The sequence below is a fragment of the Lacerta agilis genome, chromosome 16, assembly GCF_009819535.1.
Source record: "Lacerta agilis isolate rLacAgi1 chromosome 16, rLacAgi1.pri, whole genome shotgun sequence".
Lineage (NCBI taxonomy): Eukaryota > Metazoa > Chordata > Lepidosauria > Squamata > Lacertidae > Lacerta > Lacerta agilis.
This window is the reverse complement of record NC_046327.1, coordinates 35,459,434-35,526,320: the sequence shown is the minus strand read 5'-3', so window position 1 is coordinate 35,526,320 and position 66,887 is coordinate 35,459,434. Positions and strand designations below refer to the sequence as shown.

At 46.0% G+C, this 66,887-nt stretch overlaps 5 protein-coding genes across 6 annotated transcripts in view; 2 read left to right on the top strand and 3 right to left on the bottom strand.

Moving 5' to 3' along the window:
* CDK20 (cyclin dependent kinase 20) overlaps window positions 1–5,517 on the bottom strand; it is a 9,902-nt gene extending 4,385 nt beyond the window's left edge. Inside the window, exons 1-6 of one of the 2 annotated variants that reach the window (XM_033173662.1) lie at window positions 5,440–5,517; window positions 5,298–5,378; window positions 5,067–5,180; window positions 1,849–2,037; window positions 1,585–1,706; window positions 1,239–1,301 (exon numbers count right to left, since the gene is read on the bottom strand). In XM_033173662.1, coding sequence (XP_033029553.1) covers window positions 1,239–1,301; window positions 1,585–1,706; window positions 1,849–2,037; window positions 5,067–5,180; window positions 5,298–5,372 — 563 coding nt within the window. In that variant the 5' untranslated portion in view covers window positions 5,373–5,378; window positions 5,440–5,517. Of the gene's footprint in view, window positions 1–1,238; window positions 1,302–1,584; window positions 1,707–1,848; window positions 2,038–5,066; window positions 5,181–5,297; window positions 5,381–5,439 lie in introns of those variants that run through there. The other variant, XM_033173663.1, reaches the window with a different exon arrangement.
* An 11,188-nt stretch (window positions 5,518–16,705) lies between these two features.
* Window positions 16,706–21,605, top strand: LOC117060833 (chemokine-like protein TAFA-1). The gene is made up of 5 exons (XM_033173394.1): window positions 16,706–16,722; window positions 19,338–19,516; window positions 20,495–20,635; window positions 21,273–21,397; window positions 21,575–21,605. The coding sequence occupies exons 2-5, from the start codon at window positions 19,369–19,371 to the stop codon at window positions 21,590–21,592; spliced, it is 432 nt and encodes a 143-aa protein (XP_033029285.1). The 5' UTR covers window positions 16,706–16,722; window positions 19,338–19,368; the 3' UTR covers window positions 21,593–21,605.
* A 1,312-nt stretch (window positions 21,606–22,917) lies between these two features.
* On the bottom strand, window positions 22,918–30,898 carry TIMM17B (translocase of inner mitochondrial membrane 17B). Its single transcript, XM_033173393.1, has 6 exons — window positions 30,798–30,898; window positions 29,619–29,718; window positions 26,254–26,317; window positions 24,844–24,972; window positions 24,622–24,732; window positions 22,918–23,402 (listed from the first exon to the last, which is right to left on the bottom strand). The coding sequence occupies exons 1-6, from the start codon at window positions 30,821–30,823 to the stop codon at window positions 23,314–23,316; spliced, it is 519 nt and encodes a 172-aa protein (XP_033029284.1). The 5' UTR covers window positions 30,824–30,898; the 3' UTR covers window positions 22,918–23,313.
* Window positions 30,899–34,656: 3,758 nt separating this feature from the next.
* Window positions 34,657–39,670, top strand: PQBP1 (polyglutamine binding protein 1). The gene is made up of 6 exons (XM_033172798.1): window positions 34,657–34,787; window positions 34,961–35,072; window positions 37,085–37,194; window positions 38,011–38,124; window positions 38,273–38,333; window positions 39,458–39,670. Exons 1-6 carry the CDS (start codon window positions 34,721–34,723, stop codon window positions 39,612–39,614), a joined length of 621 nt encoding a protein of 206 aa, XP_033028689.1. The 5' UTR covers window positions 34,657–34,720; the 3' UTR covers window positions 39,615–39,670.
* Window positions 39,671–47,981: 8,311 nt separating this feature from the next.
* Window positions 47,982–56,277, bottom strand: SLC35A2 (solute carrier family 35 member A2). The gene is made up of 4 exons (XM_033172796.1): window positions 56,153–56,277; window positions 53,287–53,469; window positions 51,660–51,811; window positions 47,982–50,685 (listed from the first exon to the last, which is right to left on the bottom strand). Exons 1-4 carry the CDS (start codon window positions 56,208–56,210, stop codon window positions 49,945–49,947), a joined length of 1,134 nt encoding a protein of 377 aa, XP_033028687.1. The 5' UTR covers window positions 56,211–56,277; the 3' UTR covers window positions 47,982–49,944.
* Window positions 56,278–66,887: the final 10,610 nt, after the last annotated feature.

Here is a 66,887-nt window from a genome sequence, read left to right as displayed (position 1 = left end):
GTTTTGTACTGCTGCAAGGGGGTGAAGAAATTTTGGATTTCTAGCTGAGAGGCTTGATAGTTATATAGGCACCAAACTGGCTTAGTTTTATAGTGTATATGTCTTCCACACACAGAGACACCCCAAGCAAATCCTATGAAAGGATACGAAAGGTTTATGTAACCTGGGTTTTTTTTATTTTGTAAACTCCTTAGAAGCCTATTTGGGCACTAAGCAGTACATACAAGTATTAAACACGTTCCTCATGCTCACAAGGCCACAGCTGAAAAGGTTCCTTGGGGGCAGCTGCTGCATGATGGCTAAACCAGTTGATCTCTGTAGTATATCATTGCCCTGAGGCTCATCTTGGGTTCCAATATAACTTTTAATTTTAATAATAATAATAATATTTTATTTATACCCCACCCATCTGGCTGGGTTTCCCCAGCCACTCTGGACAGCTCCCAACAAAATATTAAAAATACAATAAAACATCAAACATTAAAAACTTCCCTAAACAGGGCTGCCTTTAGATGTCTTCTAAAAGCCAGGTAGTTGTTTATTTCCTTGACATCTGATGGGAGGGTGTTCCACAGGGCGGGTGCCACTACCGAAAAGGCCCTGTGCTTAGTTCCCTGTAACTTTACTTCTCGCAGTGAGGGAACCGCCAGAAGGCCCTCGGAGCTGGACCTCAGTGTCCAGGCAGAACGATGGGCATGGAGACGCTCCTTCAGGTATACTGGGCCGAGGCCGTTTATATGTGCAAAAGCAACTCCAGGCTGACGCACTCACTAGCCAAAAGTCACACGTGCCTAGGAAATCGGGGGGGGGGGTGTTTCAGCAGCAACAGAGACCCCCATCACCTCACTCCACCCACCCACCTACGCTGCACTATTACTGGCTGCACACAGTAAATCTGTAACAGTTGCTTAGGAACTGCAGGACTTGTTCATTCCCTACCATTCAGGTCCACCAAGAGAAAGGTGGTCGGTCTGAGGACACCACCTGAGCCCTCCTCCTTTATGGAGTGGGATGAATTTCCCAGCTTTAGGAAAAGAGATCCGTAAAACGGCATGGGAATGGAGGGGTTCTTCACAGCAGAGACGGGGAAGCTGTGGTGAGCCTTCAGGCGTCCATCACCCTCAGCAGACAGCATGGCCAATGGTCAGGGATGATGGGAGATGTAGTCCAACGACACCTGGAGGGCCACAGGTTCCCCATCCCTCCTTTGTAGCGAAAGACAAGGGAAATATACTCACCAGAGATCCACACCTTCGTCATATTTCCGAGCACCGTACAGGAGTTCAGGAGCCCGGTACCACCTAATGCAGAAAGGTTAGGCAAGTCACATCTCTGAGGGTACCAAAACTCATTCGTCTCTAGTGCTTCCCAGCTCCAGCTACCAGGCTCAACACTTCTCACTAATCTCGAGAGACAGTTCCTGGCAGCCATCAGACTCCGCAGCATTCTCAATGCTAAGCCAGACTGCAAGCGCCATGGAAGGAGAGCTGTTTCTTGTTGTTGTCGTTCCAGCAGGAGCAAGGGGTGGGCTCTCCCTTCCCTGGCTTGATGCTCAGCCCACACCCCCTGCCCATCCCGACTCACCTGGTGGCCACTTGGTGGCTATACAGTCTCTCTCCATCACTGGTGAACACCCTGGCCAGGCCAAAATCAGCAATTTTCAGCTGACCCGTGGAGCTGATCAGCAAATTGGCTGGTTTCAGATCCTGAAAAGGACAGGGAGCAGTTCAGAAATACCTGCAGTTTTTAACGGGAGAACCGAGGGGTGGAGAGGAGTACGGCGCAAACAGGTGAGAAAAGGTGAGATGGGATCTCAGGGAGCAATCTGGTAGCCAGAGCAGGCCTCACCCGATGCATGATAGAGTTGGCATGGCAGAAGGCCACCCCCTTGAGCAGCATCAGCATGTAGCCTTTGACTTGGGCCTCGGTGAGCGGCTGTTCGGAGTTGCGGATCACCTCCGACAAGTCAGACAGCATGTATTCGAATACGAGCACAAAGCCTGTGCCGTGGGGGAAGAAATCCTTCAGCTTCACCACCTGGGGAGAGGGAGAAGTAGTTGCCTTCTGACTCTTCAATGTGTAGCAGCCAAAAGGCCGAGAGACTAGAATGGAAAAGTTAATGGACTATGCCAAAATGGCGAAATTAACGCAGGAATCAAAAAGACAAGAAATTTTAAAAAGAATGGGAATTATTTATAATGCATATACAAAATCATTGTAAACAGGTCAAAACATTAGCAGGATGTTAAATACACTTGTAATGTAGCAGAACGTATAGATAAACGAGGAAGATGAAAAACTGGAGAAGTATTGTATTGATATGCAGTTGAAAATAGAACCAAAAGGACCCATGGAAGGGATGGGGGCAAGTCAGGAGATTCGGAGTAATCTCAATATTTGGATTTTGTACTTTTTATGTATGTTTATTTTATTTTTATTTTTCCTTTTTTTAAAAATCAAATAAAAAGATCATTAAAAAAAGAAAGAAAGAAAGAAAGAAAGGCCGGGAGACAAATCAGGAAGTCCTCACAGGAACACAACTCCAGGTTTCAGGCAGCAAACCTTCCCAGCCCTTTCTGGAGATGCTGGTGGTGAGGATCGAATCTGGGATCTGCATGCACAGCAGGTCCTCTGCAACTGTGCCGCAGCCCTTGCCCCTCAAATCCCACCTCAGCCATAAACCAATGAAATGGCTTTAGGTACATCTTTGCCTCAGCATCAGCCCTACCTCCCCTCTCCAATATTTCCTATTGATTGTGTTTATACCACACCTATTTCTCCAATGAGGCATACATAGTTATTTCCCCTCATTTAATCCTCACAACAACCCTGAGAGGCAGATTGGCCTAAGGCAGTGTTTTTCAACCTTTTTTGGGCAAAGGCACACTTGTTACATGAAAAAAATCACGAGGCACACCACCATTAGAAAATGTTTAAAAAATTAACTCTGTGCCTATATTGACTATATATAAAGTAATTTTCCCACGGCACACCTAAGGCAACCCAGGGAGCTTTATGGACGACTGAAGATACGAACTCCCTTTTCTCATGTCCTAGTGCAGGGGTGAGCAACCTTTTTCAGCCATGAGCCGGTCCACTGTCCCTCAGACCATGTGGTGGGCCGGACTATTATGTTTTGGTGGGGAAATGAACAAATTCCTGTGCCCCACAAATAACCCAGAGATGCATTTTAAATAAAAGCACACATTCTACTCATGTAAAAACACGCTGATTCCTGGACCGTCCGCGGGCCGGATTGAGAAGGCGATTGGGCCGCATCCAGCCCCCGGGCCTTAGTTTGGGGACCCCTGTCCTAGTCCAACCTGCTAACAACTTCCCCACACTGGAGACAATAATTGCATTGACCTACCTTACAAGTTTGCTTCAAGGGTTACACAAAGGTAATGTATGCAAAGCACACCTGAGCGCTTGAAAGAATGTTAATATGGTGAGGCCCCTCACTTCCAGGGTCTCTGGAGTTTTAATGCGGTCATTGTTTCCCAAAACAAATGCCGAAATTCTGTATCTGGAATTAGGCTACTTTGGCCAAACACGGCTTGATTTAAATGCTTTGGCGCAGCTTGGGTTTTGCGAGCCCCTTTTCTTTCTTTGCTGAATTTGGAACTAGAAAGGCTTGAAAAAAGGAGGAGAGCGAGGATAGGCAAATGCCAAACTAAGGTCGCCAGTGCATGCATGGAGAACTCATACAGAGCTCCATGTGTGCAAGGGAACCCCATAAAGCATTAGACTGAAAACGATGAGCTATGCTACCACCAGGGAATCTCTGCTCCTGACCAGGTCAATTCCCCAATCCCAATTCCCCAGCAATCAGCATTTTCTATGTTTTGAGCAAAAACTACGTATGAGCATTTCATTATTTGGTGGTTTGTATTTCACAATTACAGCTGTTAAGGTATTCAGAGATCCTAACCAGTGCTTTTTTCTGGGGGAAGCATACCCCTAAACATTCTGTGAATCTTTGTACTTTCGTACTGTTTTTATTTTCCCAATTTGAACTATAAAATGGTATTTTCTTGGGTCAAAATAAGAGTAAGGTAAAAGTAAAGGGACCCCTGACCATTAGGTCCAGTCATGTCCGACTCTGGGGTTGCGCCGCTCATCTCGTTTTACTGGTCGAGGGAGCCGGCGTACAACTTCCAGGTCATGTGGCCAGCATGACTAAGCCGCTTCTGGCGAACCAGAGCAGCGCACGGAAACGCCGTTTACCTTCCCCTAAACAATTTTTAAAGAAAACTAACTATATCCCTACTGCTGAATCAATACAGGGGGACTAGCTGAGCTGGTTCCCTCTTCTGCTTGGACCAGAACAATGTGACAGCCTGGTATTTGATCCTGACAGGACAGCTGCCCCAAACTCAGCACAGTCTCTGCAGCAACCCATGAGAGAGAAATAGTAATGTCAACCTCCTCTCACAGCTAGAAATACATGAGCACCTTGTTTCGTATGCTTTGAACAATAAACCTGCCACGTTGTTATGCTACAGAGCATGTCCTCCTAATGTGGAATTGGATAATTAGCGTTTCAGTGTGTGTTTTTCTTCTCCCCCACCCCACTCCACTCCAAGGTTTCCAGCCCTCATGTTTACCAAAAAAAAAAAAAAAAAAAAAAAAAGCCTTAACACAGAGAGGGCCTGGATGAACTTTCCACTGATTTACAACATTCCCTCATCATAACCATTAACCACTTCTGGCAAGCATTCACCATCCTCTGTCTCCCAACAATTCTTATTGCTGTTCTTTTTCCAGGCCTAGACAAAATCTCATACAGTGCAACAAATATTTTAAAATGCAAACGTGCAATTAAAAAAAAACAACAACCAACAACTGGCAAACGAAAGCAGATTTGTCCAGCTGACACAATTTCATTTGCATCCTACCGCAATAGCATGGAGTTCCAGATCCACAGTTTAAGAAACTAGCAGCTTTGGCGAACTAACACAATTTATTTCTAAGGCTATCGTAAACCAAACCACATCCTCCCTTCTTCTCAGCCTAAGGTACACTGAGGTAAACACACACACAAGAAATTCAAACAGGCTACTCACATGTTGATTTTCCTCAATCTCCTGCAGGGCTTTGATCTCCCGAAGTGCTTGGTTGGGGATCCCATCCTCTAACTTGCGGAGAGCCACCTTCTTCAGGGCAACAGTCTCACCTGTCTGCAGTGAAAGAAACCCAAAAGCTCTCTACTCTCCCCTGCACGACTCATTCTTCTCCCAGAGCTTGAGAAAAATACCAAAAGGCAATCCCTGGTGAAAGGTGAGACCCCCACTTACTTCTATGTTCTTGGCTTTGAAAACGATGCCATGGGCTCCTTCTCCGATGCGGCCTAGGATGCTATATTGGTCCATGGTGGCCTCTATTTAATAATAATAATAATAATAAACTTTATTACGGTCATAGACCAGCAAAAGTGGCCTCTATTTGTAGAAAAGGGAATTCAATCACAACGCATACTCAGTGGAATGTCTCAGCCTGGCATGCATTCATCATTACAGAACAGTAAAGCCTGCAAGTTTATAGTCCACCTTTCATATATCTCACAAGGGTGCAGATCGCTATAGCTGTTTCTATACTTTATATTTAATCCAATACCAGGTCGCCGCGGGGCTACAGATTTCTATAGGTATATACGCCTACACAATAAATTTAACCTGGTTCCAGATTGTGACCCTAGTGCAGGTTTCTATAAATACGTCAAATTTAACTTACTTCCACAGCTCTCCAGCAAAAGTACCGAAGCTGTACGAAGGTATGCAAAGAAGAAATTGGAAACACTTCACAAAATTACAATTCTATTTGCCTGAAGCCAAAACTGTTAAGTCCTGCAGACTTTGCAGGATAAAACCCTCCTTTCCCACCATGCACCTCTCCCTTCCCCTTCAGCCTCTGGGGCGCAGTCCCGGTGGTTCCCTGACGACAGCTCAGGTTCTCCGTTGCAGCCAAGGCAACCTCCTCCCTCTGCGGGGTGAAGGTAGTCGTGGGAAATATACATACTATCACATCCCCCCACCTTTTATAGAGGTGGGGGCGGAATAGAAAGCTGGACGGGCATCGTCCCCCCCACCCACCCACCCATTTTTCCCGGGCGTTCCCTCCCACCCCAGGCTCCTTTGCTTTTTTTAAAATACGATTTTTATTAAATTTTCTGTTTTACAATTTCAGATAAAACATTTTAGCTACTCAAGATATCAACGACTTCCCTTCTTCTCTTTCCGTGGTTCATTTTGCATATCTTATATCCCTGCATATTTTACAAAAAACCATACCAATCGGTTCTCCATTATTACATCCATCAAAACACATTTACACTGTTGATTTTATCTTAATGCTGCCGGCGTTTTCAGGTGCACACACAGTTATTTTCCATATATTCACCTGTCGGGTTTCCGCCTGCCACCCACGTGTTAAAGGAGCGAAGGTGTCGTTTCCAGGCTGCCGCCCCCCAACCAATATTTCAAAAGTCTATAGTGTTCGGGGTTCTCCTCCCTCCTGCATGTGATGAGTGGGGACCCGGTTGCAACAGTTTACTTCCTTTAATAAAGATCAGGATTACTAGCCGCTTTGCTTTCAATCTACTCTGCTTTCTCTGCGACCCATAGAGATCTCCTGAGACAGATCTCCTATACAGACTCTAGATACCCCATAATGGAATTAGACGTATTTTTCTTACAACATTGGAACATGAAAGCCTCCCACGCCTTTCAAAGACAGCTCGGCAGGTAGACATTCATCAGATGCAGCGTCGCTCCCTCTTTATGAAGACCCTTCGAGCCTACCGGGCTCTATCAGAAGGTCGTTGGTTCGAATCCCCGCGACGGGGTGAGCTCCCGTTGCTTGGTCCCTGCTCTTGCCAACCTAGCAGTTCGAAAGCACCCAAGTGCAAGTAGATAAATAGGTACCGCTCAGGCGGGAAGGTAACCGGCGTTTCTGTGCACTGCTCTGGTTTCGCCAGGAGCGGCTTAGTCATGCTGGCCACATGACCCAGAACCTGTACGCCGGCTCCCTCGGTCAATAAAGCGAGATGAGCGCCGCAACCCCAGAGTGGTCCGCGACTGGACCTAACAGTCAGGGGTCCCTTTACCTTTACCTATTGCCTTCTCGCCGGCGGCTTCCGCCACTCTAGCTTCTCGCACAGGTGTGGCTAATCGGGAACCGGAAGTGATGGCTGCGCGAGGAACCATCCTACCTCTTTGGCCTGAATTCGGGAAGCGGCCTCGTTGCCTAGCAACCCATCTCCGACGCTTCCCTTACGCTTTGCTTTTAACCCTGTCATCACCTGGACAGAGCCCGCCCCTTAAAGCAGGGGTAGCCAACCCGGCTGGCTGCTGGGGTAGGGCGTGTCATCTTAAGGGGTGGCACTTAATTTTTTGCAAATTTCCTGGGGGGGGGGGGGTTGCGTCTTGAAAATATGTTTCTGGGTGTGAGGAATTAAAATCTGCTATTCTTTTTGTGACTGGACAACATTTTGCTTGGCAAGCCTACGTTTTTGGCACATAAACTGCATTTGGAAAACTGAATAATTTTACCTCCTGAAAATGTCCAGTATTGCTAAACAACAACCACAATAACAACAAATATTAATAAATAATATAACTGCAATTACTTGGCAGTCACTTTTAATGATTTCTATGCAGTTTTACAAATATTTTACTTACCAAGTTACCAGAAAAATGCCCATTGCATTCTCCCCCCCCTTTTCCTTTCTCTATACATGAAAATAAGTATATACGTATGCCAGTGTATACTTTCACTTTAGTCTGTTAAAACTAGGAATACCTGAGTTTCCCCATGGAACAATGTATTCTTGCCCCTTTGCGTCCGTTATTCCCCTAGCCTGAGATCATTTGGGCAAATAGCCTGTGGGGAAGTACCTGAATCTGCCTTTGTTTACTCAGATAGAAGATGCCTCCTAGGCTTCCTGGCTGTTTTTATCAAATGCAAATGCTTTGTGTAAAACCCTGTCTGGAACCATGTGAAACTTTCTCTTTTTAAAAAATATTTTTATTCAATTTCAACAAATTAAAAAAAGGATTACAACATACTTACATTAACAGAGTTAATATACCTCATCACAATTTATGACACAAATAAAAATTTAACTTTCCTAACCTTCCTCACATGTTTACATGGCTTCCTCAAATCCCTCTTTGTTGAATTTCATTATATTACATCTTTAGCAGTTTTCCAATTTAATTATCAAGCTTTAAAAATCCTCGAAATTAACCTTCTATTTAACATCATCTGTTTTTATTACCCTAATTTCCAATTTTACTATTTTCATTTTAAACCTTAGCCTCAATTTACTTCCAAAATCTTTCCAATTTTCAAATATTACAATATTTGATTACGAGTCTACCGCTCTTAACCACTACACCACACTGGCTCTCATTTGTCATGCATAATGAGATAAGAATCCAATGTCTTTGTTCAGACCAGGTTTCTCCATGGTTTTAAGTTTGGTGATTAGTTGCAATTCAGCCACTTCTCTTCACCAGTCAGGGTCTGTGCAAGCAACAGTGCCCGGTCAATGAATTCAGGTCAGCAGAGAACATCCCTAGCCTACCTTTCTGCAAAACCACGTCACGCAAAATGACACCACAAAGCCTCCCTCTTCACCAACCCTAATGGAACAGCCAGCAACAAATTCTGGTTCTCTCCAGACGGGCGCTCTGCTGCCACGACTAGCCAAACAGCTCTCTTTGCCTAGCAGAATCACAGCCGGGATGTGTGGAACAGAACAAGCTGTCTCTGTGCTCACAGCGTTTCATTGCAAGCCAAAAGGGGGGAAATATACCCACATGTCCTGCAGCCTGCCCCTCACAACCTCGCATGGGTGTGGGGCTAAAGATTGAGTAGGTCTATGTGCTCCTGCTGCTGACTATCGCTCATCATTCTCCCTGCATGTCTCCTTTTGCTATTCACAGGCTGTTTTCCCACAGGTACAGACCTATCCTAGGCTGATCACGAGGGAGTTCCACCCCACAGGACACAGCAGTGACCAGGATGCTCCCAGCTGTTCTTCCAGGGTATCTGAATGCTGGCAAGCTGCTCAAGTGGTCACATGGATCAGAAGTTGTTTATTAATATTTTATTAGAAGAATTTCAGGAACAAAAATGAAGTAATAAAAGAGAAAAAAGAGGGGGAAAGGGAATAAAAAGAAAGAGAGAAAGAGAGAAAGAGAAAGAAAGAAAGAAAGAAAGAAAGAAAGAAAGAAAGAAAGAAAGAAAGAAAGAAAGTGTGAAAAATTCAATACCTATTGTATGGAAGTTGACAACAACCACAAAAAGGGATTTTCTATGTTACAACACTTGCAACATACGAATGGACATACACTTTTCTTTGGATATATTGATATTTGGAATAAGCTTATATAAAATACAGTAGGTTACTAATAATCATATATGTATTAGGACAAGTGTGTGTGTGTGTGTGTGTGTGTGTGTGTAATAATGTCTAGCAACGTAACTGTGCACACTTACTGTATTTTTCACACGGATCAGAAGTTAAGGCTAGGAGAAAAATGCAGGACATTTGCTGAAAATTGCTTCTGAAAGCTTATAAACACCTCTTGTGTGGACACACACCAGAACAGACAAGTGTTGTGCTCCTGGGAGACTGAGGAAGGGGCCGTAGCTTAGGGGTAGAGTGCATGGTCTGCCTAGACAAGACCCCCAGCATGACCAGGTAGGGCTGGAATTGTCCCCTGTCTGCAACCCTGAAGAGCTGCTCCCAGCCAGCAGATGATACTGACTGAGCTGGATCCATGTCCTGTCTTGGTGTGAGGTAGCTTCCTATCTTCCTATGAGCTGCATTAGTGAGGAATTAATTTGAGCATAATTTTCTCAGAGACGCCAGCTGTTTTTGAATGTGCAACCTGATATTCCTGTAACAACAGCTAGTAGGCAGTACAACTCCCAACAGTTTGAGGTGGAAGTTTTGCCTCCCAAAAAACCCAGGTGCGTGACTGTTACCCAGTGGAATGCAGTCTGTACATGCTCAGAGGTACAATAGCCATTATTCTTTCCTCACATGCTCAAAAACAGGGTCTGGAAGAACCTAGCTCAAATGAAATCCTGGCTCAGACAAGTCTGTTCCAGTGGGCCTTTTTAAAAGCCACACCACTTCTCTATTTCCGGCTCCCGCAACGGCAAGAGTTCACAGCTGGTTTTCTTTGTGAGCCACACTTCACAAGGTCTCATTAAACAAACGAACTGTGATTCCTTTTCATACCTGGCCTAATTAATAAACTGTGTGTTCCACTCCCACCCTGCTTTCTGCCACCGTTCTCACTTCAGAAATGATGGGTCAGGAGCAAACTTGGATTTGAGTCCTTAGGAGGACTCGGTCCCACTCAGTCCCTCACGCCCTATTTTTGAATTGACGTCAGAGACACAGCTGACAGTTATTATTTATATTGTGTCCTTGGTGTACATGGCATTTTTTCAGCATAAGAAAAGGAAAAGGGGGGAAATAAAGGCAAGGTCCTTGCCCTCAAAAGGTAATAATCTATGCAGGAAGAAGTCAGAGAAGAGGAGACTGGGAGAAAAAACAGGATGGATATGAACAGGTGCAGTTATGGGGAGGGACGGAGGTAGAGTGGAGCCCCATCAGGCTACACCATGGGTAGGCAAACTAAGGCCCGGGGGCCGGATCCCGCCCAATCGCCTTCTAAATCTGGCCCACGGACAGTCCAGGAATCAGCATGTTTTTACATGAATAGAATGTGTCCTTTCTCTCTCTTATATGCCTGTTGACTTTGTCCATGGAGTTTTCTTGTCATTGTCCATGGAGTTTTCTTGGCAGGGATACTGGAGTGGCTTGCCAGTTCCTTCTCCAGGTGGAGAAGAATTGATGCCGAAGAATTGATGCTTTTGAATTCTGGTGCTGGAGGAGACTCTTGAGAGTCCCATGGACTGCAAGAAGATCAAACCTATCCATTCTCAAAGAAATCAGCCCTGAGTGCTCACTGGAAGGGCAGATCCTGAAGTTGAGGCTCCAGTACTTTGGCCACCTCATGAGAAGAGAAGACTCCCTGGAAAAGACCCTGATGTTGGGAAAGATGGAGGGCACAAGGAGAAGGGGACGGCAGAGGATGAGATGGTTGGACAGTGTTCTCGAAGCTACTAACATGAGTTTGGCCAAACTGCGAGAGGCGGTGAAGGATAGGCGTGCCTGGCGTGCTCTGGTCCATGGGGTCACGAAGAGTCGGACACGACTGAACGACTGAACAACAACAACGTGTCCTTTTATTTAAAATGCATCTCTGGGTTATTTGTGGGGCATAGGAATTCATTCATTCTCCCCCCCCCCAAAAAATATATAGTCTGGCCCCCCACAAGGTCTGAGGGACAGTGGACCAGCCCCCTGCTGAAAATGTTTGCTGACCCCTGGGCTAGACTATTGGTCATGCTGACTGGGGCTGATGGGAGTTGGCATTCAACAACCTATGAAGGGCCACAGGTTTCGTACCCCTGGATTAAAGCAGTCATGGGGAACCTGTGGCTCTCCAGCTTTGTTGGACTCCCATCAGCCTCAGCCAGCATGACCAATGGTCAGGGATGATTAACAACAGCTACTAATTTATCACCTGTTATTTACCAGCAAGTCTCAGGGTTGGCTACAACAATTCAGAATTAAAAACAGTGGAAACAGTTAGTCACAGGAATAGGGTGCATCCTGAAAAAACACATCTTGGGCCAAAGTGTGTGTCTTCAGTATCTGCTGAAAGCTGTGAAGGTACCAGATGCACCTCTGTGGGGAGGGAATTCCACAACTTAGGAGCTGCCACAAAGAAAGCCCTCTTCCAGGCCACAACCCCAAACTTCTGAGGGTGGTGGGGACCCCTCTGCTGATCTTAACATCTGGGAGGGTCTGCAGAGAAGGAGGTGTTCTTTCATATATTTGGGGCCTAATTCATTTAGAGCTTTAAGCACAAGTGTGAGCATCTGGAATTAGGCCCAGAAACAAACTGGCAGCCAACACAGCCATTTTAGAACAGGGGTTATATGTGCTCTAAAGGCAACTCCAGCCAGTAATCCAGCTGCTGCATTTTGGACCATGTACCAGCTGCAGTTGGAAATAGGCACCCCTGGGTCTCAAGGCCACCTGGGTCTCAAGTGACAATGTTGAATTCTGGAGTACCCCCCCCCCAGCTGTCTTCCCACCTCCTGGACTCGAGAACTTGGAAAACCATTGTCTCTTCAAGATTTAGCTTGAACTCATCACTACCTCCAAGCTTCTGTCTATTGCCTCAGCCAACTCTCCTGATTTAGATGGAAAAGATAGAGCTCGGTGTCATCTCTATATCGGTGGCACTTCACTCCAAAATGCCTGATGACAGCCCCCAGTGGCTTCATCTAAATGATAAACAGCATGGTGGAATCCTGCAGGACACCACTGGCAAGCTTTCAGGGTAACACACAGTGGTCTCCTTTGGTGTTGCACCTTTGGGGTCAACCCACCGCTTGACAACAACAGACCTATCAATAATTTCTGCAACCTCCACCTCACATAGTTGTCATTGGCCAGAAATTGCTTGTTGGGGAAAGGGACACTGATGAGAGTATGTGTGTGGAGGGGGAAGTATCAGGGATGAGATGAAACACCACTGTGGTGGCAGGCAGGGACTAGTTATGAAGTCCCAGGATGAGAGAGCTAAAGGATGTGGGCAATGGTGTATCATACATTTCACCATCATTCTGCACCTTAATGTCAAACCACATACAGCAGTCCCTGCAATCATATATAGAACACATTCTTTTAACATATCAAGGGCATGCCAGATTATATTTTAAAATAAAAGTTGGGCTTCATCATTGTAGACTAGAAAAAACAAATCTAAACTTGAAAATGTGCACCACTGACTGACCCTGTAGCGGTGACATTGCTACAAGCACAGGTCAGATGCCGTTCAGGTCAGTATTCAGACATGTTCTTTATTCGCAGGGCCCTGAAAGAGCCTACGCTCTTTGATATTGAAGACCTGCAGAGCGATAGAAATCTGTAGTTGCATCCCTACAAAATATCCTCTTTTGTGACTCCAACGTTTAACAGTTCACTCCTAAAGTGAGAAGCAGTGAAGTCAAGAAAAAAAAAGCTGGCAAAGTTCTATGCTGGGCTCATCGCCCAGTGAGAGAGTGGGGCTGGGTTGCCAAATCTGTAGGAGGAGGCCTTGTGTGGGTGTCTTAGGAAGGCTGTTTGGACAGAGAGTATAAGGGAGTGACAGTCTGGATCTCTCTTTCTATCACACATACAAATCCTCGTACACAGAGATCAGTCAAGCTCGGAAGCTGAAGATAGTCAGATTCAAAAACTGACACAGATACTGAGACATCTGCTGGGTTACAGAAGGAGTGCTGGGAGCCAGGACGTTTGGTTCTGTCCCCAGATCTGGATGGGAGAGCAGCTCATTTGCTAGATCATAAGGGGGTTGTGATCAGGACAGATCAAAGCTGCAAGAACAGTTACTTTGGTTCCAGGACTTTGTGCTCAATGCCCCGCTCTCACCACTCCCCAGCAAACTGAGTACGGGAATAGTCAGAACAAAGAGGAAGATGTATCAGGGTTCAAGGTATCCCTCCATGGCTGGGACAGAGAGGTGAGAAAACTTCAGCACCTAGGACAGGTAAGGTTTGATTTGTGCTATATAAGAAATAGGGCTGTGATAAGCTGCATGACTGGCTCAGAAGAAATGAGATCAAGGGGCAACCAATTAAGTTTCTCAAGTCTTTTGTAGCTGGAGGTGTCTTGGCACCATAAGTTTTTTTTTGAAGGCAAATAAGAAGCAATATGCATATTTTGCTGAGCCAACTTGACATTTAAAAAAACGATCCAGAATTTCAAATGGAATTAAAAGGCAACATTCTTTTGCTATAATGCTGTTACAGTTGGTCTGAACCCAAATAAGCTCTTGAAAGTTTGTGTTTTAACAAAATAGAAAATTCTTTCCAGTAGCACCTTAGAGACCAACTGAGTTTGTTCTTGGTATGAGCTTTCGTGTGCATGCAAGTGTGCATGCACACAAAAGCTCATACCAAGAACAAACTCAGTTGGTCTCTAAGGTGCTACTGGAAAGAATTTTCTATTTTGTTTCGACTATGGCAGACCAACACAGCTACCCACCTGTAACTGTGTTTTAACATGCTATCGTTTCATCTGTCCCATGTGTCTCAGATCTTTTGCACTTGCTTCCTTCTTCACTAGACTGTGTCCATATTACGAGTATTGAAGTGGGTGAAAGGGTTAAATCCTAAGCAGGACACAAAGCTTCCTGCTTAGGGTTAAGGTTACTATTTCTCTCAGCCTAAACCTACTTCTCAGGGTTGTTGTGCATGAATTGAGAGGACAAAACTATATTTAAGCACACTCCGAGCCACTGGGGTGAAGCCAGAAATAAGTTGTTTATTTCACAATTCACACTGATGTCCCTGGTGCCTTACTGACCCAATGCTGAGCAGTGAATAGACTGTTGGACTGGGACTGTGGACCTGCAGATTCAGTCCTCACTCAGCCATGAAGCTCCCTGGGTGGTGATCTTGGGCCAGTCACTCTCTCAGGGGTGTCTGTTCTGAAGTTAAAATGGAAAGGGAGGACATTGCATGCCACCTTGAGTTTTTTCAGAGAAAAGGTGGAATGTAGACATTATTAAGTAAGAAAGCACCTGGAATTAACTTACTGAGAAATCTTATTTCCTTTTAAAGATCCCCATTCCACGGAGCTTACAATGAGCACTTCTACATGGGGTGAATGAAGAGTGGGAGAATCAGAGGAGAAAAATGGGGGGGGGGGACCATACACTTTCTCTCTTCAGAGCAGTTGCATATTACTTTACTTTAATGGCAACTAATTAGTCCCTGGTTAATTCTCATGCTGCAATTGCACCATGTCTACTTCCTGCAAGGAACTGCCATCCCACGACTCCTTGCCAACAGTAATGGAACATGGGAGGGCATCAGACTCTGTACAATAATTACTCTAATTAGCCAGGACTGTTGCAGTTTATGGTAGGGACAATCTGACCGTCAGTCTTGCATGGCCTTTCTTCCTTTTACTCACATACCAATTGTTCATCAGTATGTTTTGGATTTACAAAGCCAGTGTGAAAGTCCCATCTCTCTCGTGATTAAGTTCTGTAAATCTCTGTCAAATTATCCTTAATATGCACAGTTGCCCAGATACTGTATTCATAAACAGAAGGGGGGAAATAGTTTCAGTTAAACTAAAGTAGCAATCAGTGGTCATAGTTGCACAGCTACCTAACTAAGTTTTGCAGGGCAGTCTTGTGCATGTCTACTCAGAGTAAGCAAACCATGGGAGCTTACATCTAGGTAACTGTTTCTAAGATTGCATCCGCAGGTAGGAACCTGCCCTCTTGCTTAGGAAGAGTCTTAAAGAGCCTGAGAAGTGTCGAGATTACTGTATCAGGGACTGTATCAGTCATTAATAGTGACAAGGTGCTAGTGCAAATATACTGGTGCTCATTTCTTTGAGCAGAAAAGGCGGGTGTAGTGTTGTCTCGCCTCAACTATACAGTGGACAGCTCAAGAGTCAGAGCAAAAGAAGTTTGGCAACAATCCCTTTTGGTAAAATTGGTTTGCATTTGGTAGCATAGTTGAAAGGGTGAAGTGCCCCTATCTATGATCTGCTGCAAAAACCAGGCCAGTGAGAGAGACTTAATCGTGCCCAACAGCTGAATTCAGAGGAAGTGGAGTTCAACTGCCAAAGCACCAGTGGCTGCATGGGTGCAAGGATTTGCTGGAAGACTTATGAACAGTCACCACTGGGTTCTGAAGTGAAAAAATTATGGCAGAGAATGGAATAAATGCATTCTGTCTCTCCCTAAAATCTAGTATTTTTGTGATTCTTCATGAGTATGCAGATAAGCCTTGCCTTATCTGTCTCCAGTGATAGACAGTGTGGTGTAGTGGTTAAGAGTGGTAGACTTGTAATCTGGTGAACAGGGTTCGCGTCTCCACTCCTCCACATGCAGCTGCTGGGTGACCTTGGGCTAGTCACACTTCTCTGAAGTCTCTCAGCCCCACTCACCTCACAGAGTGTTTGTTGTAGGGGAGGAAGGGAAAGGAGAATGTTAGCCGCTTTGAGACTCCTTCGGGTAGTGATAAAGCGGGATATCAAATCCAAACTCCTCCTCCTCCTCCTCCTCCTCCTCCTCCTCCTCCTCCTCCTCCTCCTCCTCCTCTTCTTCTTCTTCTTCTTCTTCTTCTTCTTCTTCTTCCATTATGCTGAAGGAATTCAAACATCACCATCCCTTTGGAAGACTCTGATTTGCAGGGTGTAGCCTAGGAGTGCCCCAGGCTGCATTGCATTTACCTCTCATGTATTTCTGCAACAAGACTGGATCCTGTTGGAAGGAGAGCAATGATCTGGGGTTGTTGTTGTTTAATTATTGTTGGTCAGAAAATCATGAACCCACAATCTTGTATGATAAATGAACATTATTTCCTACTGCATGGATGCACTGCGTACATGTGATCTATGTGTAATGTTTTCTTTACACAGGCATGATATCTGTATAGGAATTAATGTGCGAGGAAAAAGTCCACAAAGATATCAGCCAGGGCAGTTTTCTTGAAGAGGCATTCGTGGTTGCCTGGAGAAGTAGCAGCCAATCATATATATGTATATGTATATTGCACAAGTTGCAAACCACCGTGGGAATAATTCATTTTGAACGGCAGGTAATAAACTTCTTAAATGCAACATACAAAAAATATGTGCATGGACAGGATAAGGCCCTCAATACAAGCTGTGATGGCTCTATACTCCCTCCAAGTCCCAGTCACTGGGGAATAATTGCAAATAGGGCTATTGTACCCATCTCCTGTTTGTGCTCCCCTCTGCCCCAAAAAGGCCTCTGATTGGCCACAGGGTGCTGGATTGGACAGGTATTTGATCTCACCCAGCACAGCTCATCTTTCATCCTACAATGTAAGAAAAGCACAGAGCTATATAAATATATTTGTTTTTTTTCCTTGGGGGCAGGGGTGTCTCATGCCTATGCAACCATGGATTTCCCAAGAGCCCAATTACAGGTGGGTAGCCGTGTTGGTCTGCCATAGTCAAAACAAAATTGAAAATTCTTTCTAGTAGCACCTTAGAGACCAACTGAGTTTGTTCCTGGTATGAGCTTTCGTGTGCATGCACACTTCTTCAGATACACTGAAACAGAAGTCACCAGATCCTTAAATATAGTGGGGGAGTGGGGAGGGGTATTACTCAGAAGGGGGGTGGGAATGGGTGATAGGCTGATAAGTGTGGAAAACCTGATGACGACTCTAAACGGCTGCAATTAGTCTTGCAGGGAAAGGCAAGGGGTGAGATGGCTAAAGATAGCTTTGTTATGTATAATGAGATAAGAATCCAATGTCTTTGTTCAAACCAGGTTTCTCCATGGTTTTAAGTTTGGTGATTAGTTGCAATTCAGCCACTTCTCTTTCCAGTCTATTTCTGAAATTTCTTTGTATTAAGACAGCTACTTTGAGATCTTTTATAGAATGTCCTGGGAGATTGAAGTGTTCTCCTACTGGTTTCTCTGTCTTGTGATTCCTGATATCAGATTTATGTCCATTTATCCTTTGGCGTAGGGTTTGGCCTGTTTGTCCAATATAGAGAGCTGAAGGGCACTGTTGGCATTTGATTGCATACACAATGTTGGAAGATGAGCAATTAAATAGTCCTGAGATGGTGTGTTTGATGTTGTTGGGACCAGTAATGGTGTTATCCGGGTTTATGTGGCAGCAAAGTTGGCATCTGGGTTTATTGCAGGCTCTGGTACCAGTGTCCATGTTGAGTCCTGTTTTTGTATTATTGTGGGTGAGGAGCTGTTTGAGATTGGGTGGCTGTTTGTAGGCGATGAAGGGTCTTCCTCCCAGAGCTTGAGAAAGAGAACTGTCATTGTCTAGGAGAGGTTGTAGATCTCTGATGATGCGTTGTACTGTTTTAACTTGGGAGCTGTATGTGATGGCTAGTGGTGTTCTGTTATTTTCTTTTTTGGGTCTGTCTTGCAGCAAGTTCTCTCTGGGTATCAGTCTGGCTCTGTCGATCTGTTGTTTAACTTCATCAGGTGGATATTTTAGTTCTAAAAAGGTTTGCTGTAGATCTCTTAGGTGAGAGTCTCTGTCTGTAGAGTTGGAACAGATGCGGCTGTAACGTAGGGCCTGGCTATATACAATGGATTGTTTGGTATGTTTGGGATGGTAGCTAGAAGCATGTAGATATGTTTGTCGGTCAGTTGGTTTACGGTATAAGGTGGTGTCTATGTGTCCATCCTGTATTTTTATAGTAGTGTCCAAAAAGTGTATTTCTTGCATAGATTGGTTCATAGTTAGGTTGATGGTGGGGTGAAAGTCATTGAATGTCTTGTGGAAGGTGTCCAGGGTCTGTTGACCATGTGTCCAGATAATAAAAATATCATCAATGTAACGCAGGTACAAGAGAGGTTTGAGTGGGTAGGAGTTTAGGAAACGTTGTTCTAAATCTGCCATGAAGATGTTGGCATACTGTGGGGCCATGCGGGTGCCCATTGCTGTGCCGTTGATCTGAAGGAACAGATCCTCACCAAATTTGAAGTTGTTGTGGGTAAGGACAAAATGACAGAGTTTTGTAGCAAAGTCCGCTGTGGTTTTATCTGAAATGGTGTTCCTTATAGCTTGTAAACCATCGTTGTGTGGGATGTTGGTATACAGAGATTCCACATCCATAGTGACTAGAATAGTATTGTTAGGAAGGTTATTCAAAGATTGTATTTTTCTCAGAAAATCTGTGGTCCAAGAGCCCAAGACATTAACGAGGTGTCTGCCAAACTTTCTGGAGAGCCAAATCAAACTTTTGAGGAAAAAGCACATACTATATAGTCCACAAGGGGCAGCGCCACTTCAGAATGCAAGTGGGTGGAATTGTATGTTTGAATGCTCCCTGAGCATTAAAAAAAACCCAAAAAAAAACCTCCCCAACCCATAGAAAACTAGCTTAAGACAGTTACAGGTAGGTAGCCATGTTGGTCTGCCATAGTAATAATAATAATAATAATAATAATAATAATAATAATAATAATAATAAATTCCTTCCAGTAGCACCTTAGAGACCAACTAAGTTTGTTCTTGGTATGAGCTTTCATGTGCATGCACATGAAAGCTCATACCAAAAACAAACTTAGTTGGTCTCTAAGGTGCTACTGGAAGGAATTTTTTTTTGTTTTTGTTTTAGCTTAAGACAGAACCTGATGGGCCAAGGAAGAAACACTACTAACTGAACTGTTAAGAGGATCTCCTCTCTCTTCCCTCCCTTCCACCAGCCCCACTGCCCTCCTCTCCAGACCTACCACAATGTGCCCTTCTGCTCCAGTAATCTTCATGGCTTTTACCATTCTTCTGTGTCAAGGAACCTGTGCTCAGGAGTTCCCTGTTCACACTCAACAGCATCATCACGACCAGTACTGGTACCAAACCACAGGAGATCAAGTCCCAGTGATCAGTGAGTCAACTCTCTTTTGGAGAAGGGGTTTTGGACATGCAAGAAGCAAAATGTACCCACTCCCTGTCTTGTTATTAGGAAGCTAGATTTGGGTCTTTGGCCTGCTTTCAGTTCAATCACATGTACTCGGAAAAGAGAGCCAAGCTACACATTACCCATTTTACACCGCTGTATTTTACTTGCTGAAGTCCCAATTATTTTATGCACGCACCATTACAACATCTGCATTTTTCCTGTACATTCTCAACTTCCAAAGCGTGATTGAGCAAGACCTTCAGTTAGGAAGGCAAACCCTTGCTGGAGTCTTTGTGAGTTCCACAGGCCAGAACAGTGTATGCTGAAACTCCTCACAAGGGCAGCACCACACAAAATATGGAATTGGAAGATTTCAGGCAGCCAACGCTCATGTGGTAGGGGCAGGCATTACAATATATACAGGTGAAACTCAAAAAATTAGAATATCGTGGAAAAGTCCATTTATGTAAGCAATTGTTTTCATTAGCTACTGGAGTTTAATATATGAGATAGACTCATGATACGCAAAGCGAGATATGTCAAGCCTTTGCTTGTTATAATTGTGATGATTATGGCGTCCAGCTGATGAAAACCCCAAAGTTGAAATTGTTAATTTGGGGTTCTCATCAGCTGTACACCATAATCATCACAATTATAACAAATAAAATCTTGACATATCTCGCTTTGCATGTCATGAGTCTATCTCATAAATTAGTTTCACCTTTTAAGTTGAATTACTGAAAGAAATGAACCATTCCACGATATTCTAATTTTTCGAGTTTCACCTGTATGACAGTCTAATGCCAGTAAGGGAAACAAAGCATGGGGAAGGGTTAGGAGGTGGGACTCTCACAGACCAAGGCTATAGCCGATGAGAAAGGAGTGTGCAGGACTTTGCTGTGGTTTCTCAAAGGGAGGTCTTGACGGCTCCCACCTCAGGTCTTTGTTTCCTCCCTGCTCCAGGTGGCGGCACCTGCAAGGTGATTGCTATCCGCCGCTGCTGTAACCGCAACCACATCGAGGAGAGGTCCCAAACCATCCAGTGCTCCTGCCTCCCGGGGAAAGTGGCTGGGACAACCCGTGGCAAACCTTCTTGCGTGGATAGTAAGTGCTTGGAGCCAAGGCCTCTCCCCACTTCCAGAGGGAGGGAAGTCCAAGGGGACCAAGGAACATGCAAGGAACCCAAACACCTGGGGCCTTGGACAGAGGGGGAACTAGGAAAATGATTGGAGGCAGAATGGGGAAGAAAAGAGGCCAGAATGGGGAAGGATTGGATGCAGAATGGGGAAGGAAAGAGGCCAGAATGCTGGAGGGAATGATGGTGAAGCAAGAGAATTCAGGGACAGATGATGAAAGGGCATGATCATTACAGTCCCCTTTCTGAGAGGTGAAGGTAATGTGAAATAATAAACGTTAGCTGTGTAGAGGATCCCTTGGGCAAGATGCAAGGGAATGGGTTGGTGACTGTGGTAGCCCAGCCCTTCAAGCCTATGGGATTTACTGCACTTCTAAAATTTTTATAATGCAATATGCCTTGAATCTTTGGGACAGAGCAAGATGCAAACCTTAGAACAGCCAGGCAAGTCAATGTTTTTGGTCTGTGGCTCAGGAGGACGTTGGGAGGCTCACAGCTGCTCCTGACCTATAGCTTGCCTGTCCCTAAAGGGATTGCATGGATAGGAGAGGCTGTCCACTTTGGAACAAGCGGCGGCGGAGACAGATCCTTATTTCTACTCTGCAGCTTCCATTGTAACTGGAAAGTGGTGGTGTGACATGGAGCCCTGCCAGATTGAAGAGGAGTGCAAAGCTCTGCCTGACAATTCCGGCTGGATGTGCTCACTAGGAAATCGTGTCAAAACCACCAAGGTACTAGTCCCTTAACATTCCCAACAGGAGGTGAAGCCTACAAATGTGTACCAAGCCTCCTTTTCCACTTCCTGGCTGCTCCCCCGTCTTGTTTTGCGTTTTGTTTTTTAAGCAGGTCCTGTGGATAAGGCTCACCTCCTTTCTCCATCTGATGAGTTGTCTTGTTTTCCCTTTCAGATCCACCCCAGGCATTGAGATCTGCAACAACACCTCCCAAGTGAACACGACAGATACCTGGCGATGGCCAGAGGACTTTGCTACAAATGATAGTAGGAAATGCGATTCCTTACACAGCCACAGGACCAAATATTACAAAGGAAGCTACACTGCGATGGGGAAGATCAAGAGGCTGGGGAGAGCAGGTGCTGGTACCCAGACTGGGCTTTGGTGCCTTTTCCAACGGTTGCTGCCGTCCTTGGCTAGGAATGGAATCAAAGACCTTTTCGCCTTCATCGGAGCAAAGGCTAAAATCTGTTCCCCTGGATTAATAGCAATGCAGCATGTCAGCTCAGACTCCTTCTGTGCCTCCTCAATGCAGCCTGCACAGCTAACTCCTCCCCCTCCTCCCCTCCCTTTCGGCAGATGTCTAATTAAACTCTCCAGGACAGAAGCCATAGAGCCAGTTTGTATTTACACCTGTGTAACAGATAATACATACCATCTTTCTTTGAAAAGATCTTAAAATACAAGGAAGCCAAAGAGAAGGGGATTTGCAGTCCGAAAAGTGTGCTATAAAGAGGTCTGGTTTTATATGTAAAGATGGTTTGCACTCACTTTTAATGAGCATCATAGCAAATCATTTATAAAATAGGGTTTCCCTCCCCCCAACATGTTAGTAGGCTTTTGTATAAAAATGGAAGTGCATGGACCCAGCATTAAAAACATATAAAACGGCAATCACCATTCATTTTCAAGGATCAGAAATGTTTGGCTCAGATGTGGAGGATGATGTCAACCTGGATCCCAGCAGAGCCTCAGATCCTTCTGCATCCCGCAATTAAAAGGGTTGTTTCTTTATGCTGCGTGGAAACTGCAGGCAGATCAGAAGCTCTGCTACCCTCTTCGGCCCTCCAACCTGTCTTCGTTCGGAAAGTTAAAGATGCTGGAGGCCAGTGCGTCACATTATTGGGGGTAAAACTTGGCTCCAGGGCAGCCCAGGACAACTGATCCACTAAGCTGAATGCGGTCCACCAACCATGTTATTCCTGCGTGTTATTCTATGCCTTTTGACAACCCCACTGTTTCTGCAGCCTCAAGCAGGCAGCAAAAACAGAGGGATTAACTGAGCCCCCGATGTAGAATAGGGAGTCTTATTTTGGGAGCATGGTGCCATGGCTCTTGATACATTGGCACAGCTTTTCCTTGCTACAATCGCACCATGTTAACTGCACACAGTACCTGGTAGAACAAGGCACACACTGCTCTGCTGACAGATTTTTGCAAGCTAACCTGGGACGGGCTCTCAGACTACAGAGAAAGCAGGAAAAGCCCCACCACTCGAAAGCCAGGGAGAGACAGCCTTTCTAAAGTCCTTCGTCATGACCATTTAATCGTTTAGACACATCCAGAAGCTACAGAGCTAAGAAACGTGGTCTTAGGATTCGTGTTAGCCGATCCCCCAGCACAGGCTCTGGATCCCCCAGCACACATGGAAGGATTCCTGGGGCTCATCGTGCCATCAACACAAAAGCCCACCAGAGAGGTAGATATTACATGGTTCAAATATCGCTTAAGCCCCTGACCTCTTTCCCTCCCTCCCTCCTTCCCAAAGAAAACTCTTGGAATGGCATCCCTTGAATGCTGGGGTTTGGGGGGGGGGTGTTGCCTGCTGCCGTGTGAACGTCTTGAGTAGCTTCAATGGGGAAGTTCCTGCTCCAGTCCTACTAAAATAGACATCTCCTTCGACCCAAACAGTTTCATTGATAATGTCCGTAGCCTGGATACCCTGGAGGTGGCGAGCCATCCTTAGGAGGCAGCTGACTGGGGTCTTCACCAAAGGGGTTGGCTGAGAAGTGAAGACAAGAAGGGACAGTTAGCAGCGGGGAAGAGATGTGTGTGCAATGATTCATGTTTTGGGCAGCCAAGGGCCACTGTCTCTGGGGATAGAAATCAATGGAGGCAGCCGAGGTGCAATCGGGAGGAGAGATGTGGATGTGGGTGAGGGTGACTCATTAACAAAAAAAGTGAAAAGCAAAACCCAACTCCTGCGGCAAGAAAATGCAGAGCAGGTCAGAATTTACACCTGTGAAAGGGACAAGGGAGGGTGTCAGACACCGTGGGAAAGGAGTGCAACTTCTGCATGCATTTATAGAAGCAGCAGCAAAATGCCAATCTCAGCAAGTGGAGTGGCAGAAGGCTCTATATTTTGCCAAGGGGGCGGTGGAACGACAAGCACTTGCATGTATTGTAACACCACCCTGGTGTCAGGGGAGACCAGGCCAGGCACTGTCAGGGCTGGAGGCAAATTTTGCCCCCACAGCAACGCTGCCTGTCACTCCCCCCCCCCCACACCCATGTATACATAGAATCATAGAGTTGGAAGAGACCACAAGGGCCATCCAGTCCAACCCCCAGCCAAGCAGGAAACATGAGAGAGTGGCAGCCGCTCACCCAGGAGGGAGAAAGTGAAGGGGTGCAGAGGCAGGAGGAGCACAGTGCCTCTGCATGCTCTCTCTCCCACACAGATGACACCAGGCTTTTGCCTTCTCCCGAATGGGTTCCAGAATTCACCTAGTTGACTGTGTCCCACAGAACAGAGCTGCAAGCGACTGAGAACTCAGCCTGCCCCAAACTATATAATCCCAGTTACAGGTGGGTAGCCGTGTTGGTCTGCCATAGTCGAAACAAAATAAAAAAAAATCTTTCCAGTAGCACCTTAGAGACCAACTGAGTTTGTTCTTGGTATGAGCTTTCGTGTGCATGCACACTTCTTCAGATACTTCTTCAGATGGTATCTGAAGAAGTGTGCATGCACACGAAAGCTCATACCAAGAACAACCTCAGTTGGTTTCTAAGGTGCTACTGGAAAGATTTATATAATCCCACTCGTTTATCCACAAGGAAGCCTGGTTGGGGAGCTGTTTTCTCTTAAGAGTGCAGGTGTGATTGTTCAGTGGAACCCTGGGCCAAAACCAAAGCGCAGAGAGGTCCTTCCGTTCCTAGTCCAGATCCATCCCTCTGGGGAAATCCCGAGTTCTGTTTCTTGCCGCCGTGCTGGAACTTACGGTTCTGGAACTGCTGGGCCGTGTACCTCGTCAGCAAAATCCCGACACCTTCTATCAGGGCAAGCAAGATGCCTCCCATCATAGCCGAGCCGACCATGGCCAAGGGACCACCTAAGGGGAAAGAACTCTCAGTCCCAAATGCCCTGGCTCAGCGCTCAGCCACAGGAGGTTAAAAGGAAAAGTGGAGGCACTGCAGTAATAGGATCAAAGGCCACCACTTACTGCGTGATGCTAACACAGCTCCCGTGAGTGCCCCGCTTGTGATGGAGTTCCAGGGATCCTCCTTGCCGCGCATCTTCACTAGGCCGCAGTCAATGGTGGAGAAGAGCCCGCCCCACACTGCAAAGCTGCCTGCCAGGAGGAACACAGGGAGAGCATGTGGAGCCACCAGCTGGGCTCAGGGATGTTCATTTGTAACTGGCACCAAAAGGTATCAGGATTCTGTGCCAAGCAAAGCCAAATGCTCGGCTTACAAAATGTGCCCTGCGCACATGCTGAATTGGGCTGAGATCGGGTAGAACTCTGACAACATGCTGGCAAAGAACGAGGCAGCCTTACGGGGGTCTGGGGGAGCACCAGGGGTTGATAGGGAGAGTGACAGGCTTGGAGCTCCTGAAGAAGGGCCAACAGCCACTCCAGGATACACAAGTTATATTCTCCCCATGAACAGATTGTTAAACTTATCTCCAAGGATTATGAAAGGCAGAAACAATTTTTTGTTTTGTTTTGATTTTGTAATAAAACACTGACTCACGGCTCGTTTGCCAGGCACTTGGAGTTCTGTGCAATCAGAATCACACAGGTGGTAAGACACTCACCATCTTCAAGATCACTAATGGTACCATCAAGATCACTAATGGAAGGGTGCGAAGAGAGACGTTCTTAGTGGACGCCTCCCTTCCCTCAAGAAAAGTATGGCTCCACCTCCTGCTGTAGGATTTGCCCAAGTTGAACTTTGAGCCACTTCAGAACCACTTTGAGAACTACTTGGGGGGGAGTTGCATTTTCCAGCTCTAGGCTGAGCCAGAAAAGGGGGGATTTAAGTTAAGGTTTATAATGGTGAAATGCCATTCTGTTTCACTAGGATTCATTTATTGAGTCACTTACTCTAAGGCCACAATCCCAAACACACATAGCTAAGAGTAAGCCTCACTGAATACATATGGTCTTACTTTTGACCAAACAAATATGGGATTTCATTATCAGCTTTGGGACTGGGCTATACAACTAACTCAATATGACAAAACAGCCTCCAAGCCAGCACTTCATACTCAACACATTCTTCTCTTTAATTCCTGCCTCCTTAGTTATATTTGATTTATATCACACTTTTCCTGAAACTTCCCCCTGGGATGCCCCACTCCGCACATTTTACGGTCACAACGACCTTGTAAGGTAGGCTAGGCTGAGCGACAGTGACTGGTCCAAGGTCACATCCAGTGAGCTTCAAAGCTGGCGGGATTTGAACTGTGGTCTGACACTTTTACCCACAATACAGCACTGCTGGTTCTCCTTTAAAATAAGCCAAATCCTGATCCACCTCACCCCACAACCTGTCTGATCCAACTTTTTAATTTACAACACTGCCCACATCCCCACCAGCCGATCCAAGGATCGGGTCACTTCCCTTACCTCCAATCTGTGGGGCTCTGACTCTGATAGCATTCATACTGCCTTTGAACCGATGCCTGACACCCTAGGAAAGAGAGGAGGAGAAACTACCTTAGTCAAAAGTCACAATGGACTGGGGGAGAAAACCACACCCTGGGGGGGAAAATGTTCAAGCACAGGGTACAAGAGGCTAAGGGGAGCCAAGGCAGGACAATTCTCAAACGCCAATGATTCTGTGGAGCCAGATGCCACAGGTCTCAATAAGGGAATTTCCCTTTAAAAAAAGGGAAAAGTTGACAGCTATGCTCCTGGTGTCCCCACAAAAAAAAGTTAGAAACAGACACAGGGCATCTCAATGAAATCAGGGTTGCACCAGGGAGCGTTTTTGAAAGACACCTTCTGCAATCTAGATCATCCACCATCACTGAAAGATGCCATTTGCCATGCAGAAGAAAACATCCAGGTATCCTCTCTGAAGTACAGTATAAAAGGACCAGAAGAAGAAGAAGAAGAGTTTGGATTTGATATCCCGCTTTATCACTACCCTAAGGAGTCTCAAAGCGGCTCACATTCTCCTTTCCCTTCCTCCCCCACAACAAACACTCTGTGAGGTGAGTGGGGCTGAGAGACTTCAAAGAAGTGTGACTAGCCCAAGGTCACCCAGCAGCTGCATGTGGAGGAGCGGGGACGCGAACCCGGTTCACCAGATTACAAGTCTGCTGCTCTTAACCACTACACCACACTGGCTGGCTCTCAGCATTCCCATGCTGGCTGGCTGACCAGCATTCCCATTCCAGCTTGGAGCCAGGAAGGAACACACAGGGGGTTTGTGCCACTGTTGTGCTGAACTTTGGAAATGCTCAGAGTGCTTCTGAAGGTCTTCCAGGTGCCACAAGCAAGACCCGGCCTCAAGGATTCCATCGCCCACAACAGGGAAAAAACAGTCTCAAAACTGGACCATTGGGATTTCCTCTAAGCACTTAGAGCCTGGAGACGGAGAATAAATCCTCAAAACTGAGGAGACAGGCTTGACATACAAGCAGCAAGAGCACAGACTCTACGCGCTTGAATCCCAAGCGACAGGGAGGAGGAAGTGGAGCGACACTTATTGAGATGGTGCCAAAAGTGGCAGCGCCACCTGCTCAGAATAGAAATATGTCCTCCCTTGCTGCTGCCTACACAGCCATGAGCAATTTTCTGCCCAGAGATCAGTTCTGGAGCACAAGCCAGTTATAGAACTATAAGCCCAGTGGCCACTTTTGTGGAATCCTACACCTCAAATTCTGCCTGTGTATTTTCCTCAGCTGAGGGGAAAGGAGCATGGGGATCCAAGGATGCAGCAATCCTTATTTGGTGTGCCTCAGATCTGCCAGTTGTGATGTGATACAGGCAACAACTGTTTTGCACAGCGGTTATGTTTCTGACCCCCACCCACCCAGCCCCCTTTTCTGACTACAGTGGTACCTTGGTTCTCAAATGCCTTGATTCTCAAACGCTGAAAACCTGGAAGTGTTCCGGTTTTCGAACTTTTTCTGGAAGCCGAACATCCGATGCGGCTGTCGGCTATTGTTTCCAGGGCGCCTGCACCAATGAGAAGCTGCGCCTTGGTTTTTGAACATTTCGGAAGTCAAGCAGACTTCCGGAACGGATTAAGTTTGGCACTTTTGTTTTTGCTATTTATTTTCGTTGTTGTGGCTTTTTCGGTTAATTTGTTTTTGTGACTGTGTGGAACTCAGTTCAGCTACTGATTGACTGGTTGTGTGACTGCGGAAATGGATAAAAGTGCTGGAGGAGACTCTTGAGAGTCCCATGGACTGCAAAAAGATCAAATTTATCCATCCTTAAATAAATCAGCCCTGAGTGCTCACTGGAAGGGCAGATCCTGAAGTTGAGGCTCCAGTACTTTGGCCACCTCATGAGAAGAGAAGACTCCCTGGAAAAGACCCTGATGTTGGGAAAGATGGAGGGCACAAGGAGAAGGGGATGACAGAGGATGAGATGGTTGGACAGTGTTCTCGAAGCGACTGGCAATATTGGAAGGTTGAAGCTTTCTCTCTCAATCCAATTTCTCTAGTGCAAAACCCCATCAGCCATGCTGAGTTGCATCCCAAAACTTCCAACAAGGATCAAACCATGAGCCACTATTCTGCATCGGCTCTTTAGCGACATCTATTCTTGGCAGACGATACACAGCAATCACCAACTCCCACTAAAGCAGGCACACTTCTGAGGACAGCTGATCCACACTAACTTGTGCTCAGCACAACCAGTCTGCTATTATTGGCATGCTGGAAGACCCAACCAGCAGCACAGCAAAACGACCACTAGCTATAAAATTTCTGGTTGTCATTGGCAACCAAAAATGTCATATATTGTTGTTGTTCAGTCCTCCAGTCGTGTCCGACTCTTCGTGACCCCATGGACCAGAGCACGCCAGGCACCCCTATCCTCCGCTGCCTCCCGCAGTTTGGCCAAACTCATGCTAGTCACTTCGAGAACACTGTCCAACCATCTCGCCCTCTGTCGTCCCCTTCTCCTTGTGCTCTCCATCTTTCCCAATATCAGGGTCTTTTCCAGGGAGTCTTCTCTTCTCATGAGGTGGCCAAAGTACTGGAGCCTCAACTTCAGGATCTGTCCTTCCAGTGAGCACTCAGGGCTGATTTAAGGATGGATAAGTTTGATCTTTTTGCAGTCCATGGGACTCTCAAGAGTCTCCTCCAGCACCATAATTCAAAAGCATCCATTCTTCGGCGATCAGTCTTCTTTATGGTCCAGCTCTCACTTCCATACATTACTACTGGGGAAACCATAGCTTTAACTATACAGACCTTTGTCGGCAAGGTGATGTCTCTGCTTTTTAAGATGCTGTCTAGGTTTGTCATTGCTTTCCTCTCAAGAAGCAGGCGTCTTTTAATTTCAGGACTGCTGTCACCATCTGCAGTGATCATGGAGCCCAAGAAAGTAAAATCTCTCACTGCCTCCATTTCTTCCCCTTCTATTTGCCAGATGATGGGACCAGTGGCCATGATCTTAGTTTTTTTTTGATGTTGAGCTTCAGACCATATATTAGATCACTTCTTATCTCAGGCAAGTGCATTACAGGATCATCGGCATTCAAAGCGCCATACGTGTGCTAGGACCTTAACAATTATTATTAATATTTCTAAACCAGTTTGGAAACAAGCTGGGCTATTCACAAGCATACAATCTAACAGACAAAGAAAGAGAGTGGAGGGGAAGGGGAAGAACAGGTAGGGAAATGTTTTAGGATTTGCATGAGCCAATCTGGGCCAGGGTTCTTCATGAATCTATGTCTTCTGACCCCATCCATGTCCATCACTTGCAGCTTGAAGGAAAGGGAAGGAGAAAAGAAGGTTGGGACTCACCACTGGAGCATTGCGGAAGCCTTTGACAGCCTGGAAGACACCTCCCCCAATCATCCCCATGGTGAAGGCGCCACCACAGTCATCTACAATTCGCCAGGGGCTGCCAAATGGAAAGAGAAGTGAAGTTAGTGGAGGCCCTGAAAGCCCCCCAAAAGTGAGAGATGACTTAGAAATGGCACTAAGCAGTTTGGGAGGGGGTGATGAGACCTTACAGCAACCCAATTAAGTTGAACATAGACTAATTCCCTCCACTAGGTCTGTGTGATATATCGATATATTGTGCAAAACCAGTATGAAGTCCATATCATATCGGGTTCATAATTTTTGACCTCACAATATATTGTGAATCATGGTGTGTGTGTGTGCTTGCAAAAAACGTCCATAGAAAAATGCGTCTTGCGAGTCACCACTGCGATCGCAAATCCTTTTCATCTAGCGGTTTTTTCGTTTCATGAGGCATTCGTCTTGTGAGGTACCACTGTATTTACTATCTCAAAAGGATGTCCAGGCTACCCAGAAAATGCAATCAAGGAGAGAATCAACACTCTCAGATTTCTGCTGGAGACCGCCTCCTTCTGTGATGTATGTATGATGTTTTGGAGGGTGGTCTTGGGCTACATGGTTCGGGGTTCTCCACCCTCCTGCATGTGGTGAGTTGGGACCCTATTGCAACATTTTATTTCTTTGAATAAAGATCAGGCTTACTAGCCGCTTTACTTTCAATCTACTGTACTCTGCTTGCCTCTGCTTTCTCCCCGACCCATAGAGATCTCCTGAGAGAGTTCTCCTATACAGGCTCTAGATATCCCATAAGGGAATTTTAAGAAAAATACGTCTAACACTTGTTGGGCTGTCCATAGGTGGGGCCGCGGAGCCCCAGGAGGATGCCCTTCCTCAGCCACCGGGCTCGGCGGGCAGTGCTGGGAGCCGCTCGCTTCTCTGCTCACCCGGCCCTACCTCGCAGGGCTGTTGTGTCGGTGCAGGAGGAGACGGGCCGGAGAGAAAGGGGCGCGGGACGGACATGCCCACCAGCCAGGGGGCGAACAGAGCGGCTCCCCCACCCGCCACCGCCGCTCCCGGGGCCGGAAAACGGGGCCTCGGATCAAGCTCGCTTCCCTGCCCCCGCTGAGCCACAGGGCGAGGGCGGCAAAGCCCCAGGCAGCCCCCGCTCCCAGTTACCAGGGCTCCCGGGCATATTCCTCCATGGCTCCCGGCCGCAGGCTCCGCGGATCACGTGACAGGGGGGAAAAGGGAGACAACACGGGGACCGAATCACGTGACAACCAACTATTGGCCAGCTTCAGTCACGTGAAAGGGGGCTCTTCTACTCTAGAGATAGGAAAGTTTAGAAAAAGCATGCGTTCAATACCAACGAAAGAAGAGTGACAGATGAAGCTGATGGACTTTGCAGAACTGGCGAAGCTGACAGGAAAAACCCGAATCCAGCATGATCAAGTATTCCCAAAGGACTGAAGTAAATTTATACGATATCTGAAAGATTATTGTAAGCAATTAACATCACTAGGAGGGTTGTCTGAAGACTTGTAATGTGAAATTTTCTACCTTTTTATATTTATTTAAATTTTGAGCCATTCTGAAATGAGTGTAATTAGAAATGGAAAACGTATAAATTGCAATGCTATAAAGTTACAGGTAGGTAGCTGTGTTGGTCTGCCATAGTCAAAACAAAATTAAAAAATTAAAAAATTCCTTCCAGTAGCATCTTAGAGACCGACTAAGTTTGTTCTTGATATGAGCTTTCGTGTGCATGCTATAAAGCTTAATTTCGAAAGCTATGAGGCAGGAGGGAAGGAAGTTGATAGGCTCAGGGCAGTATAGCGGATAATGATGATGTGAATGTACAATGCTAAATGGAATATTATATATATATATATATATATATATATATATATATATATATATATATATATATATATATGAGAAAACCTGCATTCCATTAAAAAATGATTTAGGTGCAACATAGCATCTCTTTATATATTGGAAGCTCTGTGGTATGTGTATATGTACCACTTATAACCGCCATCTCCAACTCCTCCATCAACGGTGTCTCCAGAAAAGTTTACACATCACTTGGGGAGACAAGCGAACTAATGCCCATGTACTGGAAGAAGCAAAGATCACCAGTGTGTAAGCAATGATTCTTCAACATCAACTTCGTTGGACTGGTCATGATGTTCGGATGCCTGATTATCGTCTTCCAAAGCAACTACTCTATTCCGAACTTTAAAATGGAAAGCTAATGCTGCTGGTCAACAAAAAAGGTTCAAAGACTCTCTCAAGGCAAATCTTTAAGGGGGTGGTCTTTAAAAATGTAGTATAAACACTGACAATTGGGAACCACTGGCCTACGAGTGTTCCAACCTTTACCAAAGGTGCCATGGACTTTGAAGAAGCACGAACTCAGGACGAAAGGGAGAAGGGAGCTAAGAGAAAGGTATGTTTTGGCAGATCCTCACCATGATCAAGTCCTGCCCGGAAATCTGTGTCCCCACTGTGGAAGGATGTACGGATCCTTACAGACTCACTGTTAAGACCATGTTCATGGAAGACGATCTTACTCGGCTCTGAGTGATTGTCAAAGAAGATGTATATGCATATGCATGAGTGTTTTGTGGGCATCCTTCTGTCTCGGGAAGTAGTGGAGGAGTGCGTCTTCGAAGGTAAAGTCAAACTGTTGGAGAGTTATAGTTACAAGTAGGTAGCCGTGTTGGTCTGCCGTAGTCGAAACAATTTTTTTTAAAAAAAATCCTTCCAGTAGCACCTTAGAGACCAACTAAGTTTGTGTATCTGAAGATACACGAAAGCTCATACCAATAACAAACTTAGTTGGTCTCTAAGTGCTACTGGAAGGATTTTATTTTTATTTTTTATTTTGTTGGAGAGTTAGTGTCTGCTGTGGCTGTTAGAGACTGATTTGGGAGATACATGTTTTCTGACAGATGAAGGCGTCTAGTTGTGCTGCTGCAGATGCAGGTGGGCCCAATTCAGATGCGTTTCTTCTCTCTGCGCTCCTCCCAGCAGTCATTCCTCTAGTCACTGCTGTGGAAGCACAACCTGACTGTCGGTCTGGAGGGGAGAAACGGTTCCACTTCACTTCACAAGTGCCAAGAAAGGGGATGGATGGTAGTGAACGACTCTTCATTGCTGCCTCTATGGTCCTGCAAGGCAATACCCGCGGCCAATCAAAGAGAAGGCGGGCTCTCAGAGGCTTCACTCCCCCGCTCATTGGAGAAGCAAACCAAATCTCTGATTGATTGGCTAAGAGACAGTCGAAAGTGGGTGGACCCAATTGGGATTCCTTTCTTGGATTGGCCGTTGTGGGTTTTCCCCTCCCCCCCCAATCCCTGTTATTGCTCAAATCCTTTCAAGACCGGAAGGGGCCCAGGCGGGCTGTGCTTTCGTTATACGATGATTGGTCGGGGCGCGTCACGTGTTGGGGGCGGGAGATGGAAAAGAGTCTCGCTCGACCCGAAAGAAGCCTGAGGCTCCTCGGCTTGCGTTGAGGCGGGTATTGCCGAGAGGCGGGTTGGCTGCACCGCGGCAGGTGGGAGATATATGGGGGGGGGTGGGGTCCTGAGGGGAGGCCCTTTGCCGTGAGGGGGTCGCAGAGTGGGGCCTGGGGGTCGAGCTGTCTCTCCCTGAGGCGGCGAATGGGCGCCTCGCCTGCCATACCTTGCACGTAGAAAGCTAGCATGTAGCGGCAGCCAAGCTCGAACCCCCTTCCCTAATGTTTTCCAGGACGGTTAGTCGTGTTGCATAAGAAGCAGTGTGTGTGTGTGTGGTTCTAGGGTGGTATATAAATTCAGTTATTAATAATAATAAATATATGGCACCTTGAAGGTTGACACATTACGGACGACTGAGTATTTTATCGAACCCACGAAATACAGCTTTCTATATACTTTCTAGGATTCTTGTTTGTCCTCGCCAGGATGCTAGATTTCTGCATGCAGGGAGCCTTCTCCCTGCCCACCACTTTCCTTGGCAGTGCCCATGCATTGTTTAAAGTGGCACAGCTCAGATGTGAATTTACCAGTTCGGTGAGCACTAGGCAGCGGAAGCTACTGAGCTGCAGGCTTGATGTACTAATGAAACTTCAGCAAGAACTAGCCCCATGTATGATCCTCTAACCTGGACCTTGCCAGCGTGTTATCCAAGGCCCTCCTCTGAGGGAGGTGTGGAGGGTGGTGATATGGGAACAGGCCTTCTCAGCAGTGGCTGCCTGCCTATGGGATGTTACAGGTGGGTAGCCGTGTTGGTCTGCCATAGTCAAAACAAAATCGAAAATTCTTTCTAGTAGCACCTTAGAGACCAACTGAGTTTGTTCCTGGTATGAGCTTTCGTGTGCATGCACACTTCTTCAGATAGTATCGATTTTGAATTTTCGATTTTGTTTTGCCTATGGGATGCTCTCCCCAGGGAGGCATGCCTGGCGCCATCACTATCTGTGTTTAGGCATTGAGCAAAAACTGTCTCATTCACCTAGGCTTAAGGGAATCAAGTGGTAATGGAAGTGATTAGGGAGCCTTTGGGGCTAAAGGGCAGGTTTAAATGCTTCAAATAAATCCCAGGATATCTCTGCTAAACTGGAGAGTGCAATGAGCTGAAGTAGTGTGCAGAAGGGTAAGAAACTTAACCTGTAGACAAAGGCAGACAGATAATCCTTGAATCTATTCAGTCAAACAACTTTCTCCAGACCCCTGCTGCAGATTGCATCAGGCCCTTTCCCTTTGCTCATACACACAAGTTCATGTTAGTTCCTAAACTATCCATGAAGGTGTATAGAGGAACTCATTGTGTGGTGCAGCAGTTGTCACCAAACTCCCAGGAATGGGACTTGGCAATGCCATGAAAGGTTTTGTGTAGCTCTGTGTTGTCAGGGAAAGAATGTTTGAAGAAATGGAGTAGAAACTCTGGCAGGGAAGGTTACAGGTTATTCCTGGAATGTAGGATGCAAGGAGGAGATACTCAAATGTCACAAAATGTAATGTGTTATTTTTTTTTCTTATCTGCTTAGGAACAGGGAACCTGAGGAAAGGCTTGTCCACCTGCTTCAGCTTGAATAGTTCCTAAAGTTCCTAATGCCACTGCCAGTGGCTCTGCAGTCCCGCCTGGCCAGGCGAGGGCTTTTGAAGCATGTAGAGCCTGGTAAGTATAGAGGTGTCCTTGGTTAGCTAGAGGATGCTTGTCTAGGCTTTGCATAAAGGAACAGAACAGAACAGTTCATCTCATATAATCTGGCTCATGAGACTTTACTACATCTTGCCCGCATATTTTTTTCAAGCCTAATCCCGTTTCCTTCGGGCCCTCTCTTCTGTCAGAGCCAGAGGAAGAAATTATCGCAGAAGATTATGATGACGACCACATTGATTACGAAGCTACCAGGATTGAGAACCTGCCACCGAACTGGTACAAAGTCATTGACCCTGCCTGGTAAGAGCTGTGGTGGGGAATCTCAGGTTCCAAGCTTGAATATGGTTCTCCAAGTCATGCCTCTGCCTCCCCAAGCTATACTCCTCCCCAGCCCTTCTTGCACTTATGCCTGAAATGTTGCCTCCTCCTTGCCTCTAGCCTGCCCACTACTGCTTACTACCCCAGGAAGGTTGTCTGTGAAAAAGGTTCCCCACCTCTTGATAAGAGGGTAGCATGTCTTCAGCAGCGTTAGAAACTGAGATATGACAGCTAGGAGGTAAACAGAACCTTAAGCCAAGGTTATGGGTGCAGCAACGGAATGTCCAGGCATGCTTTTTTATAACAAGAATACAAAGCTGAAAATGAATGAACTGCAGCTAAAATATTATGTTCATTTTTCACATGGTCTATTCCTTTCCCTGCCCACCCCCACCCCCATATATTCTTAAGATGGTCTCTTCTCCAGTCTTCAGAGAGTAGCTGGAAGTGGGGAGGCAGAAAAAGGTCCTCCTTTCCTCCCACTGCAGTTTTAATCTGAAATCTTAGGCACTCTTAGTACTGCACCAGGGCTCAGAAACTGCTTGCGCTAATGTGCCTAGAACAATGGGAGTTTCAAACTCCCAGCACTAGTCAAGCTGCTGTATCCTACTAGCCTTGTAATGGTGGTGTGAGGTTATAGTTAATAGTTCTCAATTATGGCTCCAGCTTTCAAGTGTGTGGTGGGGAAAATGTATCTGTTAATCTCATACTCATGATGACTTATTATTTATAAAATTTATATACTACCTTTCATCCATAGATCTCAGGGAGGTTCGCAACATCAAAATACAAGATAAAAATACAAAATACATAACGAAGAAAAGAACAAAAAACACACAAACACAAACGAAACCTCCCCCCAAATAATAAATCAACAAATAAGTTACAAGCGAACAAACAGAAAGCACAACAGTGTCTGGGAGTCCCATTTACTGCAGAGTTATTGAAGCTAAATGGGCCCATCAGTGCCTGGATGCAAGACAATTACCTTATTTTTCGCTCCATAGGGCGCACCTCGTTTTTAGAGGAGGAAACAAGATAAAAAATATTTTTTCTGGTTTTCCTCCTCTAAAAGCCCTGTTTTTTTTGAGGATCAGCTAAAGGTTTTGTAGCTTTTTGCAAAGGGAAAAACCCTGTTTTTTTGAGGATCAGCTAAAAGTTTTGCAGCTTTTTTTGCAAAGGGGGAAAAGCAAAGAGGAAAAGCCCTGTTTTTATGGGGTTCAACTCACATTTCTGCAGCTTCTAAAGGAAAGGGAGCCTTTTCTACAGTTTCCAGACAGATAATCTAATCAGCCAGTCACATGTTGCTGGGGAAACAAACAACCTCCCTCTGCAGCACATTCAACAATGGAGGCCTGGGCAAGGGGGCAAGCCGGGACTCTTATCTCTCTCCCGATCTCTTGCTGATCAGCTGCTGAGCGGGCTCCTTTCAACACCCCCTTTTCTCTTTGTAAAATAAAAAGCATGATCCTCTTTTGGCCCCTTGGCAATTCAGCTCCAGGGACCACCACTCGCTCCATAAGACGCACAGATATTTCCCCTTTTTAGGAGGAAAAAAGTGTGTCTTACGGAGCGAAATATACGGTAAGAATCCATTTAACTTGTTCAAAGCTGTGTGAAAGAGAGGTCGGTGGGTGAGAAGCAAGCCAGGATATTTATTTAGTTAATGAAACTTAAACCTTAGCTCCAGCTGCTACTTTTGTCCAGGGACACAACAGGAGTGTGTGTCCTGGTAAATGAGAGCAGATGGCGCTCCTCTAGTGGCCTGTGAAATCCTCAGACAGGCATGAGGAGGCTGTTGGGGATGGCCATTCTGATTAGCCCTCGTGACAAAGGTGGTTGGGGCTGATAGGAGTTGAAGCCAAGTAACATCTGGAGGGCAATAGGTTCCTCATCCCTATGGGGACAAAACAAAGGGCTTACCCGTGGTTTGGTAATGCAGGCATTGGCTATGAATGGCAATGGATGAAACCATCTCCCGTCTTCTTTCATAGCGGGCTCCCTTACTATTGGAACATAAAGACGGATCTGGTTTCGTGGCTGTCGCCCAATGATCCTAGCTCAGTGGTGACCAAAGCAGCTAAGAAACTGAAGAGCAATTTAGGTGAGGCTGCCTGCGTTTGCTTTTGGATGGGATGTGCTGATTTTGAATGATGTGGAGGTGAAGCTAAGGGGGAAGGGTTTGGGTCTAGCCTTGTGGAAGAGGGAGACAAACCACAGTCCTATGCGATCTGATATTTGGTCGCTGGGGTTAATGCATGTCTGATATTATCAAGCATATTTTACATTTCTTATCTGCATTGAGCCATAGGGATATGGTGGATTGTAGTTGTGTTCTGTGTTGTAAATTAAGCACTGCTAGGTGTTGTTTCTTTTTGTTTTCCAGTGTATTTCTTACCAATTAAAAAATTGGTGTGGCATGAGCAAATTTTTATTCTGAAAGTGTAAAAAAGTTTGAGAGCCACCGAGCTAATCCCTGCACCAGCAGATAACACTTTATCTCTAAGATATGAAAAACTTCCATCTGCTGATCTCTGCACATTAAGTTGCAGTTAAAGGAACAAGTCAAGCTGACTTTCATGATCAGTTGGCATCTCCATAAATCTAGTGTCTAAGAGAGTGTGGGGGGATTTCTGCTTTGATAGCAATGTGTTTTTGGAAGGCAGCTGGTGAGGACTCTTTAAGTGGATTTTGGACCTCTGGACTTGTTTTGGGTGGCCTAGCTCAGCACATCCTGACTTAATCCACCTTCCAGAGATTTCTTAGACGTGGCAAATGACAATTTTCATACGTGCTGGAGAATTCTCGAAGCCCAGCAACAAATGCAGTTGTGACTTTACCATGTAAAAAAGGTCTGGGTCTGGGCCAAGGGGAGACTGTATTTGAGTACTGTAATGCAAGCTTCATGCATCTCCCCCAGATGCCGAGGAGAAAATGGAGCACTCCTTGCATGAGAAGGTGGAGCGGGAAGAGTTGAAGGAGCGCCGCTACCACAGACGGGAGGAGCTGGCCCCCTACCCCAAGAGCAAGAAGCGTAAGGGCCACTCCCCACTGTGGGACCCTGCCATCAGAAGGATTTGCCAAGGGCTTGAGGGAGGGCTTCTGAGATCCATTTGCCACTGGGGAATGGGAAGTGTGGGCGGTGGCCTAACTCCTGCATTCCTCTTGTCTGTCCTCCACAGCAAGCCGGAAGGATGAAGAACTTGACCCCATGGACCCCAGTGCTTACTCTGATGCTCCCCGGTGAGTCTGCTCAGAATGGGAGGGTGGGGAGCTCAGCAATGCAGCTCCAGGAGATGTCCCTTAAGCTTGGCACAGCAGCTGAACCACTCCCTCCCCCCATGAAGGTAGACAGGGGCACCACAGGCATGGACAGAGGTCTCCAGTTCACTGGATTCAGCCTTCAGCAGCGCTAGGGCGTGTTGAATTTTTCAGATATCAAATTCCAAAAGTGAAGGGTGCTAAAAAGCCGTGACATGACTTGGGAAGTCGAGAGGCATTTTGGCTAAATTAATACCATTTAGTTTTCCTTGGTAAGTAAAATGTGTGTAAAATTGCAGAGAAAACATTAAAAAGAGCTTTCGGTGTTCACAAGCCTGTCCCCTCCGCACTTCCAGCTGCCTGTTGCAGTCCTCTTAACCCAGGGAGGAACCCTCCACCCCAGCCCAATGCTGTCTAAGAGCAATTGGGCCACCGCTGCAGACAAATCTTGGAGCATGAGAAACGGATTCTATAAAGCACTATTCCTAGAATAAGTACTTAAAATGTTGCCCTCAGAGGCCGAGTTGTGAAGCTTCCATTGGTTAATCAAATTTGCCGAGTTTAAATTGTTTTTTGCATAATCTCACAATGAAGTTCTTCTAGCCGTGGGAAGGAACGAAGAGAGAGTTTTGCAGAGCACTAAAAAACCCAATCCTGGAAAACCTTTTTTGTCCACTTCTTTGCCTTCTAAGGTTGTAGCAGCCATTGCCCATACACCGAGAAGCATATTTTTGTACTCACCAGGGGCTAGAAACTTGCTTTTAAAAAGCTTTTTTTCTGGAAAGTCTAATTCTGTCTCCAAAATTACTGACCTCCTGTAACATTGGGCAGCACACACAAGAGACCTGAATGTTGCTTCTGTACATTGTTCATAGAATTTTGAAAGTGTGGTGGTATTTTTAAGGTGTCTTCACTCATTTAGAGAGATTTGACTCCTTATCTCAAAGTGAAGTCTAGGAAATTAAAGCAGGGGCACAGATGTATTGCAGGGAAATTGAGGCAAAACGGGGGCTATGTTGTCAGGGAAGCTATAACGGAGAACAGGCCAAGTGTGAGGTGTGGCTGGCTAACATTGCTTCTGACACCCCTGCTCTTTCCCGTTCTAGGGGAACCTGGTCCACTGGGCTGCCCAAACGAAATGAAGCCAAGACTGGCGCAGATACCACGGCAGCTGGCCCACTCTTCCAGCAGCGCCCCTACCCAAGCCCTGGTGCCGTTTTGCGCGCTAATGCAGAAGCTTCGCGGGCCAAGCAGCAGGACTGAGATGCTCATTCTTCCCTTCCCTAATGTATTTGATAATAAAGCTAGAGGAAAACAAGCGCCGCGAGTGGCTTTGCTGTGTATGGTAATAACGGAACTCGCCATGCACAGAAGAGGCTCGGTCCAGGGAGCTGGGGGAACCTGCAGCCCTCCAAGCATTGGGAGTCCACCTCTTGCCAGCCGACATCAGCATGGCCAAATGCCGTCTGGGACGATGGGAGCTGTGGCCCAGCAATCTCTAGAAGGCTACAAGTTCCCAATCCCAGCTCTATGGCAATATCTGTCTCTCCTGTGTTGGGCCAGCAGGGGCAGTACTGCATTGCAAGTAGCGCAGAAAGGATGCTCTCCTGTTCTGCTGCACTCCATCGCTGCTTTCTTGAGGCATTGGGTCCCCTGTGTCTGACTCAATTTCCTCTTGTAATGTTTGAAGTCTACAAAAAGCAGCTGTGATGTCATCAGGCCACAGGAGTGGCTTTCTATACCAGTAGGGAGCTACAGGTCTAGAAAGGCACCTGTTTACCTGTCTGTAAACCTTCTAGAGTTGTTGTTGTCTCTGCCATGCTTTTCTCACTGCTGTATATGAGCATCATGGGAACATTGTCCCTTAAGGAAAAGAACTTCTGCCGTCTCCTCAAGCTGATCCCCTCCTTTACATTGGTCAATAAAGGTTGGAGAACTCAAGGCAGCAGAGCCCAGCACCGAAATGTCTTCAGCCACACCATGTATCACCTTGATGTGTTCCAGGTAGAAAATGTACATCACAAAAGCCATATCCATTTGCCCAGAGCCAGCAGCCATGGCATGGAGCAGTTTGTAAATGACAACTCCACATCTAGTTTGTTTGCTTACAAATATGTATTAGTTTCTACAATATTAAATATTGGAAAAGCATTGTCAGTACTAAAAATATAATGTGTTTGCTCCAAGCGCAGATCTCTTTAAGCAATGATTTTCTCATAATACTGAGTTACACATGATGCTACAGCACCACTCTGATGGAGGGGATGAACGAGGACTGTAGGTTCTACCTGGGCACCATCCCACTTGGTTCAGCGACAGCAAAAAATGAGGCACACATGAGGTGGCGACCTAAGCAAAATGGGTGGGTAGGTGCCCTGCCTTCATATCAGCTTCTACTCTGTTCCCAGCCTTGGAAACAGCCCAAGCATCTTTGCCCCTTTCCAACTCTCATCCCTCTGACCCACCAAGCCTGAATTTAACTGGCCAAACAATGTACCTTTAAATAATTGCTAAGCTGCAAAGCAGCCAAAATCAGAGGACTGGAATTAGGACTTGGTGGGACTGTGTTGGCTTTTACTTTCCTGCAATGGGGGGAACAAAACAAAATAGGTTTGGACACAAATTATAATCTGGCACTGTTCTTCAAAGAAAATGATTCCCCCAAGTGCAGCTGAGTGCAACAAGTATTGGCATGTATGTGTAGCCCCCCCCCAACAAACAGGATACTGTCCCAAAGCATTCAGGTGCTCAGCTATTATTCACAGGCCCTGGCTGCACTATATATTTAACTCAGTATCATACCACTTTAAACAGCCATTTCTTCCTCAAAAGATTCCCAGGAAGTGTGGGTTGTTGAGGGTGCTGAGAGTTGTTAGGAGACCCCTCCCCCAATTCCCCTTGAAGCTACAATTCCCAGAGTTCCCTGGGAAGAAGTATTGTGAAACCACTGGGAATTGTAGTTCAATGAGGGGAATAGGCGCCCTTAAGCTACAGATCCCAGGATTCTTTGGGGAAGCCATGAGGACTTAAAGTGGTGTGATACATATTTAAACGTACAGTGTGGAAGGGGCCACAAAGTGCATAGTACGTAAAAATGTCTCATACATGCTTGCATGGACCTGTCTTTCACTGACTGACAACTACCAATCTGGTGAACTGAGATCTGTGATAGCCATGAAAATGAAAGACAGCTGTGCTTGTCCTTGGGCCATGGTGAAGAATCCCCAATCACAGCATGGTAGCACCGTTATCAGGACCAATCAAGACATCACAAAGTTGTGAGCAAGCCTTTGAGTTCTCCAGAAAAAAACTCTGCTAGGTTGCATGTTGAACAAACATTGGGGTAAGGCGGGGGGATGAGAGAGAGAAAGATGAGACCTGCTCTGGTTGCCCCAAACTGCAGCTTGTAAGATTCTTCATGCTGGAGAAGTTCTGTAAACACAACTGGCCCAGCCTCTCTAGGTAAAAGTTGGACTGGAGGATTCCCCCAGGGCTACTAAGATGTAGATGCAATAATGGCTGCTCCCCCCTTTTTCAAAGATTCATTTCATGCAGCAGCGACTCTGTGCAACTGTGATGGCTCAGTCACACATGGCGAATCGCTGCCTGACGTCATCGGCACCAAGCGTGAGCCAAACCTTAAAGCAGCATATAGCCCTGCCAGCTGTTGGACTCCAACTCCCAACAGCCACAGTCAGCAACCGTCAGGAATGATGGGAGTCGTGGTCCCAAACCTCTGGAGGTCTTGCAGGTTGGCAACAGGTGCCTGAAAGAAAAGCCACTGTCAATGGAAAGCACATAACATCACGAATCCATGCTGATCTGATGCCAGGAAGAGCAGAGTAAATGTGGTCACCAAAGAGCTGCCATCGCCGGGGTGGTCCCACCATCCTTGTAAACACAACGAGGCTGTGAACTCGCCAGCTCCTTGGAAGCGTCAGGACGAAATCTAAAACCTGGAGCTCTTCAGCATGGGGAGGTGTAGAGCTACTGAGGTCTTGCAAGTTGTTCCTCTGGTGCATTAAGAGCCTTTTTCTTTAGCCAAAATCCTGGAAGAAAGCATGAAAATATATTGGTTGAGCTAAAAGGATAATGGACGCACAAACCCTTCAGAGAGAAAATGGAAGTGTGCACCACTTGTTCTTTGTTATATGCTCTTGGACAAACCAAAACAGACTCTGAGCTACACTTACAGGTGGGTAGCCGTGTTGGTCTGCCATAGTCGAAACAAAATAGAAAATTCTTTCCAGTAGCACCTTAGAGACCAACTGAGTTTGTTCTTGGTATGAGCTTTCGTGTGTATCTGAAGAAGTGTGCATGCACACGAAAGCTCATACCAAGAACAAACTCAGTTGGTCTCTAAGGTTCTACTGGAAAGAATTTTCTATTTTGTTCTGAGCTACACGTTGTTCTATAATTGTAAAGGCTGACACAGGCCTTCCAAGTGTCCCTATTTCCCATGGACCGTTCCAGATTTACAGAAGCTGTCCGGGTTTCTGATTTATCATGGAATGTCCTGCTTTTCCTTAGCACGTCCCTATTTCCATTGGAGAAACGTTGGAGGGTATGGAGTTCTGCGACCCTTGAGCCAATAAGTAGCTATGCAACCGTTAGAAGACATCTGAAGTCAGCCCTGCATAGGGAAGTTTTTTTTAAAAAAAAAAAATGTTTAATGCTTTATTATGTTTTTATATATGTTGGAAGCTGCCTAGAGTGGCTGGGGCAACCCAGTCAGATGGGCAGGGTATTAATAATGCTGCTGCTGATGATAATTGAATAGGACATCCCTACTTTCATCAGAGAAATGCTGGAGGGTATGCTGACACTGAGTGCAGAATCCAGCACTCTCAGAATTGCAGATTTCATTTAAAAAGGACAGGGCAGACAATATGTGGTGACATTGCTTGGTGACATTAAAATGCATCTGATCAAAGCACTGAGCAGGCTTAACAGTAGCCAGAGCTGGAGTTTTAGCCCCTGGTTAATTCTGTTCTATGGCATCAAGGGGAAAAAAGCCCCAAAAAAGTTTATTTCGGGGGGGGTGGTGAAAGGGGCTTTGGGAGGGTATGTGAAAGTACTTGTGAGTTCAGTACCATGCTCACCAAATTCTCAGGCTGTGCATGTGCTCAGAAGTTCAGTGGTACCTTAGGTTACAAACACTTCGGCTTACAGGCTCTGCTAACCCGGAAGTAGTACCTCGGGTTAAGAACTTTACTTCAGGCTGAGAACAGAAATCAGGAAGCCCCATTAGCTAAAGTGTTAAGAACAGTTTCAGCTTAAGAACGGACCTCCGGAACGAATTAAGTTCGTAACCAGAGGTACCACTGTACCTTGTTCCTTCACTCTAGATCAGGGGTGGCCAACTCCCAAGAGAATGCGATCTACTCACAGAGTTAAAAACTGACAGTGATCTACCCCCTTTTTTGGGGTTCAGGTCAAAGTTGTTGAACTTTTTTTAGGAAGGGGGAAAGCCAATTTTAGCGGGGGGGGGGGGTTTCAGGTCAAAGTTGTTGAGTTTTTTTCAGGGAGGAGGTAAAATGTTGAGCTTTTTTTTAGAGGAGCCACAGTTGTTCAGCTTCTTTGGGAGGAGCCAATGATCTACCAGTGATCTACCACAGATATCCAGTGATTTACTTGTTGGACATGCCTGCTCTGGATGTATGTCTGCCTGCCCATGAGCCACCATATTGCACTTGGCTCTGCTTGATAAGACGTCAGGGTTCTAGTGATAACAAACCAAAGTACTGAACATTTCACCAGCCTGAAACCTGTCCAGCTCTGATGTGTGCCACAAATGCAACTTCCTCTGAAATTCTTTCACCTCCAGCTTAGCAGAGAAAGATTATGCAACCCAGGAAAGGGAACAACGGGGAAGGTAGGAAGGGTTGGTAAGGGAAGTGGGCGGTTCTGAATACTCTCTACTGAAACAAACAAACAAAACCATTGCAACCTGTATACATTATGCCATTTAAGTTTAAATTAAGTTGTTAAAGGCACCTCGTGTGTTTTTAAAGCAGAGGCAGATTAGATATACTAAACAAAAATGCCAGTTGAACAAAATGTGCAGTTTTTGCATAATGCATTCCCTTCCGCTTCTAATTTCACATGCCCATGTTCTCTTAATCTTTGGAGGTTCCAAAGACTGAAACCTTCCTTTAAAAAGGAGACGGCTGCAGTTCTTAGGACACTGGATTCTGCATCCAACCATTTCTGCACTTGCACAACGGACACAGCCGTGAGCGCTGGGAAACATCACTAGCTATTTTGTACTGCAGCAAACCATTTCTAGCCCTTGGGAGGGAGCTGTGTATACTCTGCTATCTATCTATCTATCTATCTATCTATCTATCTATCTATCTATCTATCTATCTATCTATCATTAAATTAAAAAACCACACCCAAACTAGGATATTTCAAATTCTGCACTCATAGGAATGTAGGAAATTGCCTTATACAGAGTCAGATAATTAATCCAACTCACTCACTCCTGTTTTACACTGTTTAAAATTTAGTGTCAAAGTGAACTGAGATTCATGGAGCAAATCACACAAAGGCTTCAGCCACACAAACAGCAGACGAGGCAGTAGCCGTAATTTCTAAGAACAGCATCTCCAAGGACCAGGCCAAAAGTTTATCTGGTCCAACATCTCCCTTCCCGCAGCAGCCAAGAAGATGCCTCTGGAAAGCCCATGAAGAGGACATGGGCTTCCCAGCCCTCTTCAGCTGCCACTTTTCTCCTGCAAGTGAAAGTCAGAGCCATGGTGGTATATAGACACCTACCTCTAGTTTATAGACAATTTGTTGTTTTTAGATGGTAGTTCATTTTCCTTTGAGATTGTGAGGCGCCCCAGAGCGACATTTCTCTCTCTCTCTCTCTCTCTCTCTCTCTCTCTCTCTCTCTCTCTCTCTCTCTCTCTCACACACACACACACACACACACACACACACATAGCAGGTAGAATAAGTATTCCCAGACTAAGAGAGAGAGATTGACTCATTGCAATCAATTTTTGTTTTAAAGTCCCTTCACATGCAAAACTTGGAACAGTAGGAGTTGCTTTCTACCGAGTCAGACCACCCAGCTCTGTCTTTTCTGCAGTGGCTGCAACTGGCTCTCTCCTCCATCCTCCCACCTGGTTCTCAGACAGGACTCTCTCAGCCCTACTTAGAATAGAAACACAGAATTGGAAGGGACCCCAAAGATCAACTTTGCCAACCCCCCCCCCAATGCAGAAATCTCAACACGCAGTCTCCCACCCCATTTGAAACCACACTGGACCCTGCTTAGCTTTGCAAATGTGCTAGCAGCTTTATTGCTGTGTCTCTCAAATACAGGCGTCGATACCAGGCTCTTGTGTGTGCATGTGCTCTTCTGCTAAGCTGGGGGAAGACTAGGCTACCAACTCTCTCGTGACAATTTGTTTTCTGCGTGCAGGGAGGAACGTTCAGCCACACGACTCCCCAACTTGCAGTCTGAAATGGCATATGATGGGTCCTGGGTAAAACTGCCTGATGTCCCGAGTGCCTTTTGCATTCAGCCCTGAGGATCTGTGCCCTCTGGTTAAGGGACCAGAGCTTTCCGGACCGCTGCCCTGTGATCTCTGGGTTGGGTTCCCTGGCCAGCCTTTACCAGGGACATTCCTTGTAGCTCATCTGTGTTCTGACACCCAGAAACCTCGCCTTCTCTACCTCACCAAACCCCACCCCCCTTAAACATTGCTCAGGGTCCTTCCCCACCTGGTTGGGTCCTTTTAAGTACCATGCCCTATCCTGCAACTGCTTATTCCATGGGGTGTGTTTGTAGGATGACCGTTATCCACTTCTTTAGCTGAGAAGAGGCTGGGCTTAGAAAAGCACTCATTCCTGGCACTACTGCTGGGCAGTTAGGCCGCTGGTTTCAGGTGTCATGAAAGCAGGGGCGAAACTAGGCATGATTTCAGCCAGGTCAAAGACCTAGTTTGGCACCCCCAGGCACAGGCTGAGAGCCTCAATGGCACCCTCTGGAGGCTTCACCCAGGACAAAAAAACCAAACAAACCAGCTATCCCACCCCTGGTAGCTACAGCACTGCATGTTGTGATTTCTCAGGTGTCAAAATAACTTGCCCCTTAATTCGGGGGGTGTTCCAGTGGGGCTGTCCACTTGTCAAACACCTGGTTATCACCTGGCACCTGTACAGCTTGAGGTCAAACCAGAGATGATGCAGATCCCTTGATTTTGGCAGGAACTGCCAACCCAATTTCTGGCAGGGAGCCATGTCTTTTGCCACCAGGAGTCAGGCAGGTGGGAGCAGCTTTAGAGAAACATGTGGGTTCTCCATTCCTGATTTACTGTCTGAGGAGGCCACAGAGGAAATAGAAGCAGCACCATGGCACCAAAGTCCTGCTTCCCATGGGCTTCTGGTTGGCCACTACCAAAACAGAAGGCTGGACTAGATCGGCCTTTGGCCAGATCCTGCAAAGCTCTTAGGCTCTTGTTCTAATAGGAACATAGAAAACTGCCTTATACCAAGTTAGGCCAACACTGCTTCTTGCTCAGTGAGGCAAGGGTCTTGCCCAGTCCTGCCTGGGAATGGCATTGGCGCTGGGACTGTCTGCATGCCAGCCATGTGCTGGGCAGAGTTAGGCCGCTGGTTTCAGCAATGAGATGTGTGTTGTAGGAGCATCAAGATGCATCCCAGAGAGTGAATTTCTAGAGAAGTGGGGAGGACTGAAATCTGAAGACTAGCATTTCATATTTATATACGTATTTTTAAAAGGCATCCCTAAAATCTCTCTTCAGAAGACAGTCCTTTATCAAGGACAGGTACCAGAAACCAGGGCAAGAGGTGACTGGAGGCTAATCAAGAAGTTTGTGTGCAGCCCATTTCTGGGACTGGGTACAGCTCTGCTATTTACGCAAACTAAGCCAAACTCTGACACAAAGATATGGCACTACCTTATGGTTGTAATTTTTCATGTTGTGTCCCTAGATCTTACTACCGTAAATAAAATGTCAGATCCCAAGCACTGAAATATTTAGCCAATTAGAAACATTTGTTTAAAGGGGTGTTCCAAATTTATCAGGCAGATTTTTTTAATTTAGAAAACCTAACTACTTAATAGAAGAGGTACCCCCCTTTTTTCTTACACACAGGAGGAAATGTCTATTTTAAGATGAGGTCTACTGAGATATGTGCATGCATCATCTAAAATGAAAACGATTTCCTCTCTTTCAGAGCTATTTATTAAGAATGCAACTATATTTAGCTTTAATTGAGCAACCATGAATCCGTTTAATCAGCAGGCAGACCCCTATTTCTTCCTAAACCCAGCTGTAGCTTTTGGCTGTGGCTACTTTAATGTTTTCAGGGGGAAAGCATCACGAACCCAAACAGCTGCAACTCCTTTTATTACTTTCTGTGTTCCAAGGCTAAATCCCTGCACTGAAAAAAGATTGTTCTCCAGATCCTGGCTCAAAATCAAGCCTTGCCCCCTTGTCTACCTTAAGGCTGACCCAGAGCCCCAATCCGTTGAGAGTCCCCCCCCAATACCACCCCAAGCACCTCCCAGTGTTAATAGGGTTAGGCATGCAGTGAGTGAGGCAAAGGTCTGTCCTTTCCGAGGCTTCCTCAATCATTAAGCAATACGGCTAAATAAATACACTCTCTTTATTCATCTGTGGTTCATGTACATTGGCAAACGGTACAGGCTTTTTTTCTGTAAAAAAGCAGGATTCATAGAAAAATGATCAGCAATCTAAAAACCTTATATATATATACACATACCATGTTACTTTTGATTATCTTCCCACCCCAGCACGAAACCTGACTGACACACCTAATGCCAAAAAAAAAACCCTTTCGAGGTTTAGTGATTCCCCACAAAACATCGCTCCAGCCAGAACAGAATGTGTAAGGATTCTTAAAAAGGCAGCTGCTGTCCCACCAACCCTCAACCCACCATGAGCAGAGCTGGGGAAAGTGAGGCACCAAAATGGACACAGCTGCCACCACCCGAGTCCCACAGTGCCTGCTCCTCCATGGCTTAACCCTTCAGGTTCCAGCTTGCACAACTCAGTGATCCGCCAAGCTGAGCACAGCCCACCAAACACATATGGCAGCTCACAAGGGGATCTATGACCTGCTTTGGCTGCTTGCCTGGAACCGCAAAACCAGACTGGCCAGCACCTAGCAGCCCTCAAATACATGGCTGCGCTACAGTCAGTGGGCCTTACACTGTGCAGGCTGCCAAGCTAGCAAGGAATCCTGGTTGCAATTTAGACCCAACCAATTTTCTACACTGCAGGGTATGAAAGAACCTGAATGGTGCCGGTTTTCAGCTTTCTGCCCTACCCTAGTGGCAGCCATTCGATTCCAGTGTACCAGGCGTTTTAAGTCTTGGGTTCCCAGGTACCTCCGTTGAGCCACAGTATAAGGCAAGTGTTTATGAAGATTTCCCACCTCCCTTAGATCTCCCATCTGTACAAGTCAGTCCTCTGTGCACTGTCAACCAGGGACATCCCTGTCCCATCATCCCCCACAACTGCTGCTATTTCAAGCATTAAATGAGACAAGCAGATTGCAGTTTGGTTCTGCAGTGTCTTCCACAGGAAAATCTTCATTAGTAACTAGTGATTCATGCTCCCCCTCCATTTACCCAGTGATCCTCAAAGACTATAGACACTAAATACATGCTGAGGGCAGGAAATAATTAAGGTTGCCTAGAACCCAGCTCCAATCCTGCTATGATCCAGTAGTTCCAACTACCCACCCAGAGCCAGAGAAAGAAGAGAACCAGGACTCCTAGCAGCCCCCTCCCTCACTACCAACTTCCCATGCGGTTCTCTTCTCTTCTCAATTCTTCTCACTTCACAAACAGACAAATTCTGCAACTCTCACCCTCCCACAGGCACACACACACTCAGAACTCTTCTCATTTAATTTTCATCTACTACAGTAGATTAATTTAACAGATTCCCAGCGGCCAGTGGTAAGCAAGCAAAATCCTACCACTTCAAAAGTGGCATTTTTAGAAACGACACTAAAAAAAAACCCAAACAACCCAGAACATTTGTATGCTCCACAATGGCAGATGAGGTTTTTCCTTCCACCCTTATCTGCTTATGCACAGCCACGTGATCTCCGCAGCAACATACACATCCCCTTCAGTGGCTGGACGGGATCCTTCATTCAGAGTGTTCATACAAAAATACACCTCTTTGTAGATTTGCTCCCTGCTGACCAAACAAGAGGGAGTTTTGTGGGTCTCAAGGCAAAGGACCCAGGTGATTCCAAAGCAGCTTTTGCCCTTCAGCTGCTTCTGTTGGTGGGGCAGGGATTGTCCCCAGACAGGCATAGTGGAGAAACAGACATAACATTGAAGAGTTAGGGAGAAGCTGGAGAAGTTGAGTTGGCAATGGAAGAAGTGGGATGGGGGCGGAATGGGAAAGTGGGTGAGTGGTCAGCACAAAGTTAAGGGGGGGCAGAAGAAGAGATGAGCACGAGGCAGGAGAGAATCAGAGGCGGGATAGCTTTAAATTGAAGGGGGAAGACAAGTGTTGTGGAAACTTCACAAGAAACCAATAACAGGTATGGAGGATGTGCTCTTTTCTTCTCAATTGACCAACACTGACTTGGACAGGAAGCCATCTGTAGTCACAGAAGGAAGTTCCTTGCTCTGTGCTGCGTGGCCCTGGTGCTCCGTAGCTGTCCCCGCTAAGGAGCGGCTGGCCAGAGGTCCCTTGGGCAAGCTGTATAGATAGACAGCCCCTATGACCAGCCCTGCTCCTAGAGCAAAGAGCAGGTCGAGGTGGAAGTCAAAGAGGTAGATGGAAGCCACAGTGGACACTACGATGGAGAAGGAGGTGGCAAAGCCCTTGAGGATGTTGTCAGCGTATTTCACCACCACAGCCACCAGCAGGCCGCCAAAAGCTTGGTTCAGGATCACTCCCCACACAAGTGGGGTGTAGCCAAAGAAGAATCCACGCTCAGCCACGGCTGCCCCCTCCGTGGACCACAGCCCCAATAGCCCCAGCAAGGTTCCGAAGATGCCTAGTTGGACGTTACGTAGCCAGACGGAGGCTGCGCTGCCCTTGAGGATCTTTTCAAAATAGACTCCTGCAAAGCCAGATGACAGGCATGACACCACCACGGCCACAAGCCCCACCATGTAGTTCTGTTGCATTCCCTGGCCTCCAGGGGGCGATCTGCCCCCTGCCTGCTGCTGCTCCACTTGGACAATGGCCACACCGACAAAAAGGAGCACAAGGGACAGCCACTGGAGACGGGACAGGCTCTTGCGGAGCATCAGCACAGAGAAGACAGCTGTGGTGAGGATCTTCAGTTGGTAGGTGACCTGAGAAAGGCAGTGCAGTTTAGTAGGCATCCCAGCATGCCCTGCGATAGGGAAAACGTCCAGCCAGGGTGGGACCAACAGCATAGGCCCAACCCCTATTATCTAGATAGCTACAGAGGTTCACATTGTTACTAAAACAGACAAAAGTACTGCAGTTTAGTACCCCGATTCCGTTTCAGATCATATCCCGTTCTCGATATACGAAATTCAGCTAAGCTCGCAAATGGTGTGGCATTGGTTTAACCAATTCAAAATGAACTCACTTTAACCCCTGAAAGCCAATGAAGTGGTAGAGGCTCAGAATCACATACCCAGGAGTGTGCATACCGCAATTCCATGGAAGTAGAGACGGAGCGCAAAAATACAAGCCTTTATGACTGTGGGAACAATGAGAATAAGTGGGCGATACCTGCTAAGTTCTAAGAACCCAGAAGGAGAGTTTGCTCTTTCCCCTAACTAACAGAACCAGAATTACACAAAATAGTTTTTTTAATGAACAATTTCCCCCATTTAGAAAACTGCTGAATTGGTTAATTTGCATAATTTATACAGATGAAATAATCCTGCTTTTCTGCGCACAGAATATGCAGGGTTCCTCTGTCCGCCAGAGAATAGAATAACTGCCAATGAACAGCTGTCTGTGGCAAAGGCTCTCACTGTAAGGATAGGGGTGTACTATTAGCCAAGGCTTGGAAAAGAAATATAGGTATGGTCCCACACAGCAGCAGTGGACATTTCTGGACGCCTCCACATGACTTCACTAAGACCTTGCTGCAGGAGCTTTAATGAATTATTGTAACACATCTCAGGATACCCACCCTTCATGGCTTCATTCAACATTGTGGAGGTGGGAAGAACAGGATGCGAGCATCTATATAAAGCGGGCGGATGAAAGTGAGTAGAGCACCCTCTTTGGAAGAACTTGCAAGGGAAGACCTAAGACTACTTGGGGGGTCCCAGAGTTGGTGTCTCACCTGGAAGGTGGCTGCAGGCAGGTTGGAGATGGCCACATATTGGAGGTTGTTTTGGAGGGTGTAAATGAGAGAAGGCACGGCGAGTTTGAGTGTGTCCATATACTGCACCACAATCGAGTCATACAAGGAGGCAGCAAACTGTTTCACGTTACCTGGGAAAGGAGAGACAGACAAAGAGACCACTGTCTTGGTTGGAAATAAATACTGTTGTTTTTAACATTATTTCAAACTGACAAGGGATGAAAGAGGCTGTAATGATGGCTAGGCAGAGCAACCACCAAGCTCTCTCTTATATGAGTCAACATACAAGAGGAATCCTTTACTTTCTAGTCTGAACAGCAGCAGAGCCTTTGACACTCCATGCACCTGCCTCATGGTGAGCACACAGTTACGAGCCTAGTGCTACTATTCACACGGGGGCGGGGAGGGGGAGTACAAAGTACTACTTAGCCAAGGCCTTGGCTAAGGTAGAAGCATCTGAAGCTCATAATGGGGAGGATGGTAGAAATCCCTGGAGGTGAATGGGCCTGTGCCAGTTTGGCAGGTAGCAGCCTGGGCACCAATCCCTAGACCACAATGTGCAAAACGGAGTAGGCATTAGAACATAAGAATTTACACAGTTGGTCATCCCATCTGATCTCAACATTTTGTCTACCAATAGTGGCTAACACTTCAGGAAGGTTCATAAGTGGACCCTGAAAGCAATACCAGGCAGAGGGCCTTTTCGGTAGTGGCACCCATCCTGTGGAACACCCTTCCATCAGATGTCAAAGAAATAAGCAGCTATCCTATTTTTAAGAGACATCTGAAAGCAGCCCTGTTTAGGGACGTTTTTAATATTTAATGCTGTATTGTTTTAACATTCGTTTGGGAGCTGCCCAGAGTGGCTGGGGAAGCTCAGCCAGATGGGCGGGGTACAAATAATAAATTATTATTATTATTACTACCCAACACCCTATTTACAATCCCCTCAGGCAGTGAGAGGCATGCTGCTGGCTACTGTAGGTAATAGCTAGAGATCTTTCAACTAATCTCTTTATAAAGGAACTGGTGCCAGTGGCTACCCCCGCATCTTAGAGCTATTAGTTCTGTAGGTTAATTATACAATGTGTGACTAATGACTTTCTTTTACTTCAAATCTAAGGCATAGATTTCTCTTTATAAAGGAATTGGTAGTGGTTACCCCCGCATCTTGGAGCTATCAGTTCTGTAGATTAATTATACAATGTATGACTAATGACTTCCTTTTACTTCAAATCTAAGGCCTATTAATTTAAGTGTATGGTTGAGTTTTTGTTTTTTGATAGAGGGGGGAAATAAGTTTGTGTGTGTGTGTGTGTGTGTGTGTGTGTGTGTGTGTGTAAATACTATCATGCATTTATATTTACAGCAATAGCATTATGGTCATAGAGAGCCAAGTCCAGAGGCACGACAGAGCAAGGACAATTAAATGAAATAAATCACAGACAACAAGAGAGATTCAAGTTTTCCAAGCTAGGCACTAGTCTTCACCAAAGCAAAAGCTCAATGATCCACCCAGGAAGACTGCCGGTGAACACAGGCTAATGCGCTGGGAATGGAGGATTGCTGCAAGGGTTTCCATCTTCTGAGGCACAGTAGTCCCCACCTTTTTTCTGAATGAAGATGAGCAGCAGGCAGGTGACTCCCTTAAGGATTTCAGCCATAACCACAGCAGTAGTGGCAAAGAAGCGGTCCCCAGGCAGCGTGCGCACATAGCGGATACTGAGGATGAGAGAGGCATTCTGAACCACCAAGACAGCTAAGCTGATGTACTTCAGCCGTCTGTTACCTGGGAAAAGAAAAGTAGGGATTAGCTCAGTATCTCACCCTGCAGCGGAAAGCTGCAATAAGCAACTACCACAACCAAGGCTTGAACAATGGAGACACGAGAGATGATGATTGGCGAACTACCACCTCTTCCAAAAACAAAGCTGGGGATGTTCAAGGAAGAACATGGAAAACCCCACACAATGGGAGCAATCTGAGTTCTCCAGGGCCGAGTCCATCAGTGACCACAGAGGCAGGCATGAGTAGGGCTACATCCAGACTGCCCAAGTGTTAGCAGCCTCCCCACTGCAGTTGCCTACCCTGTGGCGATAACACACTTTGGGAGATGGGGGAAAGGGAAGCCCTAGCCCACCAGCCTCCATCTCCTCAGAAAGTGATCCTGTCACACAACTAGTTGCTGACAAGAGCACTAAAGTCTTGGCACACTAAGACCGTGTTTGAAACAAGCCAGGTATTGGCAAACATGAACTTAGTATGGGTGCTTTCTGTGTGGTGGGGGCGCAGGGAGGACTCCTTTATCAAACATTTAAACAAAACAGAGGGAAGTATAAGGACGCCCCAGACTCATGGAAATCCATGGAATGATGTCCTTAGGCAGCGACGTCCAACAGGTCAATCGTGATCGAAAGGTCGATCACCGAATGATCGTGATCGATCGCGGGCTCCCTTTTGATTGGCGGCTGTAAAAAGAATTGTGCTGGAAGTCTCCGCTCCCCACCGTCATCATTTTGTCCATGAAATGGGCGGTTATTGCTGATAACAGTCTTTTTTGCGTCGTCTGCTTGTTAGCGTCATGAATTTTTTTTAGCGGTTTATGTCCCCCCCAAAAAAGCTCAACAGCTTTGGTATCCCCCCTTCCCCATAAAAAAGCTCAACAACTTTGCTTCCCCCCCCCCCAATGGGTAGATCACTGCCGGTTGTTTTATGCTGGGAGTAGATCGCAGCCTCTAGGGAGTTGAACGTACCTGTCCTAAGGCATCTAAGGTGGTAGAGAATGAGATGCGTTAGGGGATGACTAACAAAAATGATAAAGTAACAAAGTGGTCTCAAGTTTTATAGTTGATGTTATAACTTTTGCTGTTGGTACTGAAGTTGATGTACTTTGTAAAGTTGGAAATAAATAAATAAATACAGTAGTGGAAAAAGGTAAACGTGAATTAAAATAAAGGGCCCAGAGATTTTTGGGATGAAGGCAAGTCCTGCATTTATGACCGCTAATCGTTTCCTGCACCATCTGCTGCTGGAGGCTCACCTGATCACCTGGCTGCTGGCATCAAAGGAGAATCATAAGGTTTCTTTCCAATCTAACTGGCAAATGGAATTACTACCATAGAGTATTAGATAAACTTCCCAGCTGAGCAAAATCCCACCCCTCTTGCAATACTTCACATCTACTAATCCAATCTCAGAGCTCCAGTAGCATGCGAAAGGTCAGGGTTTTCCACCCCACTGTTCTGACGCACAAACCGGATCCTAGAGAGCTGACATCCTGCTCTGCTTGCCTCAGCAAACAATATCTTGCACCTGCCATGGGAGACACAAGCAGACCTAGCAGGAAGTGGGGACAGAAAAATGGCAAAGCCACAGCTTGCTGAACTACATTCCTATGAACAGCAAAGTGTAGCCACCTGCTTCCTGAAAGAGAAAGACAAATAGCAAGAAGCCTAATACAAGCTATGGAAATAATTACAATAAACAGCTGTACAGGTATTCCCCGTCTGAGTTCCTGGAGCCACCTATGACGTCCTAATAGGACTGCAGAAGTAACAGTTAAGAATAACAGCCTTAAAGGAGTATAATGAAGGCTGGTTTTGTTCAGCAACCCACCTCCCACAGGGGATGGACATGGCAATGATGATGACCTCCTAACGTTTGTCCCCAGAATCTGGTAGTCAGAGGTATAATTCCTTTTAAAGTGAAGGCGGAACTTTTTACACATCATCAGAGTTACCAGTTGGTAAGCCAGCCTTCCAGATCTTCTTTTCGTTAGTAGCTATTACCATTTCTATTCATTCTGATCACAAATCCTCCATCACACTAGAAACCGTTATCAAAATTATAATGAAATACACTCTCGCCTAGCTCACCATGGCTACCTAAGGCTTCCCTTTCATATTTCTTTGAGCTCTCCCTCTAGCTTTTAAAGTGGGATTTGCAGCATAACATGGGGACAGACTTTCCTACAGGGATTCACACTTCCAGGACCCCAACCAAAATGGCTAAAATACTCCTACTCTTCCTCTGTGCCCTAAAATTCACCCTCGACCTGCAGAGAAGGACAGCATAGCATTCTTTCCTTGTTGCTCACCAACAGCCATATGTGTGTGTGTGTGTCTATATTATAGGTACTATATATATGGCTAGCTCTCTCTCTCTCTCTCTCTGGCTAGCCCAGTATATGCCTCTCTCTCCCTATAGACATACCAATGTCTCTCTCATATATACATACATATTGGTATGTCTATCGGGAGCGAGAGAGGCATCTATATATCTAACTGTCTGTATGATACACGTAGAGAGAGAGAGAGAGAGAGAGAGAGAGAGAGACCCGGCCTCAAAGGGACTCCTGTCCCCCCCCTTATCCGCCTGCCCTCCGCAGCCCAGCCCCACGGCAGGATGCTGGGCGTTGAGGCGAGGGGGATGTCGCGCCCCTCACCGTCTCCCCCTAGCCCCCCAACTCTCACCTCCTGCGGCCGCCGGGCTCCCGCCGCCGCCGCTCCCCGAGCCCCCAGCCGCTGCCATGGTGGCAACCGCCGGGCAACCGAGTCCCCCCGCCGCAGCCGGCACTTCCGCATCCCACCGTCCCGACGCACTTCCGCTTCCGAGGAGCGGGTCGGGAAGTGCGGAAAGGCCATGGAGAGGGAGGGTGCGAGGATGCGAAGCCATGGAGAGGGAGGATGGAAAGGCCGTGCGAGGGAGCGGCCGCAGCGGCCCTGCTCCTTCCGGAGGACTCCGCGGATAGAGGAAGGAGGCGGGGCCGCCCGCTGAGAACCATAGAGACATAAAACTATAGAGTTGGAAGAGACCCTCGAGGGTCATCGAGTCTGACCCCCTGCACAGCAGGAATCTCAGCGAAAGCATCCCTGACTGATCAAAAACCTCCAAGGAAGGAGAGTCCACAAGCCTCACGAGTTCCAGAAATTTGTTTCTGATGTTTAGTCGGAATCTCCTTTCTAGTAACTTGAAGCCATTGGTTCGGGTCCTGCCCTCCAGAGCGGGAGAAATCAATCAATCAATCAATCAATCAATCAATCAATGGTATATAAATCTTGTGAAATAAAAGAATTGGGGGGCCCTCCAGCTGTTTTCCCTTCCACTTCCCCAGTCCTGCTACTGCTTTCAGTTTCGCAGTCCCTTCCCATCACACACAGACTGCATTTCCTTAAAAGCAAATGGGAAAATACACTACAAGAAGGTCATCTGTTCATTTATTTCACTGCATGTATACCCCACCTTCCCCCATACCCAGAGCTCCAGGGGGCATGCGTGGTTCTCCCCCTTCTCATTTAATCCTCACAACAACCCTGTGAGGTAGGTTAGTCTGAGAGACAGGGACTGGTTCACAAGGTCTCACCCAGTAAACTTCATGGCCTAGTGGGGATTTGAACTCTGGATCTCCCAAGTCTTTTTTATATATAACTAGCTGTACCCTGCCACACGTTGCTGTGGCTCATTTGGTACTGGAAGTAGACACCGTTTTCACCTGCCTCCCCACAACTTCTCCCATTGAACTCCCGCCTGCCTCCTCTCCGTTCCCCCCCCCCATTTTCACCTGCCTCTCCACAGCTTCTCCCGTTGAACTCTTGCCTGCCTCCCCACTGCTTCTGTTGAACTCCCGCCTGCCTCCTCTCCGTCTTTCCCCCCGTTTTTGCCTGCCACCCCACAGCTTCTCCCGTTGAAGTCTTGCCTGCCTCCCCACAGCTTCTCCTGTTGAACTCCCGCCTGCCTCCCCACAACTTCTCCTGTTGAACTCCCGCCTGCCTCCTCTCTGTCTCCCCCCGTTTTCGCCTGCCTCCCCACAGCTTCTCCCGTTGAATTCCCGCCTGCCTCCTGTCCCAGCGGAGAGGCTCCATGGTCTTCCTCCCTCATAAACGGCTCTTCTGTCAAAAAAGCTGGCTCCGCCCCCCCCCCCCACGCACACGACCAATGATATTACCGTGTGCTGCTTTTGCATCCAGTAGATGGCGCTTTTTTGCCAAAAATCAAGTTTTTACCTGTCACAGGTGTGATATTTATGTAATATTTTTACATAAAGACACTCCTGGATTGGAATGCAACGTTGTGTCAAAATTTCAAATCAATTGGTCAAGGACTTTCTGAGATTTGAGGTATTGAACAAACAAACATTTACATTTTTATTTATGTAGATGCATGACACAAAGAGGGCGTCGACTACGGTGGTTTGTAGGAGGAGGAGGAGTAGGGGGAGGGTGGTGATGATGTAGGCAGAGGAGGGGGAGGCAGGGCGGGGTGGGTGTGGTGGGGTGGTGAAATGAAATGACGTCTGTGGTTTTAATGTCCACTGTAGGGCGCTATTATTTTTTTTTGCATAAAACCACGTTTTTACCTGTGAAAGAAGTGCTATCTGTACAATGAAAGCACGTACAAACACTCCCATATGGCCATGTAACATTGTGTCCAAATTTCAATGGAATCGGTCAAGCGGTTACGGAGAAGATCGAACAGTCACAAACATCCACCTTTTACATACATACATATATCAAAAAAACTAAGATCATGGCCACTGGTCCCATCACCTCCTGGCAAATAGAAGGGGAAGAAATGGAGGCAGTGAGAGATTTCACTTTCTTGGGTTCCATGATCACTGCAGATGGTGACAGCAGTCACGAAATTAGAAGACGCCTGCTTCTTGGGAGAAAAGCAATGACAAACCTAGACAGCATCTTAAAAAGGAAAGACATCACCTTGCCGACAAAGGTCCGTATAGTTAAAGCTATGGGTTTCCCAGTAGTAATGTACGGAAGTGAGAGCTGGACCATAAAGAAGGCTGATTGCCGAAGAATTGATGCTTTTGAATTATGGTGCTGGAGGAGACTCTTGAGAGTCCCGTGGACTGCAAGAAGATCAAACCTATCCATTCTCAAATAAATCAGCCCTGAGTGCTCACTAGAAGGACAGAACCTGAAGTTGAGGCTCCAGTACTTTGGCCACCTCATGAGAAGAGAAGACTCCCTAGAAAATACCCTGATGTTGGGAAAGATGAAGGGCACAAGGAGGAGGGGACGACAGAGGATGAGATGGTTGGACAGTGTTCTCGAAGCTACTAACATGAATTTGGCCAAACTGCGGGAGGCAGTGAAGGATAGGGGTGCCTGACGTGCTCTGGTCCATGGGGTCACGAAGAGTCAGACACGACTGAACGACTGAACAACAACAACAAATATATGTGTGTGTGTGTGTGTGTGTGTGTGTGTGTGTGTATTTAAATTTAATGTTTTACAATTTCAAATAAACATTTTACAAACTTTAAAATATCCAATGACTTCCCTCCTCTTTCCATGGTTCATTTTACATATCCTATATCCCTGCATATTTTACTATAACCATTCAAATCAATTTTCCACTTTTACATCCATCAAGCATTACAGTGGTACCTCGACTTAGGCGCCATATTGCAACGGGAAAAAATTCGGAAGTCGAAAAAAGCGCATTCAAATTTTCGTAAGTTGGGGTATCGTGCCGCCGCTTTCCCTTCGTAAGTTGAAAATTTCAGAAGCGGCGGCCATTTTTCCGCTTCCGGAGGTCATTCGGAAGTCGAAAAATATGGAAGTCGAGTCGCTCGTACGTCGAGGTACCACTTTATTTACTCTGTTTAATTTATCTTCACGCTGCCAGCATTTTCAGCTGTACACAGTTATTTTCCATATACAGTGGTACCTCGGGTTACAGACACTTCAGGTTACAGACTCTGCTAACCCAGAAATAGTACCTCGGGTTAAGAACTTTGCTTCAGGATAAGAACAGAAATTGCGTAGCAACAGTGGGAGGCCCCATTAGCTAAAGTGGTACCTCAGGTTAAGAACAGTTTCAGATTAAGAACAGACCTCCAGAACGAACTAAGTTCTTAACCCGAGGTACCACTGTATTCTGAGATGTGAGGTGTTGTTGTTGGCCTACAGCTTCCCTCATCCATGCTGCCTGGGGCTGAGGATGGGAGCTGGCTTCCAACGTCTGGAGGCTCACAGCTTCCCGGCTCCTGCATTAAGGACCAACCATGCACATGTTGTGTGAATAGGCCTGCCAAGAAGAGGAAACCAAAATGACTGGTTACTTGTCTCTCCATTGCTCCAATGGTTCGCAAAGCCCCATCCCGGTAGGGAACAAATGGTGCAAAAACCCTCTGTATTTATTTTGGCTAAATAAATAATTTGTTATAAACGAAATGGATCCGTGGCTCACATTTTTTTGGTTCTTCGGGGGGGGGGCGGGTCTCAACCACAATATTCCATGTTTGACCACGGTCACTCTTCTGATAGCCCTGCAACCAGGGGCGGAGGAAGGGGTGTGTGGTAGGTGCCGGGCCGCCCCAGGAGTCACCACTGGGGGGGGGTGACAAAATGTCGGCCGGCACTCACCCTGGGCCCTGCAGTGTGCCCGAGCCATGCGTCTCTCCTGGGAGAGACACAGTGGCTTGGGCATGCGCGGGCTCCACGCTGCCCAAATGGTCTGCCTGCTGCCTCCCCCCCCCCCAAGCTGCAGGGCGACCAAGTGGGAGGAGGCAGGTAGACTCTGGAGACCCCATGATGCGCCCTGCCCCTAGAGGTGCCTCGCCTCGCCCCACCCCTATGGGAAGCTCGCGCCCCAGGCGCCCGAGCGGCTACCTCCACCACTGACTGTCCCTGGCAATAATACTGGTTTCAGCCCTCTTACTGCTCAGAGCTGAAGTTGTTATTTACAACTTTAAAAAGAGATACAACAAATTTCCACTTGTGATCTCCATAGTTGGCAATTTTTAATGTTGCTTGTAGATAGATAGATAGATAGATAGATAGATAGATAGATAGATAGATAGATAGCTTTAACAGTTTCTTAGCATTTTCTTAAAGTGATAGGCTATCCATTTTGGGGCCCTGGGGCCCCTCCCACAAGGAGAACCTCCAAAAAAGCAAACTGCGGAGGCGAGTTTCCTGGCTCCCACTCAAAGAAGAATTCAAACTCAGGCTGCAGTGTCTACCAAAATCTTTAATGCTCAGATCAGTGTGATACATGGGCAAAATGTCATTAAAAGGCACAGGTGCTACACATTGCCAAGCAAACAAAGACATGGATCCAGGAATGAAACATACCCCAGATTAGGAGCTAACTCCTCTTAAGCCCCCCCCCCCACAAAAATATTTGAGGGGGCCAGGAAACTCGCCCCCCAAGTTGATGGGCATTGCCATTTAATTGTGTGTGGTGTGTCATGTGACTATGTAGGGCAGGGCTTACCGCCCGTCTGCCTGCCCCCCATATTTTATTCAAGTTGGCACCCCAGCAACCCTTTTATTAGGGAGTGGGGCCGGTACTAATTTCTCACCCATGCGCAATGATCCTATGTTGAAAACCAACACATTTGTATCCACTGTATTAATGTGCCAAGGGACTTTTTTATGTGTCATTATGACTGACAGGTGGTGGAAGGAGCGAGCCAGAGTCTAGTGAGTGAGACTGTCCCAGGTTTTAGCCCTCTCACTGGTCAGAGCTGAAGTTGTTATTTACAACTTTAAAAAGAGATACAACAAATGTTCACTTGTGATCTCCATAGTTGGCAATACATTTTAAATTAAAAGGAAACTGAAAGAAAATAGAAGACCAACAAAGAATTAATCATAATAAAACAGGGAGGGTAGATTGTGGACAGATGACGGACTTTGAGAAAGCCCCCAAAAGAAAGCTTAGCCAAGTAAAATTTAAACTGAAAACTCATAAAAAAAAATACCAAGATGAAGATTTTAAAGAGAATCAAGAAAAGCAGATACACCTGATGACTAGAAAAGCCAAGACAAATGAAAGAACGTGAGGGGCGAAAGCAAGTTTATTTACTACCTTTCGACCAACGAGTCTTTGGATGTACGAAGGAGCAGAGGAAAGGGGAGGTGGATATGAAGAAGAGTTTTGGATTTGATATCCCGCTTTATCACTACCCGAAGGAGTCTCAAAGCGGCTAACATTCTCCTTTCCCTTCCTCCCCCACAACAAACACTCTGTGAGGTGAGTGGGGCTGAGAGACTTCAGAAAAGTGTAACTAGCCCAAGGTCACCCAGCAGCTGCATGTGGAGGAGTGGAGACACGAACCCGGTTCACCAGATTACGAGTCTACCACTCTTAACCACTACACCAAACTGGCTCCAAGTCTGCTTCAAGCAGAGTAAAGAATAATTGCAGAAAACAGAAGGCAACTGGAGAAGCCGTTTCATAAAAAGAAGGCTGCCGCTTCTGTTGCTAAAGTTATTGTTATCATTATTACTTTTATTATTTATTTAATTTCTATACCTTCTGAGGTGTTCAGGGTCACTCCTTTCCATACACCCCGCCTCGATCCTTGAGGTCCGTCTGTGAGGATAATCCCCCTTTTATTATAACTAGGGATGACTTGGTAACGGGGTTCTCTTGTCCAGCTGTCATGGCCTGTTTTATATGTATATATATAGCTCTGGGCTCCTGGGTTGAGAATACCTCTCAGCTCTATCAGTTCTGGGGCTCTCTCTCTCATTAGATTCCCCCACTGCATCAGTTATCTAAACCCTTTTAGTAACTGTGTAGCCTTACTGAGGTTTCTGCCCTTTTGCCCCTCCTGAGGGAAACTCTAAGATACAAACTATCACCCTGCCGGTTAGTTTTGCCTTTTCTCTGAGTTCACCTCTTCATGAGCATCCATATATCGCTGGCCCAAATAAATGCCTCTTTTCTCTTGGCTCAACAGAAAAAAACAAGACTTTATTTATTTCAGAACATCGTGCTTCACGTATTTCGATATTTCATCAGCTTAGTTACATCAAAAATATCAACTCTTTCAGTATAACTGCCTATTGGTGGGTTATTTGAAAATTGAGACTGCAGTTTTAATATTGAATTTTTAAATTTGTATTTTAATCTGTTATTTTAAATTGATTGTGTTTATGTTTTTGCTGTGATTTTAATTAGTGTTAGCTGCTCTGAGCCCGGTTTTTGGCTGGGAAGGGCGGGGTATAAATAAAAATTAATTAATTAATTAATTAATTATTATTATTATTATTATTATTATTATTATTTATTACTAATCTTCATCCTATCCTATCCTAATCACCACTCTCCTGGCCCCACACCCCTCTTCTTCCAGTCACCACTCACACCCTCCCTCTTCTCCAACTGCCAAAACGGTTCCCTCATTTTAAACTGGGGGTCGCCCCGCCCCCAAAGGATGAACTGTCCGTCACAAACGAAGGTGGCTTAACACTTTCGGCGCTGGGCTGTCATACCTCCATACCTCCTCCATCTTAGGGCCAATCCGTCACACCCTATACCCAAAGGACTAAGGGCGGTTCACATAAAATATCCAATACACAAAATCAAAACAAAAAGAACAACCCAATAACGGGTTACCAGAGCTTAGGCAATGGTAGTCAGGCGATCCCTGTCCAGAGAGGGGCGTATCCAGATAGGGGCACCAGCCGAAGCTGATGGAAGGCACTCCGGGTCGCTGAGCGGCTTCCCTTGTCTCTTAACAGAGCTCATCGTACAGGGCAACCAAGGCAGTTCCTGTGCCAAAAGCAAGCCTCAACCCTGATTGAAATGGATCCAGAAAAGCAGCTTCTTCCAAGAGCACCTGGATCTGGTCTGCGACCACTTGCTCCAGAACATCTCTCCAGAACTTGGAAAAACAAAGACTGGTAAGATTTTAACACAGGTAAGACCTATAATTGAGAAGGGTAGGGGGATCCAGGGAGGAAAAGCTGTGCATGTGATAAAGAGCAAAGAGGAGGGGGAGAAGACAACATAGTTCCATTTAATTTCATGTTAGCTCAAGTTCCCTTTGCAGCCATTTTGTGATACAGTGGTGCCCCGCTAGACGAAAATAATTCGTTCTACGAATTTTTTCGTCTAGCAGTTTTTTCGTCTAGCGAAGCGGCAATGACAGCCGCGCTCCGCTAAACGAAAACAAAAAAAAAAAGACGAACATTTTTCGTCTTGCGAAGCAGCCCCATTTACTTTTTCGTCTTGCGGGGCAGCTTCCGCTAGACAAATGCCGTTCGTCTAACGAGTTTTTCGTCTAGTGAGGCATTCGTCTAGGGGGGCACCACTGTAGCTTCTTGGGAACTACAGATAAGCTCCTTTGCTAATGGGCAGAACTTCATTTTATTTATAATGTGGCTTCCAAGGAGTAGTGGTGGGGGAAGCAAAAAGGGGGAAATAGCTGAAAAAGCCACAAGGAGCAGCAGCAAAAAGCAACCAACCAAGGGTGAGAGTATTATACCTAATTGGAGTTACTGGGAAACTGCAGTTGAGGGTCACCAAAATATTGTTTAGTTTTAGTTCCTTCAGATATGTATAAATAGAGAAGGCTCCAAAAATACCAGCATTTTGGATCCTCGCCAGTACTTCCGTTCCTAAGGTAGAATACCCATTTAGAATACAGTCGTACCTCGTGTTGCGTTCATTGCAGGTTGCGAATGACATGGGATACAAACGCGCCGAACCCGAAGTAACAGAACGGAGTACTTCCGGTTTCAGCAGGTCGAGCATGCACAGTGACGTCACATGCATGCGCGCCGAATCGCAACCCGCGCGTGGGCAGAAGCGGGGCTGCGGGTTGCAGACTTCTCAGGGTATGAACGGGGCTCTGGAACAGATCCCGTTCATATGTAGACGTACCACTCATTTTAAGACCTGATGCATGAAACAGCTTCCTTTGTCTATAACAGTTGCCTTGCTGATTTCAGTGTGAAAAAGCAAATAAGGCATTTTGAGGATGAATTTACGGATGGCAATGGTAGAGGCATTGGAATGAGGAGAGGTTTTCACCATTTTGTCGGCCATTTTTAAGCAAAAAAGTCCAGCAAATGTTTAAGTACATATTCAGAATTAGGAAGGATCAGCCTGGACCATTTTTTCCTGTACATAAAGGGCAGAAGATTTTGTCTGCTAATGGTAAGGCTAAAATGACTGAGGAAATATTTGAAATGTTATGAATCCCGACTCTCTGGCCATTTTGACTCGTACATAAGGGGGTGGCTGATTGTTCCACTAATGATCAGAGTGGGGCCACACCAAATCGTAAAAACCCACATTTGTGATACATTTTGGAATAGATGACTGTACCCTTAAATCCTGTAGATAAAGGGGGCATTAGCTACCAATTTTCTTTGCCTGGGGTACAGGTATTTCTCTTTAATGCAAGAATAATGATGCATAAATGCTGCGACTTTATTAGAAATTGAATTTGACCCAAATTGTATTACTGGCATTTTGGTGAAAACTTGCACGATAGGGTTGATAGTCGCTGGGTTTCTGACAAATACTAAAATTTGAATCCTCGCCAGTACTTCTGTTTCTAAGGTAGAATTCTTATTTAGAATACTCATTTTAAGAGCTGATGCATGAAATGGCTTCCTTTGTCTGTAATAGTTGCCTTGTGATTTCGGTGTGAAAAAGCAAATAAGGCATTTTGAGGATGAATTTACTGATCGCAATGGTAGAGGCGTTGGAGTGAGGAGAGGTTTTCACCATTTTGTCGGCCATTTTTAAGCAAAAAAGTCCAGCAAATGTTTAAGTACATACATATTCAGAATTAGGAAGGATCAGCCTGGACCATTTTTTCCTGTACATAAAGGGCAGAAGATTTTGTCTGCTAATGGTAAGGCTAAAATGACTGAGGAAATATTTGAAATGTTATGAATCCCGACTCTCTGGCCATTTTGACTCATACAAAAGGGGGTGGCTGATTGTTCCACTAATGACCAGAGCGGGGCCACACCAAATCGTAATAACCCACATTTGTGATACATTTTGGAATAGATGACTATACCCTTAAATCCTGTAGATAAAGGGGGCATTAGCTACCAATTTTCTTTGCCTGGGGTACAGGTATTTCTCTTTGATGCAGGAAAAATGATGCATAAATGCTGCGACTTTGTTAGAAATTGAATTTGACCCAAATTGTATTACTGGCATTTTGGTGAAAACTTGCACGATAGGGTTGATAGTCGCTGGGTTTCCGACAAATACTAAAATTTGAATTCTCGCCAGTACTTACGTTTCTAAGGTAGAACTCTCATTTAGAATACTCATTTTAAGACCTGACGCATGAAACGCCTTCCTTTGTCTGTAATAGTTGCCTTGCTGATTTCGGTGTGAAAAAGCAAATAAGGCATTTTGAGGATGAATTTACTGATCGCAATGGTAGAGGCGTTGGAGTGAGGAGAGGTTTTCACCATTTTGTCGGCCAATTTTAAGCTAAAAAAGTCCAGCAAATGTTTAAGTGCATACATATTCAGAATTAGGAAGGATCAGCCTGGACCATTTTTTCCTGTACATAAAGGGCAGAAGATTTTGTCTGCTAATGGTAAGGCTAAAATGACTGAGGAAATATTTGAAATGTTATGAATCCCGACTCTCTGGCCATTTTGACTCGTACATAAGGGGGTGGCTGATTGTTCCACTAATGACCAGAGCGGGGCCACACCAAATCGTAATAACCCACATTTGTGATACATTTTGGAATAGATGAATGTACCCTTAAATCCTGTAGATAAAGGGGGCATTAGCTACCAGTTTTCTTTGCCTGGGGTACAGTTATTTCTCTTTAATGCAAGAATAATGATGCATAAATGCTGCGACTTTATTAGAAATTGAATTTGACCCAAATTGTATTACTGGCATTTTGGTGAAAACTTGCACGATAGGGTTGATAGTTGCTGGGTTTCCGACAAATACTAAAATTTGAATCCTCGCCAGTACTTCTGTTTCTAAAGTAGAATTCTCATTTAGAATACTCATTTTAAGACCTGATGCATGAAACGGCTTCCTTTGTCTGGAACAGTTGCCTTGCTGATTTCGGTGTGAAAAAGCAAATAAGGCATTTTGAGGATGAATTTATTGATGGCAATGGTAGAGGCATTGGAGTGAGGAGAGGTTTTCACCATTTTGTCGGCCATTTTTAAGCTAAAAAAGTGCAACAAATGTTTAAGTACATACATATTCAGAATTAGGAAGGATAAGCCTGGACCATTTTTTCCTGTACATAAAGGGCAGAAGATTTTGTCTGCTAATGGTAAGGCTAAAATGATTGAGGAAATATTTGAAATGTTATGAATCCCGACTCTCTGGCCATTTTGACTCGTACATAAGGGGGTGGCTGATTGTTCCACTAATGACCAGAGCGGGGCCACACCAAATCGTAATAACCCACATTTGTGATACATTTTGGAATAGATGACTGTA

Excerpts from the sequence above, each read along its gene's own strand:
- TIMM17B (XM_033173393.1), bottom strand. The coding sequence starts at position 30,823 with ATGGAGGAATATGCCCGGGAGCCCTG. Across the intron at positions 29,719-30,797 it reads GAATATGCCCGGGAGCCCTG|CCCCTGGCGAATTGTAGATG; the intron begins GTAACTGGGAGC and ends TCCATTTGGCAG. Across the intron at positions 23,403-24,621 it reads GGCCCAGCAGTTCCAGAACC|CCAACCCCTTTGGTGAAGAC; the intron begins GTAAGTTCCAGC and ends TTCACTTCTCAG.
- SLC35A2 (XM_033172796.1), bottom strand. The coding sequence starts at position 56,210 with ATGGCAGCGGCTGGGGGCTCGGGGAGCGGCGGCGGCGGGAGCCCGGCG. Across the intron at positions 53,470-56,152 it reads GAGCCCGGCGGCCGCAGGAG|GTAACAGACGGCTGAAGTAC; the intron begins GTGAGAGTTGGG and ends TTCTTTTCCCAG. Across the intron at positions 51,812-53,286 it reads CATCTTCATTCAGAAAAAAG|GTAACGTGAAACAGTTTGCT; the intron begins GTGGGGACTACT and ends CTCCTTTCCCAG.
- PQBP1 (XM_033172798.1), top strand. The coding sequence starts at position 34,721 with ATGCCACTGCCAGTGGCTCTGCAGTCCCGCCTGGCCAGGCGAGGGCTT. Across the intron at positions 35,073-37,084 it reads AAAGTCATTGACCCTGCCTG|CGGGCTCCCTTACTATTGGA; the intron begins GTAAGAGCTGTG and ends CTTCTTTCATAG. Across the intron at positions 38,334-39,457 it reads GCTTACTCTGATGCTCCCCG|GGGAACCTGGTCCACTGGGC; the intron begins GTGAGTCTGCTC and ends TTCCCGTTCTAG.
- LOC117060833 (XM_033173394.1), top strand. The coding sequence starts at position 19,369 with ATGTGCCCTTCTGCTCCAGTAATCTTCATGGCTTTTACCATTCTTCTG. Across the intron at positions 19,517-20,494 it reads AGATCAAGTCCCAGTGATCA|GTGGCGGCACCTGCAAGGTG; the intron begins GTGAGTCAACTC and ends TCCCTGCTCCAG. Across the intron at positions 20,636-21,272 it reads CAAACCTTCTTGCGTGGATA|CTTCCATTGTAACTGGAAAG; the intron begins GTAAGTGCTTGG and ends TCTACTCTGCAG.